Here is a 72,089-nt window from a genome sequence, read left to right as displayed (position 1 = left end):
CCTTCTTCATTGGATAAGCATTTACCTTCCAGAACTAGTGTCTTCCATGTCTCTGAGGCCTGGTGGTGACATAGCACCTTTCCATGGGACGTTGTTGACAGAATGAGCACATTCTTAATTCATTCAGAATTAAGCCCGAGATGCTCCACAGGACACAAGCACGTCATATTAAATGGGAGCCCTGGATTTCCATGTTCTGTATCACACAACTATTTAACTAAAACTCTTATTCATTTATACCTTTGTTGGTGTTGATGCTTTCAGTAAATCAATGAAATGGGCCTGATTCATGAATAAGTTTGCTTGTGAATACTGAAAACGTAGCTTTCCTGCACTGCAACATCCCAAATCATGGTCTGACAAATAGTGTTGAGGGGAAATCCTGGCGTGTTGTTCCCCGTCCTAACCTGTTGTAAAAGGAGAACTATCCTGCAAAGAGCAATATACATCAGGAAATTAAACTTGGTGGGCGACCTGCTGTTTAGAAAGAACAAAATTGGAAGAATAGAGGCCAAATCATTTTTAAAAACTATATGATGCATAAATTCAAGAACCCCACAGTTTTTTTAGTACATTCCAATTCATAAGGGCCATATATGGCATTCCTGAGACTATGAATGTTTTTCCAAAGCAGAAAGCCCGATATTTTCCCTGTACATTGGCTAGACGGGTTTGAACTTCTTACGTTAAGATTAGCAGCCTAAAATCTGACTCAAAGTCACCACCCAAAACTCCTCATTAGTCACTATGAACCAGAATAGATTCAACCTCCACTGCTAGTTGGTATATAATCGAAAGGGGAGAAAGATTGGTCTAGAGGTTTCCAGCTGAGATACAGTTAATTACTTAATAGGCCCCTTCTCGCCATAAGCTCTCCCATTCATGATATATGTAAATTCTAGCATCTACAACAATGATTATTATAATATTCGAATATTTGAGGGAGTTGTCTGTGTTGCTGTTGGACAGGATCACCGTGGAATATATTTTGAGTGACCAATTACTAGAGGGTGTGATTCAAGTCACTACCTTTTAAAACCTATCTGCCAGGTATGCTCTTCAGAAGGCAGAGACTGGACTGCCAACAAATCCATTCTTTTTATCACCTTCCTTTATTGCCTAAGCATGCGCAGAAGCTTTAACTACGTTGACTTCCGGACATGTTCACTCTTGCTCAGAATCCTGCATTTTGCTAGACACTTCTGGACCTCCAATTCTTGGGACTTGAGTTGTGGCCTACCAGCCGTCTTGGTTTCACCAGACTTTTTAGCCTTGTAGGATGAAGAAAACATTCCAGCTAGATTTTTGATAATCATATTTAGAATTTACCCACATCCACCAACATGTGAGCCATTTACTTAACAGTACATGAGTTCCGTGACATGTTACAACCCATTGCAGAACCCTGGGACAATGTGTGGTTTTTGTTTTCTTTGGGGGGCCTAGGGATCAGAGAATGGGAGTAGTGGTGATTGATATCAGGGATAATGGAGTGGTATTGCATTTGGAAGCGTTTGACATTTGGTACATCTTGAATCCCTACTTTATTGGGTCTTGTATTAATTTCTCTACAATGAATTGTTTTGGAACATGTTTCACAAACTCAATCTTGATTTATACTTAGTAGATCCAACAAGTAGATATCAATGCCTCTATCGATCAGGTCTTGATTTGAGACATAAAAATCGGATTGCTTTTAAATGCTACTTTAAAAAAGTAGGTGTGGTGGCACTGTCAGTAAAGGAGGCGTGGTGGCACTGTCAGCAAAGAATCAGACTGATAACCACAAGGTCAGTAGTTCAAATACATCAGAACTTCAACTACAGTAAAGGAGAAAAATAAGATTTTCTATTCCTTTAAATATTTACAGATTAAGAAATACCCAGGGGCAATTTGACTCTGTCTTACAGGGTTGCTGTGGGTTAGAATTAAGTCAGTGACAGTGAGTTTGATTTGGATTGATTCCACTTTGCGAACCTTGGTAGTTCTGCCCAGTGGGCTTTGGACTGGTAAGAGCAAGATTGGCTGTAAAAACCCAACACCTGCTTCTAGGGAGATATATGAGCCTATCTGCCCCAGTAAAGATGTATGGCCTTAAAACTCCATGAAAGATTGCTGTGAGTTGGAATCAACAAGTCGGCAGTGTTGTTGTTTTTGCTCTTCATTATTATTATTATTTTGGTTACTCACCATTTAGGACAAAGGAGAACTTCCCTACAAAGTGTTCATAACTGTAATCTTTACAGAAGGAAACTACCACATCACCTGAAGAGGAGGCAGTAGGTTCAAACCACAGACCTTTCATTTGGCAGTAAGCACATTATGATTTCATCACCAGGCACCTATAAATCAAGTGATATCTTTAATTTCCACTTTTGGTTTATCACTACAACAATACAAGTGTTGTAACTAGTATACAAATGATGGAATCAGGTTTTTGTTCCCCACAAAGCTTTTTATTCAGCATGTTTTCCTTTTCAAGTATTTGTTATGAACATAATCATAGTTTATAGATACTGTTTTGTGGACTAGAAGCTACAAAGATTATGCTGCCCTATATTTGTTTTCAGCTAAGAGATAAAGTGACAAGATTACCATTTTAATCAGTGATTCCTATTTTGTGGGTTGTGGGTGTACAATACTCTAAACTCAATGAGCACTTGTAAGATGGACCACTGTGGTGACTTGCCCATATGTAGAGTGTGGTGGTGTTGACGCTCAAACTCTAGAGGAGTATTTGTAAGAAACAAGTACCTCTATTTGCATGGCCAGAGAATGAACACACGTGCCCCATCATTGGCCGTCATGAGTTGCCTAACCTCCTGTTCCCCTTTTGATAACCTCAGGGTGCTTTGAGACGGTCCCTGTAAGACTGCTGTAAACTCGGAGGTAGATGTGGAACTCATTTGTTATTAACCCGTCATTCTTAGATGTAATCAAAAGTATGATTGGTTAAAGCGGAAGCATGAACTCTCCACATGTGTTTCCTTCTTAGTGCCTGGTGTGTTCAAATGGCTGGCCTTGTGGTTAGCAGTTGACTTTGTGGTCAGTGGTTCAATGTGTAAGCACACTCCTCTCCTAGATCTCTTAATTCAGGATGTAGGCAGGACTTTATTCTATGCAAAGGCTCTAGGACAATGTTTCCTGAAGTGGGAACAAAGAAGTGAGTTAGCAAAAGCAAATATGACAATTTACCCTGAATTATAGGCTACAGTATAAAAATTTAACTGCCAGGGACATGCTGAGTAGGTTTTTTTGTCTGTTTGTTTTGTTTTCTTAAAGGAGCGTGGTTTCACTCACTCACTTACAGCCATAAAGTAGATTCGGAGTGGAAGGCCAAATAAATTTGAGAACCTGTTCAAGGAGAAGATCCTTGCTGGTTTTTTTTGTAGGGTTCACGTACTGGTCACCTGGGACATGACTTTCCTGTCAAATGCATGCTCCCATGTTGACCCACCTTCTTTGTCTCCTTGTGACTCTTTGCTTCTTAGATGATTGTATTGTATGATTGCTACCAATATGATCTCGTGTTAATTTAACTAACAACACCTACCAAAACTGTATATCTAAATAAGTTAATAGTTAAGGTACTAGGGGTGAGAACATGAACATATCTTTTCATGAAATAGCTTTTCATCCATAACACTGCAGTATGTTTCACATTTTCTTATGAATAACATTCTTTTAGGTACTCTTACCTTAAATTTCCTGTACCATGTTTTACTACTCTTCTCTGAGACATGATTTTAATACTTCATCTCTCATGTACTATATTATTTTTGTTTTGCACATAATGTGCCTCTATAAATAACACAGGCATATATAATGTGTGAAAATGACAATATTTTTATAAGAAGTTCTGAAACAGCACATATAAGTGTTGAATATCTCATGAAATTTCCAGAAGTGAATTTTGGCCTTATTCACACTCATTCATCATATTTATACAATATTATATCAAAAGGTAAAAATAAAATCATGTGGTGGTGGTGGTGGTGATTAGGAACTGTGAGGTAAGTTCCAAAGCATAATGACACTATTTACAACAGATTTAAATGCTGCCTTTGGTTTAAAAATTATTTAAATAAAATTATTCAAATAAAAATGCAAAGCCTTGTTTCTTGACATATCCTCCAGCAAGGTCAATAAACTATTGAAAGTAGTGTTTCTATATCTGTAATCATAGGTCAGCTGTTGAAACTCTAAAGTTACTCTCTCTAAGAGAAACATAAGGCCTTCTGGCCTGGAAAGATTTACAACCATGGAAGCTAACAGTGGAAATTCTACTCTGTCATATAGGGTCATTATAATCTAAATCAACTTTTTGCCATCAATTTTCTGTGTCATTTGAGAAAATCTATATTGCCTATTCCTTGGGAATCCTCTCAAACAGTCTCTCTAACTTTATAAGCTGACCTTTCTGCCTTTATTTAACTAACCCAGTAGATCCCTTCAGAAGCCACTGTTTTGATTTAATCTTTGTTTTCAAGATGTCATAAAGAAATTAAGACAAATGTATTTCTTTGAAAATTTGTGTGTAGCCATCCATTGGTGGTGGAAGCATGTTAAAGTTTATTTTGTTTGTAATAAACCCAGGCATGTGTGAACTGGAAACCTATAAAAATAGATGTATGCTTATTCTGATACAATAAAGGGATAAACTATGGTTGAGGAAGGAGTCATGGTTTGAGTTTCTAAGTACGACAGTAATTGGAAAATAAGCAATTGAAACTGTGAGGTTCATTTTATTAATTTAAGTTGATAATTATATTCCCGTCACTTTTGATTCATCAATTAGAACCTTAAACCTACTGAAGCCTGTCCATAAATCACGTGCTATAAACTGAAAGCATAAACAAAGCAAAGACTACATTGGCATAAAAGGCATTTGGTAGCTATAAGAAGGGATTTCAATTCAATCTACATGGGCATAATTATCAGACTCTGACTTTTAATTGGGTGAGTAAACAAAGGAAAACTGATTCCAAGATTTCTCTTTTCTCAATAGTTGAATGTGAAATTTACTTCTTCTAAACTCTCATTTGACTTTTGCAATATCTTCACACCAGCAGAGCTCCTATAATTAGTTGGACCAACCATTTTTTGTATGTTCAGTATATTTTCCCAGTGTTGAATCTGAAACCTAGAGCCCTTTGTTTTGTGTCATATCTGCATTAAATGTACGTCCTACACCATCAGTTTGAAATGGAAAGAACCAGCAATTAAACAAAAAGAAATGAAATTGAAGCTCAAACCATGTTAAAAATATTGGTTTCATATATATATATATATATGAAAATAGCATATAATGGTTGTTTGTAAAGTATACAGCGATGCAGTGTTTACATAGACATGAGTTAATATTACAAATAAGCATCACTTGGCCTAATGTCATCCTTACAACTAATGCATGCTGAATCCATTATTGACCCTGTCACTCCACATCATGGGGGGAGGGGAGGTCTTTGATTTTGCTATTACTCTACCAGACATAACATGCTGTTCTAATGATTGACATTTTTGATAATGTGTCCAAAGTAAGCAAGACCAAGAGCCTCTATGATGGCTTCAAGGGTCTGTATTTCCTTCAAGGCAGTATTCCCCCCATTCTTCTGGCAGTCTAATGTAGTTACAATATTCGGTGCCAACATCACAATTCAAATGAGATCATTCCGACTCCACATGGATCTGAGGTAACTGAAAAAATGCATGGCTATGGTCAGGCTCACCTTAGTCATCAAAGTGACATGTTTTCTTAATTTTCCTTTTTAAAATTACTTTAAATTTTCTAACAGATTCACTGACATTCAATTAGCATCGGATGCATTCCCTTAGTTCAGCCAGCCATAAGAGTTCTGCAACCATCAACAGACTCCAGTTCAGGACATTTCTGTTTTGTGCTTGTTGTTGATGTTAAGAGCCCATTTCCCGCCAGCAGCCCTTGCCACGACCCTTTGAATCTGTTGATCCAGTTATTGCTTCTACAGGGGTATTTCATTCAGTTTCACACAGAAAAACACTTCAACAAGACAAACTGCCCAACAACAGAATGAAACAGAGAAAAATCTCAATTGAAAAAAATGTGAAGAATGTTAAAAACGGGAACAATTTTCTTTTATTCTTTCATTTTTTCCTTTAAGATCCTTGAGTCATACGTTGAAGAATCCTGGTAACATCGTGGTTTTGCTAATAACGAGATCAACAGATCAAAACTATAGACAATCTGAGGGAGAAATATGAGACTTTCAACTCCCATAAAGATTTATAGCATTGGAAACTCATGAGGGCAGCTGTACGTTGTCTATGACATTGCTATGGGTTGGAATTGACTCAATGGCAGGGAGTTTACAGCTTGGGGAAGCTATAGGTCACTCTTACGTTACAGCAAACTGAGCCTCTGAATTACCCAATAGGGTTCAGTGTCCTTTCTTGTTGAAGGAGTAATTCTAACAGAGAAGATATATTTACCCTATCTATTTATTAATTTCTGTGGCCAAAATTATGCCTAAATAAATAAAAATTAAATTGACATAAAGCTGCAAATGATATTAATTAAAATTTTAATTACAATGTAAGAATATGGGTAATTTTAATCTTATCATCACTAACTTATTATAGCTAACACGGGGACATCTTTATCTTTTCTATCTTTTAAGTAGTATTGCTATAAGTAATAATAAAAGTAATCAAAATTATTTAAATAAACTCATGGAGGTAGAAAGTTATCGAAAAGTGAATTAACAAGAGAATAAAAAGCCTTTATATAAAATTGCATTTTCAACTAAGAGAGCATGCGTCCTGAGAACATGTGCTTGGTAAATGGAGAGCAATGTAACTTCATGTTATTTTTCTTGTGGTAATTCTCTCTGTTTTGTGTCAGCATTAAAGGGAAACTATCTTGCCAGGCTATCATATGACAAAAATGAAGCAAGCTGTCTGAAAAAAATACTTATAATGCATCATACAGTAATTTTATAAAATAATTGTGTTTTAACAAAAGGAAATAAATATATTTAACAAATGTATTGCACTACATTTATGGTGCTCCCTCCTATTAATTCGATGGTTGTATATAAACAAGCTGATATGCTACATTAACTTTAATAAAAACATTTACTTTTATAGACCTATATCTTCTATCTACTAATAAATTTAGAATGACATTGTTCTTTCTCAACTCTCAAGGTCAATTGACAAAATCTAACCAGTTCTCTGCACCCCAAAGTCCTATTTTTACATAGATATTCTTTAATATCTAAGAATACAAATAGCAAATTTCTGTCACCCAATATTTTTGCACAGTAAAAGTAAGGCTGATAATGACTAATTTGTGTTAGTCTGGGTAGAGTAGAGAAACAAATTCATATATATATATATATATGTCTATATATATATGAGTGTCTATGTATATATATGTCTATATATATATATGAGTGTCTATGTATATATATATATATATGAGAGAGGTTTCTGCACAAGAGCAATTGAATATTAAGAAAACATCGCAGCCCAGTCCAAATCAAGTCCATAAGTCCAATATTAACCCATATGTCTGATACCAATCCATAAAATCCTCTTCAGACTCATGATATACATGCAATAATGTCTAGTGCAGTAGGGTCACAGGCCAGTGGGTTGGAAGCCTTGTGGATCCAGTGGTGTTCTAATCATCCCAGTACTGGCAGGGATCTCTCTGTGACTTCTGCTGTTCCAGAGGTCTGGTTGCATAAGGGTAGGTCCACGTTGCTTCTCCAGCTTCCAAGGCATAGCACCATGTGGCCTGTCATTAAAGCATCTCTCAGGGACTTAGCATTGTCAGTAGAGAGTCTCCAAGGGTATGAACTGATATAGAGAGGGAAGTGTCTCCCGCCTCCAAGGAGGAAAATACAGGAGTTCCCAGAATTCTACAATTCTCAGAAGAAGGCCATGCCCACACAGAGACCTCATCGGTTATATCTTGACAAGCCAGGCTCCACCTCTTCATGCATAACCCTCTCAAATTGACACCAGGTTATGTAGCTACCACATAATTTACACAAAATAATCATGATGCATTTTCATAAAGATATTCTCCTTAGAACAACCTTAACAACCAAACATTCTATTCTGAGTTCTCTGGTAAACGCTTATTTCATTTTGATGAACCATACGAGAATCACTCAGCAATCTAAAGAATGGACTATTGATTTGCACAAAAATGTTGTTCAATTATGCTTTATAAGGGGGTAAATACCCACAACAATTTTATAAGGGTATATATTTTAACATTTAATTTCCATGTCATTGTCAAGTTTACAAGATTATAGAGATGGACAGATTAGTAGTAGTCAGGTTTTGTGAACGGTGAAAGCAGTGTGATGTATGGGGCTACCCAGGGTAGGAAGAAGGCGATCTTTGTATGTGTGACAAAGGAGCTCTCTTGTCACAGTAATACATTGAGCTGCTAGCTGCAAGGTATGCACTTTAATTTTTATTTATTTATATATTTTTTAGGGTGCTCACTTTAAACTACAGTCCTGCCTCAGGAAAAAGAAGGGGCTTTTTTTGTTCCTAAAGAGTTACAGTCTCATAAAACAGAAGCAGCCCTACTCTGTCCAACAGGGTCGTTGTGAATCTGAATCTACCCTTTTTTCTCTATTTTAATTTGTATTGATGAAATTGTTCTATATTTTGATTGTGGTGGTGATAACACAATCTACTCATATGATAAATTGCAATCCTCATGTTCCATTTTCTGAGTCTGAAATCGTATTATAATTTTCCAAGCTTTGTTGTATTGGTGTTCTGGGGCATGGTGTGAGCTTGTGGAAACAGTAAAGGTAAATGACATTTCAAAATGCAACTCATCACTTTGGCCAATATGGGCTATGAGTTTGCTTAAGACTATTTTGCCCAGTAGGAAAAGTCAGTGCCTTCTAGAGTACATAAAATTATAAACCAGGAAAGATAAAAATCATTAGGGACACATAAGCATAAGTGGGTAGATTTGAAGGCAAAAAGAGCCTAAGGATAGAAATCAGAGATGCTGGTCATTAGCCAAAGTGCGCTTTAGGAAAACTCTAGGTGAACCACTGGGAAGCGAGGTTGAGAAGACATATCCATTTGTTCCAACCTCATGTGGGTCTGACTACACTGTTTTTGAGAGACTGATTTTAAGTGGGTAGAATTCATGATGGTATAATTCCTGCTTTCCGTATGGAGGACCTAATTTTGGTTATTAGCTAATGCACCTCATGTGCAGCCACCACCAACCTTTTAGAGGAGGCTTGCATATGGAGCAGTGTAAGTGGAGCTAAAAGTTAAGACTAGGAAGGAAGGCCTGGTGACCTACTTCTGAAAATGAGTCCCTATAAACCTATAGATAATAATGACACCATCCTCAGCCATCCTGGGGTTTTCCCAGGACTCGGAAGCACTGTTCCATTGTGTGAGCAACCACAAGGAATTGAAATCACTGAAAACCAGTGACACCATAATTTATTTCTTTTAGACTTTAAAGGTCAAGAGAAAGTAATCATTTAATTAATATAGTGAGATCTTTCAGTGTATGGAAAATACAAAGACTGCACGTTCCTTATTTACTAAGGCCTTACAGAGAAAGGTGCACCTGATGTGTCTAAAAGTACAATGTGCTAAAATCTTGAATTCCTCCCACCCAGCAGTTTAATATTTTGAGTATCTTACATACTAAATGAAGCCTATGTGAATTATAGCATGATAATTACAAGGTTGGATGCTCAAACCACTTTGCAGGAGAAATACAAGGCTTTCCAGGATACCTTATAGAGGGTCACTGTGGATCAGGAACTACTAGATGGCAGTGCAGCTGATGAAATGGGGAGACGGATGTCGGTGCCCACGCATTCTATTTCCTTTAACCTCTTTTGCTACGCTGTCTGTCTTCAGCAGATGGCTGAGTGACTGGAACCTTCTCAATATGTTAATAGTCATCATCACGGTGTCATTTGAAGTGTTGCTTGTGTGTTGTTTATTTCTTTTGCTTTGTCCCTTTATGTATATTTCTCTTTCATGTGTGCCACAAATCCCTGATAGACACATAAATTCTTTTATGCCTTTTTCTTTCAACTGCTATGAAAATCCTTCCTGCTATACAAAGAAAAAATAATGAGCCTGTGATGTATGAGGTGACTAATGAAGTGTTAAACTCAACAACTGCTTTCCTGAAAATTCTGGAGGCATGAAATGTGTATTTTTCTACTCAGCAGTCGTACTAGTGGGATTATTTCTTTCAAAAATTAAGATATTCATGGCAACTTTTCATTTTATGACATTTAAAGAAGCAGGCATTCAAAAACATATTCTGTGACTTATATTGCACATAAAATATAAGGATGGTTTATTTAATGAAATGGAACTAAATCACTGCCAATTCACAAATAAAGTTTATAATTTATTAATGTTGCTCTGAGTCTTCCACTAACCTGTCAAATCAACTTTTGAAAAGTACAGTATTAGGTACTAAGCCTTATATTCTAACATAGTTTTTCTTCTCTTCAGTTCCTCTGGTAGCATTCTGACAGGTAATGAATGTATAAGCTCCAATACTGGAAAACTCCACACGTTCTTTTGTGGCAGAATAGTCTAAAATATGGCACATCTAATTTATACTGCCAGTTTAAAGGGAAAATACAGTCAGTTTTGGAAGAAATGCTCAATGTTCAGGACTCAGTGTGTATGCTGGAAAGCACAAAAGAAAGTGGGTAATAGAAAACATAATCTGTAACCTAAAAGAACACAATAAAAAAGAACACATTGTGAATACAAGAAATGCTTCTTCCCATGTGCAAATCTGAAATTTCAAATTCTATAGTTTTCTCTTGGTTTTATAATATGCTTACTTATTTTTAGTATTACATGATATGCTGAAGTAGTTTTCATTTTAAACTCTTGTACATGTCAGCAATGCTAATTACTAGAAGATACAAATAATTAATTTGAACTTGCTTTTTTATTTGAACTTTCTTTGTGAGATTCTAAAAAGTACAAAATACAATAGCATTAATTTAAAAATACATATTTTTAAAAATCATTTTATCGGTGGCTCGTACAACTCTTATCACAATCCATACATCCATCCATCGTGTCGAGCACATTTGTACATTTATTGCCATCATCCTTCTCTAAACATTTGCTTTCTACTTGAGCCTTTCATATCAGCTCCTCACTTTCCCCTCCCTCCCCCATCCCCCCTCATGAATCCTTGATAATTTATAAACTATTATTATTTTGTCATATCTTTCACTGTCCGACATCTCCCTTCACCCCCTTGACTATTTTCCATTCCCAAGGGAGAGAGTTATATGTAAATCCTTGTAATTGGTTCCTCATTTCCACCACACCTTCCCTCCACTCTCCTGGTATCACCACTCTCACCACTGGTCCTGAAGGGGTCATCTGTCCTGGATTCCCTGTGTTTCCAGTTCCTATCTATACTAGTGTACATCCTCTGGTCTAGCCAGATTTGTAAGATAGAATTGGGATTATGATAGTGGGGGACAGGGAGGAAGCATTAACTTGTAAGTTTCATCATTGCTACCCTGTACCCTGACTAGCTCATCTCCTGTACAAGACCCTTCTGTACGGAGGTGTCCAGTTGCTTACAGATGGACTTTGGGTCTCCACTCTGCACCCGTCCTCATTTACAATGAAATGATTTTTCGTTTTTTGATGCCTGATACCCGATCCCTTCGACACCTTATGATCACACAGGCTAGTGTGCTTCTTCCATGTGGGCTTTGTTGTTTCTGAGATAGATGGCCACTTGCTTATCTTCAAGCCTTTAAGACCCCAGACACTATATAGCTGAGAACCATCAGCTTTCTTCGCCACATTTGCTATGAACACATTTGTCTTCATGAATCATATCGGAAGGTTGGGCACACAATGATAGGATATTTTTGTTCTTTGATGCCTGATACCTTGTTCTATACTTCGTGGTCATGTAAGCTGGTGTGCTTCTTCTATGTGGGCTTTGTTGCATCCGAGCTAGATGGCTGCTTGTTTTCTTGCAATCCTGTAAGACCCCAGACACTATATATTTTGATAGCCGGGCACCCTCAGCTTTCTTCACCACATTTGCTTAAGCACACATTTGTTTTCAGCGATCGTGTCTGGAAGGTGTACATCATGGAATGCCAATTTAATAGAACAAAGTATTCTTGCATTGAGTAAGTACTTGAGTGGAGGTCCAATGTCCATCTGCTGCCTTAATCCTATTCCTATAAATACATGCACGTAGATCTATTTCCCCATAATCCTATAAAATATCTTTACATATGTACATGCCTGCATTTAGACCTCTGTCAATGCTCCTTGCCTCCTAGGTCTTTCTTCTATTTCCTTTTACTTTCCTCTTGTCCCACTAACATACTCAGCCTTCATTTGGGTTTCAGTAATTTCTCTCAGTTACATTGTCATTGCCGAATCCCTAACAGGCCTCTCACACCCTCCTTGTCACTAATTTTTGGATCACTTTTTGTTCCCTTGTCCCTGGGTTGTTCAACACCACCTCATTTTCCCCACCTCTCCCTCTACCATGTCCCTCTGAAACCATTGGTCCCTTGTTTTCTCCTCCTGAATGTTCATCCAGGTTATCTTATCTAGATAGACCCGAAGAGATAATAATACGCACACAAAAAACAAGGCATAGCAAGACAAAGAGTCAAAAGTAAACACAACAACAACAAAATCAATGACAATTTTTTTTTAAAAGGAAAACCTGTAAATAGATCTAGGTCTGTTTTCTGACCTCTAGGCGTGTCCTCCAGTCAAGTCCAATGGGGTGCCCTGCTCTGGTCCCAAAGTCTATCCTTTGCACTCCCTCCGGAGTACCCTGCTCTGCTCCCCCTATTGCTCTGCTACATGTCCTTAGTGTTTTGCCTCTGTGTGGTGGGGTCAGACCAGGCCAATCCCAACACTGAGTCTCCAGTGTTGTCCCCCATAGAGCCATGGGTCAGCGAGGGACTTCATGTCTCATAGTGGGACCAGCCATATTGTCCACTGTGTGCATTGGCTGTTTGGAGCGGGGATATGGTCCTCCAGGCCTGGTGGGCCAGGATGTGCTCCACTCTCCCTTCCTCTCCATTCATTTGCTCCAGTGTACTCTGATCATACACATCCCTCTTCCCTAGCTGCAGCTTCAGTGCTATCTTCTAAACTCTTCTGGAAGGAGGGGCAGTTGTCCACGTAGCTGGGATTGGGGCCGAACTTTCAGGTACCTCCACTGGCTCCCCTATCCATGCTGGAATGCTGGATTCACATCCTGGAACACGGTATTTAAGTCTGGTCCTTCTTCCTGTGGAGATATGAACAATACCATCCCTTAGGTAGGTTAAAGCCCTATTCCCCCACTACATATTTCTATCCTTTTTCCCCCTTTCTGCCCCTTCCCTCCTTTGTAGTTGACTGCCATATGTACCCCTGATTTGGCCTAGTACCTGCCACACTACCTGGACCTCACTCCTAGATTGTTTGTATACAGTAGCATTTTCCCTGTGCCCCTTTTGCATTTTTCTCTTTTTTTATTATTGTTTCTTTTATGTATACTTACCTCAGCAGACTCATTGCATTTGTCCTTTTGCCCTTGGGTTACTTCACTTAGCATAATTACCTCCAGTTCCTAAGTGGCACTGTGCTTCATAAGTTCATCACTGCTTTTTAGCAATGTGTAGTACTCCGTTGCATGAATGCACCACCATTTTTTAATCTATTCATCTGTTGATGGGATTTTGGGTTGTTTCTTTCTCCTTGAAATTGTGAACAGTGCTATGATGAACAGTGGAGCACAGATGTCTGGCCGTGGTTTGTTTCTTGCCTCTTCTGGGTATAAGCCCAGTAGGGGGATTGCTGGGTCATATGGTAGCTCAATTTCCTTCTGGTTTAGAGATTGCCAGACCGATTTCCGTAGTGGCTATACATACATACAGATCCACCAGCAGTGGATGAGAGTTTCTGTCTCCCCACAGCCCCTCCAACACTTGTTGCTTTCTGATTTTTTGAAATGAGCTACCTGTGAGGGTGTCAGGTGGTACCTCATAGTTGTTTTAATTTGCATATCTCAAATGGCTAATGATCAGGAACATTTTCTCATGTTTATTGGCCATTTGGACTTCAGACTCTGTCAAACTTCTGTTCAGGTCCTTTTTCCACCTCCTCAGTGGGCAGTTAGTTTTTCTCTTATTGTAAACTTGCAAAGTATTGTAGATTTTAGTAATAAGGCCTTTGTCTGATGTGTCATTGCTAAAGATGTTTTCCCAGTCGGTGGCCTCTCTGATTACTCTCTTCGTGAATTATTTTGATGTACACAGATGCCATAGCATCAGTATATTCCATTTGTCTATTTGTGACTCCTTTGTATTTGTATCCTTCCCTATTTCTGATAGCCTGTGTATTTTTTGTGCCAAGGTTCTCAGGTTTGAACCAATTCCTTTATTAATGGCCCTAATTTAGAGTTTTATCTCAAGGTCTGTGATCCACCTTGAGTTTATTCTTGTGCATGGAGTGAGGTAAGGGTCTTGTTTCATTTTTCTGCAGGTAGATATCCATTTTTTCCAGCACCATTTATTACAGAGGTCATCTGTTTCCCATTCGATATTTTTTGGGCCTTTATCAAAGATCAGTTGCATGTGTGCTGGTGTTTATTTCTGGGTCTTCAGCTCTTTTCCATTGGTCTGAATATCTGCAGTTATACCAGTACCACACTGTTTTGATTACTGTGGCCATGTAATACGCCCTAAAGTCAGGTAGAGCAAGCATTCCCACTGTGTCCTTCTCCTTGAGGAATTCTCTTCCAATTCTGGGCTTCTTCCCCCTCCATATGAAATTGGTAATCAGTTTTTCTAAGTCTTTGAAGAAGGATGGTGGTATTTGTACAGGGATAGCATTAAACTTGTATAGTGCCTTGGGCAGAACTGACATCTTTACTATATTGAGTCTGGGAATTCACGAGCATGGGTTGTTCTTCCATTTGCTGAGGTCATTCTTGGTTTCTTGTAGTAATATTTTATAATTTTCCTCATGTGAATCTTTCTCTTTTGTAGTCAGGTAAATCCCTAGATATTTCAATTTGTGTGTGGCTATTTTAAAGGACTTTTTAATAGTCTCTTCTGTGATCTTGTCTGATGTGTACAGCAGACCAATAGACTTCAGTTTGTTGATATTATATCCTGTACTCTGCCATATTCCTCTATTGATTCCAACACTCCACTTGTGAAGTTTAGGGGATTTTTGATGAAAAGAAACATATCATCTGTGACTAATGATAATTTTGCCTCTTCCTTCCCTAGATGAATACCTTTGATAGCTTTTCTTTTTCTTATGTTGTTAGCTAGGACCTCCAGTATGATGCTAAATAGGAGTGGGGACAAAGGGCATCCTTATCTGGTCCCCTTTTTCAGAGGAATTGTTTTCGCCTATTCTCTATTAACTACCATTTGGGCTGTTGGTTTTTCATATATAGCTTGTATAATAATGAAGAATTTTCCTTTTATTACTATCTTCTTGAGTGTCTTAAGCAGGAATATGTGTTGGGTGTTTTTTTCTGCATGTATTGATATTATCATATGGTTCTTATAATTTTTCCTCCCAATGTGGCAAATAATACTGATGGTCTTTCATATGTTGAACCATTCCTGTTGGCAAAATCTGTCAATTTGCCACTGGATTTTGTTATTTCATCTCCTCAGTCTTGTATTTCCCTTTGGTGTGTTGCCTTTATCTCCTCTCTGATATCATCTCTTTCTGTATTACTTCCCTCATATCCTGTATGACTCCAAGCAGAATTCTGAAAATTTCTTTCTCTAGCAGTTCAATATGTACCTCTTTATGTACATCGTTATGTTCGTGACTTCTTCCAACATTGTCTTCTGTTTCTTCTGCTTTTTTTGTGGTGGTGGTAAGGACGGGTTGCTGTTTATGTGTTGTATTAGAGGAGCCTTGAGCCATCTTTCAGAGCCAAAGAGCACTAGGCTCTCTCCTGGGGGCCTCATAGGAGTGCTTCTAAGAATGAGCGGTCAGTAGCTGTACACAGGGGTCAGGCTACCACCGTATCTTCCCGTCGTCTCATTCTTCCCCTAGGCGACCAGTACTCCATTATTTGGAATGTGAGCTGGATAGGCCTCTCATATGATGCTGGTGGGGTTGTTGTGGGCCCACAAGTACATCGCTTCACAGGCTGATCTCTAAGTAAACCTCCCAGTACTTGGAGCACCTCAGGTGGCCTGTGGTGTTTCCTATTCAACTTGAGTGCTGAGCATGGCATGTGGGTATACCCTCCTTGGTGTAGAGCACCGTAGCTGGCAGGGGGAATTACCGTAGGTGGAGAGATTGCCTTGGAGGTTGGGTGGATGTTCCCACAGTGGCATGGAGCCCCATCAGTGGTGGGCAGGAGTTTCGCTAGTCACTGTAGGATCTCGGGGTTTAGGATGAAGATCCCCCCACTTTTGAAGGGGAGAAACCCCTGCTGCTTAGTGTATGGAAGATGACCATCATGATTTCCAGAGCTGCAAGTAAAACCAACAAATGGGGCCAGAGACTCCCCAGTTTCCCTAGGTGGAAGAGAGTGCCCTGAAGGCCGATAGTGTCTAGAAAAAGAAAAGATGGTGAAAGGAGTGGAAAAAGAGAGAAAGAAGAAAACTAAGTCTGGAGCGAAAATGCCAAGAAACTATCACCCACTCAGAAAAAAAAAAAAAGAAAGCACAGACTAAACAAAAGTGAAAACAATAAAAAAAAAGAAAAGATAAAAAAGGAAAACCAAAACTGCTGAAACTGTGTCAGGAAAAAGAGAAGAGGTAGAATAAGAAGGGAAAAGAGGAAAAAGTGTAGGAACAGAAAGAAAAAAAGAAAGGAAAAAAGTAGAAACAAGGAAAGCAGCAGAGAGAAAAAGTTTTAAAAATAAATAAAGTGATATCTGAACCCCATGCTGTGCTGTATGTAGCACTGTCTCATTTGTTGTGCAATAGTGTCACAGGGAAGGCTGGAGCTCTACCCACTGGGTGGCAGAGTTGGCGTAGGCAGAGGGCAGGGGTCTGGAAACCAGCAGGGCCATGTGGGAGGAAAGAGAGGGAGAGGAGAGGATCATAAAAGCAGGGAGAGAGAAGAGAACAAAGGATGAGGGAATAAACAAAGAAAAAGAGAAGAGAGAGAAAGAAGGGGAAACACACCACTGTGCTCACTAAGATTGGCTGTGGTGGTTAAGAGAAAAGGAAAATTTTAGAATAAAGAGATAGCCAATCCTTGATTGCCTGAATGTGGGGCCAGAGGGGCTTTAAACATTGCCCCATGATGTCAGGTTGGTGTGCCCTTTTAATTCAGGGATCCTGTGGTGCTGGGTGGTGTTGCCCTACTTGCCAAGATCACCTTGGAGTACCGACAGAGGTTTCCTCAGCATCGCGGAGCACTGTCGAGGGCTGTCACCGCTGCCTGGTATGATGCGCAGTGCTCCTACAGAGGACAGGCTGGAGTTCCCCTTAATTGGGTTGGTTTTCCCTATGCAGAGGGTAGTGACCTGGGAGCTCGTAGTGACGTATGATAGAATCGAGAGGGAGAGAAGAGAAAATAGAAGAAAGAAAGAGAAAAAAACAAGACAAAACTGAGCCCATTGAGACTGCGTGCAGTGGGAAAGAGAGAAGGGTCAGAGAATAAAGAAGAAACAGAGTGATACATAAGGAGATAATGGAGACTTGATCACTTGTCTGTGGGGATGGAGGAGTTCCAACTCTTCCTTCTGTCAAAGGATTGTTATTATGTTTTATGTGAACAGTATTCATGGCATCTTTTAAAGTGAGTATATTGTGTGCAGGATTCCGTGGAATACATAATGTATATTTTCTGATAGGTTAGATTGGAGGCTTGCATGTCAAACTGTCAACTCTACATTCAACAATCCAAACCACTCATCAACCCTCCCTGCCCATATCCTAGTCAAGCCCCTCTAACGTGCTTTCCGTTTTCCCTTGTATGGACCTCCGCCTTCCCTTATACCCCAGTTTTTAAGATCATTTCCCATGCTAACCCATATCCCTTGGGTACCCCTAAGTCTGTTTGCTTTGGTAGGCCAGTCTCCGGGATTAATCCCTATAGTACTGGTGTCATAAAGCATCTGTCTTTGGGGACTGAGTAACTTCACAAGGGAGTGCATATGCCTGTTCATGTTACTCTTACTTCCTTTGGGTATATGAGGGGTATATGAGGGTACCCCCCCCAAAAACAGAGTTTTTCAAAGCTTTGCATTTAAATTGTTTACAAACAACCTTATCCCCTTCAAAGTATTCTCCATTACATTTAATACGTTTGGAAACATTTTTCAAATTCATAAGTTTGGATGGCTGGCGGCACATCCTCATTTTGTTCTTCATCTATTCTATGTCCTGAAATTACTGTCCTTTCATGTCCTTCTTCATTCGTGGAAGTAAAAATAAGTCACACGTTGTCAGGTTAGGTGAGTAGGGTGCATGGGGAAAGAAAGGCATTAAATAGGAGGTGTGTGAGCCACAGACTGGTGCACTGAGATGGCTGTGTGAGCAGGTGCATTGTCATGGTGGCACAACCAGTCCCCCATCTGCCACAAAGCAGGCCTTCTTTGGCACACACTGTGGGGCTATTTTTTCAGACCTCTAAATAGAAAGCTAAATTAACAGTCTGACCCTGTGGAATGAATTCCAAATGCACTAGCAGTCAACATTTTTATCTGCTCTGGAAGTTGACAGACGTCCAGAATGAGGTTTATCATCAATTGACATTTCACCTTTTTTGAAAAGGAAAAAATACCTTTACACTTGAGTTTCCCCCCTAGCACTGTCCTTGTAAACTGTGTTCAACATCACAACAGTTTTTCTGGCATTTTTTTACTGAGCAGAAAACAAAATTTCACAGAGGTAATCTATTCTCTTAAATCAACCATCACAAAAAATTAGGGTCCAATGAAACTGCTTTTATAAAAAATTCACTGTGACCAGAGACAACCTTCCCAGGTTATCCCACTGGGTGAACAACTCAGATTGAGTTCCTGTATGCTTGCCTAGTGGGAAAAATGTGGAGCTTTTTCCATTTTGGGGTGTGCGTGTGTGTGTGTGTGTGTGGTGGACCTCCTCATATGTCCAGCAGAAGTGTTGCTAGATCATGTAGAATTTCTCTTTCCAGTTGTTTAAGGTAGTACCATAACACTTTTCACCATTGTTTTAATTCAATTCAACCACAGTGAATGTGGGTTTCAATCTGTTCTCAGCCTCCCTAGCATTTTGTTGTCTTATGTAGAAAAATTTATAAATGTGAAATTTGAATTGCAGTTTGGAGGACACTTTACTTAAGTTAGGATTTCAGGTCATGGAAATAGTTAATAACATCAACTACTAACTAAAAAATTAAAAATTCCAATCCACCTAGAGTTACCGTAATAGAATTATCTTAATAGATTTGATAATCTACTTCTGAGATGTCAGCCATTGAAAACCCTATACAACATACATCTACTTGGATGCACATGAGCTTGCTGGGAGTCAGAATAGACCCTATGGAAACTGACTAACGAAGTTCAAATGTGAATAATTTTTTCATGTGTTTTGGAACATACCTGTTGTATTAGGTTGGGTTCTCTAGAAGCAAAGCCAATGACTCTTGTATTTGATTGTAAACAGAAAGAGGTTGATATCAAGAAATACCTCACACTTGCATCTAATCCTAGTCCTAATGTGAGAACAATTATTTCCTATGACATAGCCCCACTTGACACTTGCCTTCATGAAGAGACCACTGAAGATATGGGTGCTATAGCAAACTGAGGGGGAATAAATCAGATAATGCTGGACTATTAGAAATAATAGTGGCTGGAGGCTTACAGGCTCATCTTAAAAAAAGCAACCATCTAAATGCGGCATCAGCGAAGTCCGCATGGAATAAGCACACCAGATCTTGAGATCCAAGGGCTGGAATAATAAAATCCAAGACTGGATGTGGGAATGGTATTAGAGCTTAAATTATGAGGACTTATTTTGGGAAAGATTAGAGATGACAATGAAAGTCAATCATCATTTGCAAGGTCCCCAAGTGGATTAAACCTCTGGTGAAGTCCCCTCTGACCATTGACAAGGAAAGTGAGTAGCTTTGTTCCCAGATAGAGGACATTGTAAAGTGAATTAATGCAGATGTAGTCAGGTTAAAATGTAAAACCTTATCATTTCTCATCATTTGTTCTCCTTGCAACCCATTTGAAATTTGTTCTAGTTATTATTATTTTCTGCTTTCTTTTTGATTGAAGTTTTTATCTGTTTTGTTTTCTGATTGTTGTTTTTGTGTCTATTTTGTATTTTTTTTCCATACAAGAAACCCAGGATAGGTAAATCTATAGAAACAGTAACTGGATGAGTAGTTTCTTAGGGTTATGGCAGGGAGATTGGAGGATATGGGAAGCTAATAATAATGAGTACAAGAAGGAAGAAAATGTTGTAAAATTAATTGTGATGATAATTACACAAATCTTTTAAATGTGATTAAACCATTGAATTTAGTTATAGAAATTATATGTCAATAAAACTATAAAAAGGAAAGAAAGAAAAATTACTACATTGAAAATATAGAAAAAAAGAAAAAGAAATGGCTCATGCAGTTGTAGAAGTGAGTAAATCTAGTCCGGCTCAAGTCGTAAATAATAAACACAATGAAACATGCCACCCTAGCTGGAAGCTTCGCTTGGCTCGTGCTTGGCAGTGGCTACAATTTTGTACTTACTAGAGTCTTCTCTAAGCAAGATTTTGTAAGAAGGCTATGACAAGCTATGAATTAAAAGTTGAGAGAATTTCTAAAGTGCTGAAATAAAACTTTGGAGCATTTTTAGATTTGAATAATTTGTCCAGGTTTCCTTTATAGTGAATGAATAGTTATTTTCTCATGAAATTAATGTCACATATATGAATATATGTCAAGTAGAGTCAATCAGACAAATATTACTATGAGTGCTCCAAAGAAATAAACAAAAGTAAAATTTAAATAGTATACAAATAAATAGAGCAAAACATTAAAGAATACTGTTCATAGCAATTCAATGAACTCAATATAATTTTAAGGAAGAAAATCAGCAATTTAATAAAATATTTCAGATTTTATTAATCAAATTAAGAAATAATTGACTAATTCGTAACCATTTTTTCAAGGCATACTAAAATAACATTTCATGTCATCAAGAGTTAGAATTGACTCATCAGCACTGGGCTGAGTGATTTGATTAATCACTTCTTTTTTCTGGAAAAAATGTCTGCAAGTGTTGACTAATTTATAAAATAATTAAATCTACAACTGTTATTGTGTTCAAAATAATATAACATTAAAGAATACAGTATGTGCTTAGAGTAAAATCAAGCAACATATCATATAATAATGAAAAAGGACAGTGTGTATCGTATTTATGGTGCATGAAGCACACATATCACCCTATCATTAACATATTATCACATTACAAATATTGCTTTTATATTATACATAATACACATAATACCAGATTGCATGTTAGTTTGTATCAAAAAGGTAAAATATTTTATATAAATAGCCACCGTATACTTGAGGATAGAAAAGCTTGAGAAATTTAAATGTGTCCAGGAAGTTATTTCAAAACTCTATTTAAAATACCATATTTTATTTAGAGACATGTCAATTATAGAAAACATGCACTTATTGTCTAGTAAAAATGTATTTTAACTTACATAACATCTTTTCTTTTCTTAATCAATATTTGAAAGCTCTATATATATTTTCATTTTCAATTACTTTGGTATTATTGACTACTATTATTTCTTATCAATTTTGCATATTTCATGATTTTTTATTTTCAGGATTATACATTTGCCTAATGAAGTCATAAATGTATCTTTAGAACTCTGATCAAAAGGGACCTCATGTTTCAAATTTTAATTTTAATAAAACATGAAATGTATATTTTGTATGGTAACATCTATATTCCTGCAACTGATGTCAATGAATAGGGGATTTTACCAGAATTAAGGAAAATAACGGAATCAGACATTACTGGTTTTAATTTTTTTGGAGTTCTTAAACTCTATACCATTAATTACTTGACAGTTCTTAATCATACTATACATTTCATCCATTTCTTATTTTTCCAAGACACCTCTCTCCCCCTTATCATATCTTTTTGTTTAATATTCAGACCTCTCTAGTTTGTGACAGAGCCCTTATCTTAAGGCAGAACAACTTGGCATGCCTGCATTGTATCAGTGCCTTCTTTTTGGTTTTGAAGTTAGTTTTGCTGAGGTGCATTTTGAAAGAATTTTCAATGAAACATGCAATACTCCTCCTACTTCTTTAATCCTTCCTACCCCCACTCTTATGATCTCAGTCTGACCTGGCAAATCCTGCTAGACTGGTGAGCATACAGCAGCACAGATGAGAGCTTTCAATATAGGGAACTCAGGATAGACAACCCCCCTCATAAGCAGTAATTGGGTAGTGATTTCAGGAAGGTAGGGGAAGGGAAGGGGGAGAAAATGGGGAAAGGGAAAACAGATAGCAATGATGGTGGACTAACCCCTCTGGCACAGGACAAAACCAGGAATAGTAGGTGAGGGGATAGAATGGCAGTGTAATATATATAGATATAGATATGGATATGGATATGGATATAGATATAGACATAGACATAGACATAGACATAGACATAGACATAGATATAGATATAGATATAGATATAGATATAGATATAGATATAGATATAGATATAGATATAGATAATATCATTCATAATATATTAAGGGTTCATGGGGCGGCAGAGTAGGGTGATCAGGGGGAAAAGTAGAGCTGATATCAAAGGGCTCAAGAAGAAAGATAATGTTGAGGAATAGTATCTATTTCTAATGTAACAATTGTACGTGTCCGTTTGATATAATGGATGTGTGGATTGTTATAGTGTATGCAAGAGCCCCCAATAAAATGATTTATTAAATTTAAAAATTCCGGTTAAGCAATCATGGCATTACATATTCTATGTTTCTGCATATTTATAAAGATTATTTCAATCTGGATATTTCTTAATGCTTTGGGGAGAATAAAGAATTCTAGTTTCTAATGTGTCTTCACATGTTGAGAATGTTTGCTTCTTGTACATGCTTCGTATACACTCTGAGTAGAAAAGGGTTCGTTGCTGGCAAGAAAATGTCAACACACACGGTTCCCCTTCATCACCATGCCTGCAAATCTCACTCAATTAATTTAGAGAAAACTAAATAAAAATCAAAGCCTTTGTTGTTAAGTGAAGAATTCTAGCTCATGGTGAACCCGTTTGTCACGGAGTAGAACTGCGCTATCGGTTTCTCTTGACTAACATCCTTGCAGAAGTCAATCAAAGAGCCTTGGCTTCTGTAAGTACTGAGCGGGTTACAGCTGCCAATCTTGCATTTACTAGCCAAGAGCAAACTGTCACCTTGGCACATTTTTAAAGCAAAAGCCTCTTGACTTATTGGGTAGACATTCTCAGAAATGGACATATGTTCTTGGTGGTGGAATGAGTAAGGAGGAGTGGAATAGTGTCATAGAAAGACAATGTGAGGATAACAGATGGAAGCGCCACATAAGTCTCAGCTAGTGTACAGGCTTTCAATTGGTCCTGTTTTTATCTCCATTTCCACTTCCACCAACCTTTGTAGCAGTTAGGTGGTATATATTTTTCAGAATAGGTTCTGATTTTCCCACTTCTCCCTTTTCATGACATTACAGTTAAACTTGTGTTATCTGTGATAGAAAGTAAAACCTGAAATTTTGCTTATGGGGGTTTCTTAAAACTATGAGATAGGGAATAAAAATTGAAGCTAGAAAGTGCTATAGGAATGCAAATAGTACATTATCACTTCCACTGGCCTAATTCTCTCTACAAACTAGGTCTACTGTGTCCTAGTTCAATGCTCTTCCTGTGGTATGATGTCATGGCACCTTTAGTGTTTTATAGATGAAAGTTCCCGAAAGGTACTAATACTTGAGTAGAGGAGTCTTGAGTTAAAAATCTTATGCAACTAGTATCTTGTGCCATAGAATCTTAATATATAATATATTATATGGGTTTTAACCAAAAATATAACTTGATTTATGAAAAATAAAAGTTGCAGTAAGTATAAGATAAGTAAAAATAGGATAATGGAAACAAGATATGGAAAAGTTATCACCCTACTTCCTCTTTTTCTATGGTTTTGAAATTTACTTTTATAAGCACACAGATAATCCTTGTAAAATTGTTAGAGAAGTAGCACGTAATTCTCCCTAACTGCAGGGCAATAATGACCAGGCTCAATCCGATGCTGATTCCCAACTGGCAATCCTAAAAATCTATATTTGGAATTCATATCCTCTCCATATTTACTTTACCAGTAAGCTTATTAATGAGAAACACAAAGAACAGCCAAACAAGGAATTTATGCCAACTGCCTATACAGCCAGCACCAATTGGTTTCTGTGCGTTCAATGCTTTAGAAATTTCACAATTGTTTCTATTGAATAAGATCTCCTTTTTGGCTAAGGACATAAAAAGCTTTACCCTTGGGAAGTGCCTTGAATATTACAAGGTTTATCAGCCTTTCAGAGTCCCGTGTTCTAATGGATTGTTGCAGCAGATTGGAGGGAGCATTTTTAATAAAGACCCAGATTTCCTCCTTTCTAGACCTGGCTCTGCCACTGATTCCTTTCACTGACCTTGGCCATAGTTTTTAAGTTATTTGGAGCTTCCTCAATTTTTACTCTGAATACTTAGGAGTACCAGTTAATTCTGTCCAAGTGCTTAGCCTAGTGTGTGGTTTCTAGTAATTGCCCAGTAATTAGGAATATAATGTTTAATTATGATTATTATAATTACCATTAACATTTAATTTTTTGTTGGACTAAATCATTTTAGTGTTCTTTACATCTCACCATTTTACAATTTTATCAAAGAGAGCCCTACAATTTCTTACTTTCAAAGATTTAAAATGCAATGTGAAATTTATTATGAATTTTCTTATTTAGTATTCAGAAACAGAATATATTAAGTGTTTTCAAGTTCTATTACAATGGGCTCTTAGCATATAATCCTACTTTTCCATTTTAAATATGTAATATTGCTTAATGATCAGGGTGTTTGTGCTTCCTTTTCACTGTGAAAAAATAATGATCCTTCATGGCAATGAAAGATTCCACTATTGCATAGTGTGTGTTTTATGAATTACTCTACACACACTTTGTGTCAATTATGGGCCATAGAAGAAAAGGTAACATTCAGCCTTCCGGCTGAATCATTTATTTGGAGCTCACTGATGTGTTCCTAATTCAATTAGAAGCTTCGCCCCACCCACAGTTTGTGAACAGAGAGATGCAGCCATTTTTCTTCATTGGCAGTGGCTGGAGAATGCATCAACATGACAAACATTTTCCAGGAGGGGAAAAAACAACAACAGGTAAAGCTCTGTGAATAACAATATTTCTCTCTGAAAATAGGGTCAACACAGCAATATTTATAACATTTCTTTTATCACAAAGAAGTCTCCCAGCATTTAAAAATGTTAGCGATGATCTGGTGATGCAGGATTCACGTCTCTCATCACGAAATGGAATTATGTTTATCAGTGCATGGGGTGACAGGCCCTGCAGAAAGCTTTCTGGATTTATGATCACCACTCTAAGGCTGAGAGGGGAGTACCTTTGATGCCAAACTGCCCATGCCAGAAGTTGTATCCATCAGCAGAGTGACGGCATAGACTCCCCGCATATGCAAAATGTGACAGATAGCTAGACATTCCTCTGCTCTCACAGAAATGTATTGATGAAACATCACAAGCCATTCTGCACCACACCATCTGCCAATGCAGACGAGAGAAAGCATATTATTAAAAAATATTCATTAAAATATATACTGTGTTTGCATGTATTATTTTGTTTCTTGTGTCCATTAAAAATAAATGTTCAGAATCCTTTATCAATTAGCTAACAGAATATTACCAGTGTAACTACTAATTTCACCACACTGTTTATATCAGGTGATTTCTGGATACTATAATATACAACCTATGGCTGAGTTAGAGAAAGATAGATTGCAAATTCTGCAAAGAAGAACAAAATTGCCTTGCCAATTAGTGATAGTTGTTGGGGTTTTATAAAAAACCTATCAAGACATATACACATGTATACCCTTTTATCTGTATACACATAATATAGTGAAACATGTGTAATATGTTATTGGTTTTATTAAGGAAGACTATGGAAATGTATTTCCAAGGCTTTCCATTATGTCAATATCTAAGCTGTTTTATGAACAAATTTTAGTCATTCATGTCTTCATTCATTCAGCAAATCTTTTTCAGTAATAGTTATCTCTCATTCTAGGAATTTACGTTTATTCTAGGCATTCAATATTTAACAGGAAATTGAAACATCCCTTGTTTGGGGGAGGTTAGACTATCATGAGAGAGACAAACATAAAAACAAACAGTAACTGAGTAGAAAGGGTTTTCCCAGAATGAAAAAGAGACTGCCAAAAGCCAGAAAAAGATGGGACAGGGTAGGTACTACAGGAAATGTATGATTTGAAGATGGAGAAGGAGATTGTAAAATTAAAACATTTCTGCCATTGATGGCTTCAGCAGTCTCATGTTCAAATAAAGAAGGCAAATCCCGGGTTTCAACAAATCTAAGCTGGTAAAGCAATGCACTGATCTACTTATGTTCTCTCCCGTATCTCATTCACACATGTGTCTAGAATTCAACTTAAAAATGGCTTTCCAATCTCAGTGACAGAGTCTCGGATTTAGAAGACGTGGCTATACTTCTTACTCTCTGTTGTGTCGTTAGGTGCCAGGCAGTGGTTCCAACCCATAACGACACCTTTGTACAACAGAACACAAGACTGTCTGGTGCTGGTGCATCCTGACAATTGTTGTTATGCTTTAGCCCATTGTTGTAGCCACTATGTCAGTCTGTCTCAGTGAGGGCCTTCCTATTTTTTACCCTTCTGCTTTACCAAACATGATGTGCTCCAGGGCCTGGCCTTTCCGGACATGTGCAAAGGATATAAAATGATGTTCTGCCATCCTGGTCTCTACGGAACATTCTGGCTATGCCGCTTCCAAGACAGATGAGTTGGTCTTTTTAGAAGTGCATCCTTCCTTCAATATTCTTCTCCAGCAACACAATTCAAATGCATTGATATGTCTTGATCTTCCCAGTCCATTGTCCCACTTTCACCTGTATATGAGGAAATTGAAAATTCAATGGCTTGAGTCAGACACACCTTAGTCTTCAAAGTAGCATCCTTGCTTTCCAATACTTCTGCGGCATGATTACCTAATGCAATGCTTCTTTTGATCTCCTGACTGCTGCTTCCATGAACATTGATGGTGGATTCAAACAAGACAAAATCCTCGACAATGCCCATCATTTCCCCATTTACAATTGTGTTACCTATGGTCCAGTTGTGAGGATTTTAGCCTTTTTTTTAACACCAAATTGCAATCCATGCTTAAGACTAAATACGTGATTTTCATCAGCAACTGATTCAAGTCCTCATTTTTAGCTAGCAAGATTTTATTACGTGCAAATCTGAGGTTATTAAGAAGCCTTCCTCCAATCTTGATGCTGCATTCTTCTTCACATAATCTAGCTTTGATGGTATGCTCAGTAGGCAGATTGGATGTGTATGCCTAGAGAATACAGCCCTGGATACACTTTTCCTGATCTTAAACCATGCAATAATCCATTGCCCTGTTTGCACAACTGTGTCTTGATACATGCACAGGCTCCTAAGGAGCATGAAGAAGTGTGCTTGACTTTCCATTCCTCCCAAGCTTGCTCATAGCTTGTTATGATCCATCTAGATGGATGCCTGCGCATAGTCAATAGCACACAAGTAAACAACTTTTATTCTCTGACTTGAGCCAAGTTCCATGTGATACCACCAATGACATCCCTATCTTCAGTCCTCTTCTGAATCAAGCCTGCACCTCTGGAAAGTCTCTCCTATTTGCCTTAATTGTTCCATGATTGAGAGCAAATTTCAGACTCTCTTCTGACATTCCTTTTGATTTTTGTTTTGCTCTCCTCTCTGTTTAATGTTGTTTTTTTTTTCTGTTTCCCACATATGATGTTACTGATGTCCTCCCACTGTACATAAGGTCTTTTGCCATGAGTGTTCAAGGTAGCAATTCTGTGTTTGAGGTGTCATCAAAATTCAAGTGGGATAGACTCAAGGTCATATTTGGGCTCTCCTGAACATGTAGTAATATTTTTTCAGCTTTAATCTGAAGTTACACATGAGCAGTTGGTGGTCTGTTCCACAGTCAGCCACTGAGCTGGTTTTAGCTTCTGTTACTGAATTTCTTCATTTTCTCTTTCTACATACGCTTGTCATCAATTTAATTTTGTGTATTCCTTCTGGAGATGCCCACATGTATAGTTTCCTTGTGCTTTATTAAAAAAGAGGTAGTTGTTATGAACAAGTCATTCGTCTTGCAAAATTCTATCAGGTGGTCTCCACCTATTTCTATAACCAACTCCATATTTTCCAACTACAGTTTGATCTTCTTTGGTTTTAACTTTTGCATTCCAATCTCTAATAATTACCAATGTTTACTATATCAATCTTTACTATATGTTTGATAAGTTTCAGATGGAAGACATTGGCAGAGTTATTCAACTTATCCCTAGCTGTAGCAGTTTGTGCATAAATTTGAATAACAGGTTTCTTGATTGGATTTCCTTCCTGTGGTTAGTTGTAATCCTATTACAGACGGCATTGTGCTTCAGATGGATTTGGCAATATTCTTTCTGACAATGAATTCAACTACATTCTGCTTGATGGTGTCATTCCTGGCATAGTAAATCATATACTTGTTTGATTCAAAATTGCCAATATCAGTCCATTTCAGCTCTCTGATGCCTAGGGTGTCAATTTTTATGTTCCATTTAATTCCAACTTCCCATAATTATCAGATTTTTTTCTATTTTCTTTTTGCCTTTTGCCTTGAGCCATGTCCCGTCAGCAAATGACCATCTTTAATGTCCCACTCCCCTTGACTTTACCCCGCTCACATCACCATGGTCCACTCCGCTCCTAAAGAGCAGCTCCTCCGGAGCATCGAGTCCCCTCGAACCAGAAGGGCCCGTACTCCCGCACGATCTTCAGCAATGTTCTGCACCCATATCTTAGGCTTTCAGCATCTGAAAATATTTTGAAGCTACGCATACGATTTTCAGTGTTCACTGCCTACAAATCATGCTGCTGATTACTTTTTCATTGGTTGCCCTTGATCCTGAAGCTCAACTCAAATCTGTTCACTTTGGGCGAGCTCCTGGCAGTTGCAATGCCCTGAGAAAGCTCACACCATCACCGCATCACACAAGCAGCCACAAGGCATCCGGCGACAGAAAAGTGGCGGCTTAATCTCTCTTACCACGTATGATACATCCAAGGTCATTTTGTTTGTTTGGTTTGTTGTAGGTAACAGTCTTCTTGCTTGTCTCTTGTTCTAATATGTTTATTTACAATCCTATTTATGGCACTTTCCATTGAAAGCCTTCTATAAACTCAGGTTGAATGGGTTATCAAAGAGGCCTCATTTCTTTCCCCTTTTCCTCCCTAGTTCCCCTTCTCTGGGTACTGACACGTGCCTTGGACATCTCTGCCATAGGGCACATGGATACTTTGCTTGGATCTCATAGTTATCTCTGTCTTAGGGAAAAGGGTCATCATTGCTTCCAATATATCACCAGGAACACACTGTTTGCACACAAGAACCTCCATGGGCCCAAAGTTGGTGGATAATCTATTAAATCAGATAGAAAACTTAGTTCAATTTGCTTACATTGTTTTCTTAGGTATTCAGTGGATTTCTAGAGTCTTCTTTCAACTCTCATGTCAGTAGATTAGTGTTGAGCTATAAAATTCCCAGGCATAACCCATAAGAACTGAAATTCCCAGGTGACAAGCAACAAAATATAGATAGCTATTTGGCTCCTCATTCCTTGGCCATTATTCACCCTGGTCACTACTCCATATTATGAGAATAACAGTCTCTGTTACTCTGCACTAGATGTAAGATTAGGTACTCTGCCTTACATATCTCTGTATATTTGTAGACCTATTCTCTTGATTGGCATATTGCAGGAGTAAATTAAACTGTTGCCAAATATATTTTATAGTAAAAAATACATTGAAACTACATGTAGTAATAATAAAAATAATGACAATTCTTAGTATCATAGGGGAAAAAGGAATATATTCATGTAAACAGCTGTGGAATAACAAAATTATTATTTCATTCCACTTAACCTGTTATATGTCTACTTATGTACACATATTTTATTAATGTCAATATTTTTAACGCAGAGCTTTCCATGGCAGCAGAATTATTTTGTGGAAATTCCCTAATGCCAATGTATTTATGATTTTGTTAAAGTGCGTTTACTAATGAATATTAATTATGTTTTTAATCTGATGTCTTTCTAATATAACTAAAGGTATGATACTGAATATAATATTGTTTTAATAATAATAGTTTTTAGGAACAGCTTACCTAGTTGTTTGGGTTTTTCTAGTTGTTTTAGAATATATTTATACAAGAAAAGTCACAAATAAATCAATTTGAAGATTAGTAGTTAAATGGAGCCCTGGTGCTGGAGTGGCTACTCATGGGGCTGTGATCTGCATGTTGACAGTTCAAAATCAGCAGCAGTTTGTCAGGGGAAAGAATAGGCTTTCTATTCCCATAAATGGTTACAGTTTTGGAACCCACATGGGGATTGCTATGAGTTAGCAGTGACTCAATGGCAATGAGGGAAATGTATCAAAATCACAATGCTGCAAAGTAATAGACTGCTATAATATGCATTGTCTATATGTATTAATGCAGGGATTTCTATTGGCTCTCTTTTAACTATTTGACTGAAAAAATTCTTGCCACACTAAGGTATCACCTATTATATATTGTGTTTTTTTAATGTGTAAGAGAGAGTTTTATATCAAGAAATAATTATATATCAAGCAAACATCCTAGCCCAGTCCAGATCAAGTGCCTAAGTCCAATACTACTCCATAAGTACAGTACTTGTCCATAAATCCTTCTGTAGACTCACCTAGCCATGCGCAATAATGTAGAATGCCGTGGGAAAAGTCTTGTAGAGCCAAAGGTGGTGGGCGCATGTCCAGGCCTCTGACAGCCAAGACTGTGGTTCCACGTGGCTACTCAACAGGAAGGCAGTGTGATGAAGTTAATTCCCAGAGTCCTCTTCCTGAAAAGGCCATCCCACCAGAAGGTACCTTCAGGCTGTGATCTGAATGACAGGCCAGCCTCCAACCTTAGACTTTTCTATCTTCGGAAAAAGTGACAATTGTACAGGGTTCCTACAAATTATATATATTCTACTAAAATATACATTATATCTTTAAAATATAAGGTCATGTATAAAAATGATTTTTTATGCTTTATGTAACCACATTACTTATAATGTTTACATAAAAAATCTGTTCTGACCAACTTCATTTAAAAGAAAGGAAAAACATATAGAACTATAGATATGAATATATTTAAGAATGATCAGTATTCAAAACTTTACATTTTCAGTCGATCTATAAATTTATAGAAATTTATAAGGGCGTTGCACTAAACATAATTTCCAGCAGTTCCTTTAGGACATTTGGTAGAAATAGTCAAAGACATGGAAACATTATAATGTATGGTGATGAGGAGCAATAGAGGATGAATTGCTTGTAGGGCTAATTTTTTGCTCCATGATTCTGGTTTCTTTTCTTATTAGCACAAGGTCAAATAGTCATTATCTTCTCTGAGTTTGAAGTTCAAAAGGAACATTAGCTAAAACAATAGCCTGATTTCAAATCAGAAAACCTCTAGACCACAAATCAAATCCATTTTTATAATTAAGCACAAGTCATGCAGGTCAATTTAATTTTCAACACATCATAACAAAAGTAAAAATTCTTAAAACATGAAAACTCTACCTTTTATTATAAAGTAAGCTCTATTGTAAAAGGGTCGACTAAGTTTCAATAAATCAGTACAAGTAGAATGATTTAGGATAATTAATATATAAAATATTTTTAGAGAAAGTACTTGGTATTTTGGTTGAAAGATTAAAAATGAAATATAATTGCTTCAAAACAAATGCCAGCTACTTTTTGGAACTTATTAACATTATTTTGCTGAAAACTCAAAATATAGCCCATGTTTGCTAGAAACCTACTCTTGAGCTATGACGATCGAAGTCTGGGACATGCAATATAGAAAATTGAGACCAGTTCAAAATGTATACAATTTTTTGAGCATAAGATAAAGCAATTATGAATGCTGACTTAGAAATTTTGGACTATAAGTATTTGGAAAGGTTATTTATCCATTAAACTCTCATGAGACTTTCATCTTTGTGTAAAAAAAGTGACTCTTGCCTTAAAATATGTGTAAAAATTAGTGAAAAGTGCTATTCTTACAGATTAGTGTAAAACAGAAAATGCTTTAAATATATGCATAATTAACTCAGGAAATTGCCCTTACATTTCACAAGAAATGTAGAAAGCAAAGATGGAAAATGTAATTCCAATGAGTGCAAGGCTACTATTGACTGAATACCGTAATGATGTACAAGTCATTAATAGACCTTATTAAAAAAAAATCCACATTTAAATGTGTTGGAGAAATGTATACTATGGAAGCCATCTTCACTAAAGCAACTGTTTTGAATTTCGGATATGAAATTGTTTTTACTGTGTTGGAATTATATTGGATTCTATTATAATCCACTTTTCTTTTTGCAATCCTATGGAGGCTATGGATAACCATGCACGATAATAACATTATAACCAGTAAGTCAGATACTCTGGGGATGATTCCTATTCATGTTAAATCCATGTGTGTCAGACAGAATTTTATTCAATATGCTTTTCAATGGCTTATTGCTTTTCAGAAATAAATTGCAAAATTTTTTTCCTGAGGTACCTCTCAGTGGATTCTAACTTTTCAACTTTCAGTTAGCAAACAAATATTCTGATCATTTACATGACCCAGAGATGCCAATAATGTTTTACTTTCTCTGTGTTAAACACTGTAAATATTAAAGGGGCTGAGATTAAATTGAATGATTCTAAGAATATGTCAGATATTTCTACAAAGGAGAAGCAGTCGAATATATATGAGATGGTCCTCATTTCTCTCATAAAACATATTTTTAAAGACAAAATAATCAAATGGAAGAAAACAATTACAAGTGAAGCTTATTACATTTAAATTTTCCATGCTTGCAAAATAATGTTTAAAATTCATTGAGTAATAATTGAATGCAAAGTTTTTCACATGTTCTAAATTAATTCATCTGATTCTCAGACAACGTTATACAGAAGAGGATCTCACACACTCCATTTTTAATAGGTTTCTTTTATTAGTTGGCTTTGAATACACGTTTCATATCATTCCATGTATCAATCACATCAAACAAAATGTACATTTGCTACCACAATCATTTTCCAAGCATTCTTTGTTTACCTTGACTCCTTGACATCATCTACCATTTTTATAAGTGAAAAGATAAATAACAAAATCACATATCTGAGTAAGCAATAGAGAGCAACTTGAACTTGGAAATTTGATACCAGAATCTACATTCTTGAGTGAGAAAGATTTTGTGAACTCCTTAGTTTCTCAAGCAATTCTTTTCATAGCATCTTCTCTATCTTTATCAAAAGAGCAGACAATGTCATAAAGCAAATTAGAAGCTCAGCAGACAATGATCCCATCATCATTTAAGAACATCAGTCATAGTACACTGAGCTAACAAGTTACAACACATAGATGACCCATAAAACGTTGTCTTTCATTACAATTTGATGAATATGTTCCCTTTCTTACTCGCAAGCTGTAATTTTCTTTATGAGTATATGCAAGTCTTACAGTTTCAAAGACACCCTTAAATTCCACATTTTCCTCTGCATACCTTTTTTCTTTCAAGAGCTTTATGTTGTTTGCATTAATATAATATTTTTTCTCCTTTGATTTTAGATATTACATGAATTTTCAAATTTGATTGTTATGTTTGAATTATTTGCTTCTTAATATTCTGTATGTCAATTGTTTTATGCACTATATGTTTTTATATCTCCTCTAGTTTTATGCGGTATTATTTTGAGGAAATTGCCACAAATGGTCTTGAATTAATTTTGCCCTGAATGTTATATTATTAACTTCGATGTAAGCAGACTTAGATTGCTTTGACCGTCAAGTGCAGGAAGGCTCACTGCAGTAGGAACTTGTCTAACCAAGCTCTACACTCGGTGCTTGAGGCCAGGAAGCAGAGATGAACTTAGAATATGCTCATTCCTAAGACTGGCCAATTGAATCATCTCTCATGTGTACATTATCTGGAATAACCCTCTGTTTAATGGATTCGGACATAATGGTTTAGTGAGAGTTAAGCAAATTCCCAAGTCTCTTCCTTGTTCACCCAACAAATCAATATTACAATGACCAAACACACACAAAAAATAAGGCGTGAAAAGTACTTCACAAAATATGACAATTGAAAGGGTTCCTACTGTAGTGCTATTCATTATCCATATTTCATTTCATGCTAATCTCATGAATGCTTACTTATCACACATGAGTACTTTGATTCATTTTGTTCCTGTTTCAAATGAAATGTTTCTCTTGGTGCCAGATTTATGCACTCATATATGTGCGAAAGTGTTTAGTGAAAAGTAAATGATTAGGGTGATAGCATGGGAGATAAAGCTAAATTTGGTAATGTTCTTATAAATCTACTCTTTAGGAGTGAAGATGTAGATTGTGCTTCTCTAGTTATAACCATGAAAGAATTAATAAGTTAACTTTGAACTATAATTTTGTGGATTATTTAGTATTTTTTAAATAATGTGAAGGTATTAGAAAATGGAAAAATCCAACTAAAAGTGACTCAAGTTATATTGTTTTTAAAATCCGGGTCATTATTATATTTACTTGATATAATTCCAGAATTCCTTCTTAGAATAAGCCATTGCTATCCAAGATTTGTTAGTGAACATTCTTCAACATAACCGAAAGCTTTCTGTATCACTTTCTAAAAGGATAAGTAGTTAGCAAAATATCTCACCAGGCCACTATTAAAATCACAACATTTTTCTGCATGGAGTTATGCAGGAAATGGAATCTATCATAATTCATAAACCAAGCTCTTCAAAAATTTCATATTTAGGGGTCATGTGTTAAAGGCTATCTAAGTTAGAGGAAATGCATTTTCCATTACTAGAGGCATGAGAAATGTAATAAACTTTATTGCATGTAATTTCACCAGCCATGAAGAAAAGACTGGATATTTGAACACATATCTTCATATTTTAATTATTTGCTTTCCAAGTAGGCTCTGTGTACTGCATGACGTATGAGAAGTACATCCCCTCTGCATTTCTGATTTTAACAATGATTTTAGTAAAGTCTGTGGAAAAAGCCCTCTGTCCTCTGTCTCATTAATAACTAACTTTATATAATAAAACCATTACTTTGAGTGCATATATTTTTTAAACTAACATCAAAAAGTAAAACAGTATCTCTAATATCACCACTTATCTGTCAGTTTGTCACGCTGTGGTGGATTTTATGTTGTTATGTTGATAGAGTGATTATATTGGTATTTTGAATGACGAATTATATGAAGAATAGGCTCATCCAAGGTGATAGGTGAATGCCTTCAGAATAGCAGCAGAACATGGCCAGTTATACTGAGAACTTTATGAATTTCATAAATCATTGTGAGATACAGTGATATAGGTCAGAAAGCACTCAAAATAAGTCAGAGAAAGATCCGCCTTCTCAACGTAGAATCAATCACTGCCATGTGGATAGTGTAAAACGGTCAGGACCTTCATTTGTTGATGGAACATGGCTTAAAATGATCAGAAACCGCTGAAAACATCTATTAAAAATCATAACATGGACAGATGAAGAACTAATCTAAAAAATTGAAAGTCATCAAAAATGAAGTGAATCCACAAAAAATAATTTCAAGATTTATCTTAAGTATAGTGAAATACAATTCATCTTTAAGTATGTGATTACTTTAAGTATCTAATTCATTCCATAGTTCAAGCTTATCAAGTGGTGTTTTATAATCACTCCCATAATCATTTCCAAAATATTTTCTTTCTTCTTGTACTTCTCTATTTTTCATATCAGCTTCCCCTTACTCCCCACCTCCCCTGCCATTCCCCAAAAGAACACTTATTCCAATTATTATCTCTATAGATTCACCCACCTGAGTTTCATATATCAAAAAAAATATATAGCAGAGAGTCAAAAAGTCTACCAACTATGACAAAATACAGCAGCTATAAACCCCAGTATGAAACACATGCACACACACACACACACAGAGAGATAGAGAGAGAAACATGTTAAAATACAGGTTGAGGACAAAGTGTTTGAAAAGGGAGATCAAATGACAACATTTTAACCATTCAAATCAGATTTATCATTTTAATTTACAATGTTATTCCCATGCCTTGATGTGGTCCAAGGGAAATCACTGTGAACGTGTTCCTGTGTAGATGCTGCAAATGTATTAAGAGCTTCCACTGGTATCCACAGTCTTCCACACATCAGGCTCACCATGTTATCTCTGATCCTATCCCCCCTTCAGTTTTGGATTATATCATTTACAATGCTTGGATCGCAAATGTTGGTGTGCTTCCACTTTGTGGGCCCAGTTGATGTCTCACTTAGATATCTTCTTCTTTGACAACAAGCTTTCAAGACCCCAGCTGTGATTCTTTCTGATAACTGTCACCTTCCAATTTCTTCACCAATTTTTGCCGAGCAGTATTCTTCCTATACTTTACGAAAACAAATGTGTGTGTTCTTCTGGCACTCTGTACAGGATTGCAAAGACTCTGAAGGTACGCCTGACCCGTGATTTGAGTTCTTGAACTCTGTGGTGTAGTCAGCATTCTGTAAGAACATCGTAAGTCAGAAGCTTCCATTTGTATTCCATTCTCCTTATTTTTGTACAGATTTCCAGGGATATGATACTATTATGGATTATGTCTTGAGTCAGGTGTATGCTACTCTTCCAAGTGGCTTCATTGAGTTTTTCAGCTTTAAAGAGGATGTTTGAGACTGTTGGAAGCATATTTTCCAAAGGATTATGTCATTTAAGTATTGATTATGGATCCAAGGAAATTATGGATCTTGGAAAATTAATCCTTCATGACTCAAAGTTGTTCTTTGTTTATCTTGATGTTGCTTATTGATCCAGGTTGATGATTTTTTTATTTAGTAATTTTAAAGTAATCATTTAAAAATTAGGGTCATCTATATGAAACATTGTAGGAAAATCATTTGAATGTGTGGCACACAGGAGATTGTGTAAGGAAATAAAACTATTCAATATATCTGTGTAATGATGAATATGCAAATTTAAACAGTTTTCAAAAAGCCAGAGTACTTTGTAGCAGAAGGACTTCACCTTAATGTATGTGGGCACAAACACACACACACACACACACCACACAACACACATCAAAACCCAAAACTAAACTCTATGTCATCCAGTCTTTTCCAACTCATAGTGACCCAATAGGACATAGTAGAACTCCTCCTATGGGCTTCCAAGACACACATACTTTATGGGAGTAGAAAATCCTCATATTTCTCTCTGAAAAAGTCTGGTGGGTTTGTGGCTCTCATCCCAACTCACAATCGCGACCCCAGTTACCAAGGTGAAGATCCTAGGATGGAGTGCAGGTTGTGATATAGTATTCCAACTGCATTACAGATGCATGAAATAACCTTACAGACGTGATTCAAAGAGGAAAAAGCATGGACCCGAGTAACATTGAAGATGATTGCAATCTGTACAATTAATAAAACTGTAACTATCTAAGAACTACAGGCTCAATGATAAAGCTATTTCCCATCGGGGTGTTAGTAATTTTGAAAATGCTATAAATTGATCCATGTAAGACAGATGGGAGGGTCTGCTTCTGGACAGATTTACAGCCTTGCAAGCTGTGTGGGAGAGTTCTACTCTCTCCTACAGCATTTCTGAGTCAGGATTGGCACCTTTGAGTACGACATTTATTCTAGAATAGAAAAATTAAACAAATGAGGAGGGAACAGTGGGAAGGTATGGTTCTCAACTTTGAAGTGGAAGTCGGCAGATATGATAAAGGTAGCTGGAATGGTGCGACTGGTATGTTCAGACTTAGAAACAATGACTAGAACTAAGGTTTGCTTTAATATGTCAATGGACATCACAATAGCAGAGTCTATGGCACCATCCTATGTGATACGGCACTAAACACACACAGAGATCTATGTACACACTATGACAAATGTCTCTATGCGTAGACAGAAAAGCCGTTTGCTTCTTCTCTTCACCGAGACAGCATACCTTTAGGATTGAAAAAGGAAATAAAATATAGAAAAAAATAGTTTGTATGTGGCATCTTGTTGTTGTTCTTAGGTCCCATCAAGACTGTTCCAGCCTATAGTGAATCTAAGAAAAATAACACTGGTCTTCCACCATCCTCCTCAGCTCAGCCCATTGTTACAGTTATTTTGTCAATCCATCGTGTTTAAGAGTTTTTGCTACCCCTCTACATTACCAAGCATGATGACAAGATGATGTCTCCCCATCCTCACCTCTAAGTCCACATTGGCTGCACTTTTACCAGAACAGAGTTGTTTGGTCTTTAGACAGCACTTCAGACTCAGTAGTCACACCACAGGAGAATCATAAGGCTGTCTTAAATAGTTAGTCACAGAAACACAATGGAACTGTTCTCCCTGGCCTATAGTGTTGCTATGTGTTGTAATGGACTTGATTGAAGTAAGTTTAAGGGTAGATTATGCATAGTGATTGCCTTCAAAATAATTCAGTATGCAACAATGGAAAAAAAGCATCTTTATAGTGTTGACTCCTAGCAAATACTATCTCCAATCATGATTAATATTAACATAAGCAGTGATAAGTCATGTTGATAATTCCCCCCAAATCAATAACTTCAATCTAATCATATGAAAAACATCAGACATATCATGATTGAGGGACCTTGTATAAAATAACAGATCAGTTTTCCCAAAATTATCAGCACCATGAAACACATGGCAAGTTTGAGAAATTATCATAACCGAGAGAAGCCCAAGGGAACATGACAATAAGCTGTAAAATGATATCTTTGGTGGGATTCTGGACACAAAAATAACCTTAGGAAACAAGAATCATGAAATCTGAAGAAATATAGCAGTTAGTATAAAATAATGCATCACTACAGGTTGATTAATTTTAACAAATGCACCAAATGGCAGATCCGTTAATAGCAAGAAGAGAATAGGTGTGGATATAGAGTGGGATCTATGTGCTATTTTTGTATTTTAATATAATTATTCTACATATATAATAAACCCATAATATATTTTTAAGTTCATTGAAGTTAAGAAAATTTAAGTCCATTAAAAAATTTTAATGTTATGAAGTGTTTTATACAACATATGGTCTTTAGATGAAATCACTAATTAACTTTGCTGCATTGTTTAATTTTTTTTAATTACCTTGAATATTCTTATGTGTACACTGCTAGTTACATAACTGCACATGAACTTGATAAATAATAAGTGTACGGTGTCTAGTCTGTCAATCAAGGTTGCTGCTGCTTTGTGGGCATGACCTTCTCATGAGGATTGTGGGGACTTCCTCTCTCTCCTTCAACTTTCTGTTGAAACTTTCAGAGAATTGGAAGAGCCACATGGAGACCCACACCAGCACTGAGATGCTTCCACTGCCACTGGATCCATAAGACCCATCACCCATTAGTCTGTGTCTTTCTACATTCGGCTTTGTTGCATGTGCTGCATGAGTCTGAAGCATAATTTATGAACTCGTGTCAAACTTATAGGCTAATATTGAACTTATAGATTTAACTGGACAAGGCTGGGATGTTTTTCCAATATACAATTTTTTTTTATATAAAGCACTCTCTTACACACATATGAGGGTCTCTGGATTTATTCCTCTAGTCAACCAGTCTAACACATACACTCATCTGTACAAAAAGGGATTATTTTTCATTTATGTCCTGTAGAGATATGTGATAGTTGCATAATTTCATGTCAACTTGTTAAATAGCTTATAGGGGTGGAGTCTATCCAGTCAGCCAGGTCATAGCCAATCATGCCTCTGGGTGGGCATGGCCTTTTTCTAAGGATTCTGGGAACTCCTGTCTTCCTCCATGGAGGTGGGACATATACGCCTTCTGCTCTATATTCTTGATGACAAGACATATTGAGTTACGCTGATGGAACCAGAGCTCTGGAGCTTAAGGAACCACTTGGAGACCCACGCCAGTGCTGAGATGTTTCCACCACCACTGGATTCACAAGACTTTCCACCCACTGTCCTGTGATCTTCCTGCATTTGGTGTCATGGTATGTATTGACGGAGTCCAAAGAGGAATTTGTAGACTGGTATTGGACATTTGGGTTAATATCAGACTTAAAGACTTGATCTGAACTGAGGGGAGTATTTTCTCAATATGCAGTTGCTCTTATAGAACGCTCTTTGTTATACACATATGAGTGTCTATTAATTAGTTTCTCTATTCAACCCAGATTAACACAAGATGCATACCTAGTTTTATTACACTTGACTTTATTGTACTTCTCATGTTATAGTTTTTGCAGTACAAGATTCGTGACAACCCACCGTTGAGCAAGTCTTTTGTGACACTTTGGGCAACAGCATCTGCTTCTTTAGTGCCTCTGTTAAAAATTTGGCAATTATCACAATATTGCATTATGTTATTACATATTTAATAGAAACAGTATTAAAATTACAGTATGAATGTAAATTTTGTATAGGAGGTGGTAACCCCCCAAAACAGAATTTTTTCACAATTATGTATGAAGGTCTGTTTACCCCAAAATGGAAAAATAAGCTCTGCTGTGTAGAGCTTTAGAGGTAAGCATTTTTCCCACTAGGTGAGCATAGAGCAACTTGCTCTAAGTTAGTACACCCAGTGGCATCACCTGGGAAGTTTCTCTCTGGTCACGGTGAATTTTTGTAATGGTGTTTTCACTCAAACCTCGTTTTCTGTGGCGACTGATTCAAGAGAACAGCATGAGGCTGCGAAATTTTGTTTCCAGCTCAAGAAAAATGGCACAGAAACTGTTGTGATGTTGAACACAGCTTACAAGGAGAGTGCTATGGTTGAAATTGAAGTGTACACGTGATATTTTCATTTCGAAAAGGTGAAATGTCAATTGATGACAAACCTCATTCTGGACATCTGTCAACTTCTTGAAAAGACCCAAATCTTAAAAAAATGTGTGAACTTGTGCTCAAAGACTGACGATAGTTCACTGAAGGGATGGGAAGTTATCTAGACTATTATAGATTTCAGTTCACTGAATTTTAACAGAAACTTTGGGAATGAGAAGGGTCGCTGTGAAATTTGTACCTCGGGTTCTGACTGACCAGGAAAAAGAGTGTTGAGTGGAAACACGCCATGCTTTGAAAGAACAGCTCCTGGGTGACGCAGAATTTTTTTCCAAAGTCATTACTGGTGATGAGACATGGTGCTATTCTCATGACCCTGAAACCATATATCAATTAAGCCAGTGGAAGATGCCTTCATCGACTCACCCAAGAAAAGTTTGTTAGGAAATTAAAGATCAAGACGATGCTCATTTGTTTTTTTGATATGGAGGGAATAGTGCACTTTAAGGGCTTGTTCTACCAGGTCAGACTGTCAATCAAGCTTTCTATTTAGAATTCTGAAAATATTGCTTAACAGTGTGTGACAAAAGGGGCCTGATTTGTGGCAGACTGGTTTTGCCACCATGACAAGCACCTGCTCGTGCAGCATTCTCAGTGTGCCAGATTTGGCAAAAGAGCAGCATGCCTCTCTTGCTCAATATACCTTATATATCTTTGAAAAACAATTCCGTTTTGGGGGATAGGAAAACCTCGTATTTAAATTATTTTACAAAACAACCTAATCACCTTCAAAGTACTCTCCATTACACATAAAACACATGTCAAATACATGACTCCATTCTTGGAAATATTTTTCAAACTCATCTGTTTGGATGGCTGACAGAACCTCCATCATTTTTCAATTCACCTCTTCTACATTGTCAAATCACTGTCCTTTCATGTCCCTCTCCATTTGCAGAAACAAAAAGAAGTTGCACGGAGCAAGGTCAGGTAAATAAAGTGCATGGGACAGGAGAGGCATGCTGTCTTTTGCAAAGAGTTGGTGCACTGACATGACTGCTTGAGCACGTGAATTGTTGTGGTGGCAAAACCAGTCCCTCATCTGCCACAATTCAGGTCCATTGTGTCAAACATTTAGTCTTTTCAGAACTTCTAAACTGAAAGCTTGACTAACAGTCTTACCTGGTGGAATGAACTTCAAATATACTAAGAATAGATGGATGTAAAAAAAAAAAAAGAATAGATTGACATTTTTTATCAGTTCGGGAAGTTGACAGACATCCAGAATGAGATTTGTCATCAATTGACCTAGATGTTTGCCTAGCTGGAATATATGTACTATGAAAGCTGCCCTCAACCCACTACAATCCCGGATTTTTGGAGTTAACCCCTGGTATCCTGGGAAGCACACAACATTTTGTTTCTTGCTTTTGTATTGCTATCACCAGCATTCACCAGAAATGACCTGTTTCTACTTTTGCATTGCAATCAATATATTCTTACTGTATTTTAATTAATTTCATACAGCAGAAATGGAGAGAATTCATTAATTTCTTCATCATTATTTTTAGCACTTGATGCATAAATTTGGATTATAGTTTTATTAACTAGTTTTCTTTATCGGCTTCTAAATATTAACCTATGGGTTACCCAAAGGTCAACAGGTCAAAAGCACCACCGCATGAGAGACAGTTGAGGTCTCCTCCCATAAAGGGTTACAGGGTCAGAAACCCACCAGAGCATTTCAATGCTCTCCTATAGAAGATCTATGAGCTGCAATCAACTTGAATGCTGTGAGTTTGTTTATTTTTTTCCACACAAATTGTTAATTTTATTGATTAATGCTACACCATTCCTTCTCAATTGGTCATTGGCAATGTAGTAAATAATGTCATTACCCAATTCACAGTGGCCATTTTATTTTATTTATCTAGTATATGAATTTTTATGTATTTCATTTCATTTTGATGAATGGAACTTTACTAGATTCATACTGCATACAAGGAACCCAGATGGCATACTGGGCTATGCATTCAGCTGGTAATGACAAAGTCAAATGATCAACCCTCTCATCACTGCAGCAAAATGATGAGCCTTTTTGATCCTATAAGGATTAATGATCTAGGAAAGCCAAAGGGACCATTCTACTCTGTCCTGCAGTGTCACCAGGACACAGAAGTGGCTCAGTGGAGTCACACGTTTCACATCCCAATTATTGATAGACACTTGCTGCTGTTTCTTCTCGTTTTGAGTCACATTTCACCATCAAATGAAGCTGGCATAAATTGTTCTCCATCCACACTATCAAGGTCAACTCTCTTTTGAAGAGGCAGATCTTCCGTGGTCATATTTTGTGTGTCTTCAACCCGAGGCGCTCATTTTCAACGCTATAGTAGACAATGCGTTTTCTAGTTCCTGAACCTCGGTGGCAACTACCTGACTAAACTCAAGGAATGGCTTCATGATAGGGCATTGTTTAATAACAAAACTGGACCCTAATAGTTGTGGAAAAGCAGTTTTCTAAATAACTCCATTGATTTGTAACTAAAATAACCAGAGCTACGTGGAAAAGCATTATGATAATTTCCTATTTATTATATATTTTAGAACAGTCTGGAATGCATATAATGAGAAGTGTATGAGTAAATTCAAAGGAACAATGGTCCAGAAAAGCACTTGCATAAACTCTAGGTCATATTGTGTAATTCTGCTGTTAGGATTTGTTTTGCTACTTTTTAAAATTACAGATGGTTTTCATCTGAATGCCCTACTTCTGGAATCTGTTTAACTGTAGTGTCCTTTGATTTTTTTAGTAGTTATGTTTTGAAAAATCTTTTTGAAAACATGAATTTTACCATTGCCCTGCTTACACATGTGTGAAAATCTGGCTTATACCATTGCACCACTGTGTATGTGAAGGTCATTCTAGTTCCTTACATGATTACTGAGAAATAGTCTGGTCGGAATTTTTGTGTCCATTCATTCCTTTGCATAGAATGCATTATACCAAATCTTCACCACTTGCTGCCAAAAACAAAAGAGCATATCACTATTTCCTTCCCCCCATATCATAGAGCGATATTGTTACTATATTGCAGACTTCTTTACCTCTCCTTTTCAAAACTCTTTTGTTAATTGGGTGGAGATTTTTTGTGAAGATCAACAATTCAGTCACATACTGTTTCATCTCATTTATTTCAAGCCCCACAATGTAACACTGCTTCCCCTTTATTCATTTATTTCTTGTTTTCGTTCCTCTTTCTTTGCTAACCTTCTTGAACTCTGTCCTGCGGTAAATGCTACTCTTTTAAACTCAAATGGTTGATTATTTGAAAGTGTGCGGATCTCACCAGGGATATTGTTCTCACTATTGACTTGTATATTGTTCTCTGAAAATGGATTCATCGGAGTGATTTCAGTCTCACAAGTGGAGGTTGACTAGGGCCACAGTCTCATGGGATCCGCTAGTCTTTATTTAACCAATAAGCTTGATCTCTCTTATGATTTTCCGTTTTGTTCCACATTTGCCTCATATGTTATACAGGACCTGTGAATGTGATTTATTTCAGAAAAGGAGGTTTTGGTAGTTGTCTCTATCCTAACTCAGTTCTCAGGGTGGTGGAGACAGATGTTCATTGGTCCATTGGTCCTTTGGACTAAGTTGCTCCTATGTGTCGTTTATTTTCCTCATTCTTCGGTTGTACAGTAGAGGGAGACCAATGGTAACAACTTAGACGGCTGCTCACAAGTTTTTAAGTACATAGTCACCACAAGTTGTAGAATGTAGAATACTGTCTTTGTAGACTATGCTATGCCAGTTGACCTTGAAGTCCCAGAGACTATGATTCTCATTTCCCAGGCCCCATGATTCATTCTCTCAATGTGTTTTGTATTTCTAAGTTTTCATCCTTTTGGACCCTATATATTGTTGCCAAATACATCAGTACATATGTGTAAATATCCTGGTTTGATAAAGGATAAAATATGCCCACAAATATATATATTAAATGTATTATTAGGTAATCCAAATGCCATGTCTACCTCAGAAGGGTTGATGGTTTCTGTATTTTGGTCACTTTGTCATATTTCTATATGTGAACTGAAATTGCCTGTTGTATCTCAGGCAATGTGGTGTTGTATTTGTATTTAATCGATAATTGAAAGTTTTTATGTTCTTAGGCACTCATGACGTATTTCCAGGTAGTAGTAGTTACATACACTCGTGTCAACTTGAAAGTGTAAGAGTGGAGGGGTGGTGTTCGCTTCAGCAGCACATATACTAAAATTGGAACGATACAGAGAAGATTAACATGGCCCCTGCACAAGGATGACACGCAAATTCGTGAAGCATTCCATATTAAAAAAAAAAAAAGAGTGGAGGGGTGGAAGTTAGTCTGCCAATCAGGTCACAACCTGATGATGCCTTCTCGTGGGCATGACTTTCTCAGAAGAGGGATCCTAGGAACTTCCTCTCTCTCTTTCTCTCTCTTTCTCTCCATCACCCTCCTGTTGAAGAGCCATGCTTGGAGTGGTGCCAGAGTCACACTAAGACCTGTATGAGCAATGGAGATGCACCCACCACCATTGGATCCACAATATTTTGAGCCCAACAGCCTGTGATCATGATGCATTTTGCATCATTGCATGTGTCTCCATGAGTTTGAAAAGGGATTGATGGACAAATATTGAACTTATGGACTTGATATGGACTGGGCTGGAATGTTTTCATGATATATAGTTACTTTTGAATATGAAGCTTTCTCTTAAATATATGAGGGTTTGTATTTGTTTCTCTAGTCAACCGACCTAACAGTATGATAAAGAATGATAACTTGTGTGCAGTTTTCTGTTTGTATGATACCATTGAGTAGTTGAGACTGGTGTTAGCTGCTCTCTTTATGATCAGTGAATACAGCAGTGGGTAGAGATTCTTTCTCAGTGAGTGGAGGTTCAGGAGGTACAGGAATGGCTATGCAGTGCATCCTAATAGGTGGGATAAGAAAAAAAGGAAGAAAACTTGAAAATTTTATTTACGGTATATATATCACACATACATGGATACACACACATGCACACACACATACATATATAATACAGAGAAAAATAAGTAAGGGAAAGACAAAGAAGAGCAAGAAAAAAGAATACATGAGCTTGCTTGCTGCCAGCTGTTGTCAGGCCAAGATCTCCACTGAACAGTTTGTAAAAGCATGCTCCCTTCTTGTATTTTCTGCTGACTCATGGAATCATGAATGCACATGATTCCTCCTTCTTCTGGTTCTCAGATCCTCTCTTCCTGCTTCTGGAATGGTTCATTTTATAACTAGTGATTCCAAAACTGACCCATCCTCTCTATAATAGTTTCACACACCTGGAAGCAGCAGGCAAGAGATCAAAAAATGATTTGAATTAAGAAACTCTAATCACAAAACCCCTTTAATACATTGAAAACAGGATGTTACTTTGAAGATTAAGGTATGCCTGATCCAAGCCATGGTATTTTCATTTGCCTCATATGCATGTGAAAATTGGATATTGAACAAAGAAGACCAAAGAATAATGGATGCGTTAGAATTGTGGTGCTCAAAAAGAATACTAAAAGTACCATGGATGGCTACAAAGAGAAACTGATTTGTCTTGGATGAAGTAAGGCCATTGTCATCCTTAGAGGCTAGGATGGCAAGACTTGCCTTACATACTTTGACCATGTCAGGAGGCACCAGTCACTGAAGAATGTCATGTTTGGAGAAGTAAATGGGCATAGAGACCCTTTATGAGATGGATTGACACAATGGCTGCAAGAGTGGGCTCAAGCAGAGGAACAATGATGAGGCTGGGGCAGGATGCGGTAGTGTTCTGTTGTGCATAACGTAACTCTCTGACAGAACCAACTGAATGCCACTGAACAACAACAACAACATTTATCTGCTACTACTCAGTATTTGCTGGAATGACAAACACTGTGGAGAGAAGAGCCATGCTCAGTAATTACACTTCAGTGCAGATCACAAGGGAATAATTGCCTTTGTTAGATTTTGCGATGAATTTTTTTGTCATCAAGACTTCACGTTCATTTCAAACTTTTCCCTCCTTTTTTTTAGGCATACAAACCACTATTTAGGGATGAGGTATAAAGAATCTGAGCTGTCTTTCAAAAGAAATATTATATATACATAATGTTCTTTTATAGATATAAAACATTATATAAAATCTATAACACAGTCCAACTCAAAATGAAATCAACAATACTATCTCGTTAAACTCTTAATATTCTTTTACATGTCTTCCTTCATCCCTCCCCCTTCGATCTTCTCGCCTTATTCCTGGCCTTCTTATAGTCATCAAAGTCTTATTTATTGGAGTATAAACCATGATTCTGCTTCTTTGTTTTTCCTTACAACAATGGTGATATCAAATATTTATCTTTGTAAGATTGACTAAGTTTGCTAAGGAGGATGTACTCTATTTCTGTTCATATTTTGTGGTGTTTAAGAGAGCTATAATTGTTTTTCAATTATGCATAAAATTCCATAGTATGAATGTATGAGAGCATATTTATCCATTCCTCTAGAGCTGGAGTTTTGGGTTGTATCCATACTTTTGCTATTGTAGAAATTGCTGCAATGAACGACTTACATATGCCCCAGCATGTTACATTAGTTCTTTCTTTGTGGCATATTCACAATAGAGAAAATGCTAGATCATAAAATGCTTGGCTTTGCATTTGTGTAAGGGACTGCTATACTGATTTTGATATGGTTTTTAAATTTGACAGTCCCATAAGCAACAGAAAACTGTCTTTATCTCTGCACATCCCTTCCAGACGTGGTTATTTTCTGTTTTATTGAATATTGCCAAAATTATCCAGTGTGATATAATATCTTATTGTTGTTTTAATTTTTATCTCTAGTATGGTTGTTGGTTGCCTGTATGCAATCTTTGGTAAATTGTCTATCCATATCTTGTGCCAATTTTTAATCAGATTATTTGTATTTTTCTTATTAAGATGTTGTACCTTTCTATAGATTTTGGAGATTAGCCATTTATATGATATATTATTAAAATATTTTTCCTAATCTGTAGTTTCTTTGTTGACTCTCTTGATATGAATAAATGAGATGTTTTCAGTAGGTCCTGGAGGACTGATTTCAAAAGAACTTATAAAGGTACATAGGGTGATTCTGGGAGCTTATTATAAAGTGCTTTGGTGAGAAAAAGGTTAAGAGAGCTGTGATGAGGTTTTGTTTTAGGTTTCTTTTGTTTGTTTGTTTGTTTTTAATACATCACAGCAATGTACTTGCCCGTTCTTCAAGCACATTAAGGATGGTATGGAGAATTCTGTTTGGAAACCCTACCCCATTCACCCTCTATCCCTGATATTTCCCCTTCAGGTTTCTTTTTGTTTCATGAACTTAAATAAAATTTAAAAGAAACATAATTTGAGTCAACTTGAGCATGATAAAACTTCCATATTATGTGATATAAGTCAAAGACTAAACATTACTTAAGGAAAATATAAGTGATATGGAAGCACTATGTTCAGAGTGTATAGACCCAGAAAGAAGATATATCAATAAAAAATAGTTTCATGTTTTGATATTTCTGTCTATTAAGTATGATTTTGTAGCTGTATAGTTTACATACCTTCATAATATAATATTTTCTAGATTGTTAAGCATACTCTGGTTTCCTTACTGTATGTTTTAATTTTACCATAAATGTGTTCATTGATTTACAGACATTATTGAATTTCTAATGTGTGAAACACATATTTTTAGGTTAAAAGCATTTTTATCTGTAAAGTGATCAGCAGAATTTATAATTTTAGTTACATTGTGGCAGACATAACTTAACAACTTATAAATGCAAGTATTCATAATAGTCCATGTCAGAGTTAAAATCTTTTAATAATTAACAAGAGAAATGTTGTAAGTGATATAGACTAAGATTGAAGAACAGTAAATATTTTTAAATATTTACATTTACTAAATTTTTAAGGCAACTGTATAAATAAATGAACACATTTCACTGTATTTGTGAAACTTTAGCTCATTGGCCACGTTTCAGTTAAGCATGTTGAAATAACTTTGGGAATTGTCTCAGACTTTCTTATTGAATGTTCTTTTTTCTAGTCTTTGGTATTTTTCTAATATAAATATGAAGGAAAAGTGTACCTTGAATAATGTTTTTGCCGAAAAACTATACTAGGTGGCACAAGACTGAATATAAGATTCTGAGCAAATAATTTGTGACTGGATTTACCTTTCTTTTACAAACAATTCTACCCATAGATTAAGTGTGTTGTTCAGTTTGAGATTATAAAAGTCTGAAAGCAATCAAAAGGTGAATTTCAATAAATTGAATTTATGATGGGTGTGAAGGGTAATTTGCTGCCAGTTTTAAATTGTAAGCATTTCTTTCTATTGTAAATATATCCAAATTGCTTTGTTTTTCTCATAATATATCTAGCACTTGGAGAAAAAAAGATTTGCTATAAAACAAGCTCTGCAGCAACCATCTGCTCCCAGTCTCTAAAGCCTGGAGACGGATGAAATAGAACTGTGGATGTATATGCTATATTTTCAAGCTCTGCCAATGGAGAGGAACTCACTCATTACACTGGTATCGCTAGAAAGATTAGCATTCTTATTTAAACAGTAAAAGCTTAGCACCTTGTTTCCAGTATCCTTCTCTAGACTGCAGTACATGTCTGGTCCAATGTAGGATCTAAAAAATATAACTCTGAATATCATAGTGACAATATATTAAATTTCCAATATTTTTGATGAACTGTTGTGACAAATATTTATGGAGATAACCAGATATTTATTCTTAAAAATATAACTGTAAATCAAAATTGGAAGTCTATATAGAATCTTGCATTTGGAAGTTTATATGATATATTTTATTGATATGCAATATGATAGATTGTTCATAGAATATTTCTTACAAGATGCATATAAACCAACATTTATATGAAAAGTAATTCAAAATCACAGTGATCAGGTAAATATATTGAATTAGATTATGCATACACTTAAGAAAAATTAGCAAGTTTGAAATTCAAAACTACAGAAAAGGCTGTTGAAAATGTTTAAACTCTCAGTTCCTGCTGGTGAGAGTATAAATTTTTATGACAACTTTGGAAAATCACTTGACATTTTCTTTTGAAAATGGAGATACAGATTTATATGTGACTTAGAAAATCTGTCTCTAATTGTATACTTAGGTGCACTTTTATCCATAGGAATATAGTGCAAACCTCCTAAAAAATTAGACTTTTGATGTAAGACATAAAAAAGTAATAATTTATAAATTATCTAAGGTTCAAGAGGAACGGAGGATGAAGAGGGGGGAGTAAGCTGATACCAACGGCTCAAGTAGAAAGAGTTTGGAAAATGATGATGGCAACATATGTACAAATGTGCTTGACACAATGGATGGATTTATGAATTGTGATAAGTGCTTTAAGAGCCCCCAATAAAATGATTAAAAATAAAATGAAATTTAGCCTTTCTAGCAGCCACACTAAAATATCAAAAATAAAATGTGATATACATTTTATTTTATTTTCACTTACTTTAAAGGTATAATTTTACCATGCACTCTAGGTTTATAAGGTTATTTATTAACTATTTTGTAGTATTTGTATACTTTATTTAAGCTCACCAGTCTAATTTGTACTTAAAGCACATAACAAATATGATCAACCTTATTTTAGCCTTAGAACGACACTTCCATGCAAACATCAGGAAACTTAAAAGCTAAGAAGACCATTGGAAAGTGGATTATTGAAGATGCAGTTAAGTTAAATATTAACATTTTACCATTTTATTTACCTTTTGAGCAATTTGAAATTTGTTCTAGTTTTAAATATTTTCTATTGAGATGTTCCTGTTTTACTATGTGATTGTTATTAGTTTTTGTTTTTGTTGTTGTTTGGGTATGTTTTTCTGTATTTGAAATCCAGGGTAGGTAAATCTGGATGAATAGTTTCTTGGCATTAGGGGAGGTTGTGTGGAGATTGGGAGCTAATTACAATGAGTACAAAATAAAATATTCTAAAATTGATAGTGGCAATGATTGTACAATTCTTCTTGAAGATGGACTATTGAACTGCATGATGCATAGATTGTGTGCCAATAAACCTGTTTTATAAACCACAAAGACAATCATCAATCTAGAGATATGCCACCGCCATAAGTATCTTACGCTGCAGTATAAACAGAAGACCATGTCATATTTTAAGCGATGAAGGCCAAGCTTTTTAGTGTCAAATGTAACACTTGAATCATCTGCCTCTCTGTACCATTCTATTTCAGCCCATGCAAACACCTTAGACCTCCACTACATGCCAATTACATCAATGTAGTTGCTGTTGCCGGGTCTGCATTTATAATTTTGCACCTTTATGCAAAATTGCATAGGTCATTGAATGTGCCTGAATACCTTAATCACACAGTTCCAGATTACCTTCTGTTTCCTTAAATATCAGGCAAATTAAAAGAATTATGAGTGGTTTACCCTCCCACCCCCCCAAAAAATGGAAATAAGCTTGGTTGCGCAAAGATTTCATAGTACACATTTTTCCCACTAGACGGGCGTCCAGCAACTGGATCTGAGTCAGTGCACCCAATTGTGTCACCTGTAACATTGTGTATATTTGTTGATTTTCCCACTGTATTATTAAATATTGAAAGTACATATTTCATCAAGTTCTACATCAACGACTGGCACATAGTAGGAAAACCAGCAATGTTTATGGATTAATTTAATACATGAGATGCTCAAATAAATAATTGTCAACAACTACATATTTTAGTTAAGGTGATTTTACTTATGAATTTTTTTCCTAATGAACTCCAAAATTATATTAATTGTAACAATCCTATATCCTGCTAACCACAAGGTCAGTAGTTCCAAACTCTGTAACCCCTCTGAAGGAAAAACAGGAGGTGGTCTAGCACTCTAAAGATTTAAGTCTCAGAAACCTAAAGGGGCAGCTCACAATGTCCTATAAGTTCACAATTAGTCATACTTGAGATAGCAGTGAACTTGGATTTGGGTTGATGAGTCAGATCATGAGTAGGCAGAACAAACGGCCAATGCATAATGCACGCCATGTTTTCATTTAGAAAAAATATTATTTCTTGAATATTGATAATTATTACTAGAAGTTAAGTATCACAAATAACAGAGCAAGAGAAATAGTATGGTCATTTACACATATAGAAATAAAGGATATTGAAATTTTCCGTGCCTGGCCAACAACTTAGTGCAGGAGAAAGACTAGGCCTATATTCTCATGTAGACTGACAGTCTCAGAAACCCACAGAGGCAGGTGGAAATGGTAATGAATTTGGTTTTTCGGTTGCATGGTAATTAACTAAAAATAAAAAGAGATGATAGCTATTGTCTAGAAAATAATATTCAAACTGTAAATTTTGCTGTTCAACCTTTTTTCCAATTTTAATTTACTTTCTATAAGATTAAGCAAATGTATTCTATACATTATTTATCCTCTATGTTGAATTTAGGAAAAAGTGAACCCTTAAATAACTAAGAAAGATAGTGTAGCCAATGTAAAACTTTGGAACAGAACCTGAAAATCTGATTGCATGTCTCTTTCCAAATTCAGATTACTAGCGATGCCACCGATAGCTGAAATGGCTGAAAGAAGCAAAGATATATGTAGATATGTAAATTTATGTTTTAGTATAATATTAGCATTTCAGGATCATCAAAGGCATTTGGCTTCCAGAAAAAGAAAAGGAAATACATGTTAACACTTAGCAGAACCAAAGAAAAGTTCAACAAAGCTGTGTATGCTTTGAGTAGATATACTAACCAGAACAAACCAACCCCCAAACCCTCATGGCCATTGAGTCCATGCTGACTCATCGTGACCCCCACAGTGGGTCCGAGACTTCACCCTTTACAGGAGTCAAAAGCCCAGACTTTCTCCCGTGGTCTCTGACATTTCCAAGTGACGACCATTGGATTGCAGTCCAGGGAGTAACTGCTAGACCCCTAGGGCTCCTCTATCGACTAAGGTGCATTCTTTTATTATTAAAGAATTCCTAGTTGCACAGTTTGGATTAAAAGAAAACAGAAAATAAAAATACCTACTAGATCAATTCCCATAGTTTATTGCACTTAGTTTTACCAAAGTTTGTTTTCTGTATCAAAATATTGTCTTGATGAAATATTAACAAAATACAGGCTTCTAAATCTGTCCGATCAAAGCTTAGTCTCTATAATTAATGATATTCAGGAAACCTGCTTAGAACCCTTCATTCTCCATGTGTTTCTAGGCTGTCTTATTTTAGTGTTAATTGTAGAGCATTTAGTGCTCTTCCTTGAAACTATTCTGAAAAAAATTATAGCTTTCTCTCTGTTTGAGCTAGAAAAACTGATTTGACACTCTTCATAGCAAGAATTTCTGTAAGAGAATCTACAGAGCCATTTATGACAAAGTATGTATCCAGGAATCTACTCAGATAGGATACCAGAAAGCCTGTGTTCTCCATGGTTTTTATTGTGTAAAATGTGATTTTCTGCACTTCCAATTTTGTTAGTTTTATTTGTGTGGTGGGAATTCCTATATCTTTATGAAATTAGAGTCTTTAAAAATTATTAGTATTTTAAATCATTAAATTAAGTTATTTTGAGAAAAATTTGACTTCATCTTCCAAGTAAATAAATTTTGTAAAATTGTCCTGTCAAGCTGATTTTCAACACATTTACTAATTTGCTTATTCCTAAATTGTTTTGTTGATGGAATTCATATAGAAATACTAGCCTACCTATAACTTTTTCATTTATTTCATTAACTGGCATTTCACTAATTTGAGTTTGCAGAGAAACCATGGTGGTGGGGAGAGTATGTTATCTGGCATAACTTCTCATTTATACCAATTTTGTAGAAACAATATATCAGAAGTTGAATTTATCATGAAATTGTGTATTTGGTAAAATGGAAATGCTTCAGATTATTTTCATGACACACATTGTGTTTAAAATTATTTTTCAAATTAACTGAATGACAGGTTTTATTTAAAATGTTGTTTTCTGCCAATTTAGTCAAATTATTTTTAATAATTTTGATGCATAGACAATTTCTTGTCAAAACAAAGTTTTCTTTCTCAAATTTTACAAATCTTTTTCTATGATTCTTCCTGTTTTTAGTGTAAATGTGAAGGAACTTGGTTAATATATAGCAAATATCACTGTCAATTATCACTATGTTACATGTTTAAGAATTAGAATGTGATTTTTATTGCTTTCTGGGCTCTTTTATCTTATTAGTATGCATTTAAATAATTTTCACTAAAAAATCACTTGCACGATTGAGATTTAGCTCATGACTACAATAGTTGAATTTCCTACCATGTTACACTTCTCATTTTTCTATTCTCTTATTTTGTTTTCCATGAATGATAGGAAACAGTAAACATATCTTGGAAGAAATCTGTTGTTGTTGTTTGCTACAGATCAAATATGGCTCACTGGAGTGAAAAAAAGTATCCTGAGAACAGGATCAACCAAAGAAAATGATTTTCCACTAAATGTCATTGGAACTCATTCCAACCTATTGATAAAGGTTTTTCTTCACTCATGTCTTGTTCACAAAACTAGTTATACCATTTCTTCGTTGGAGTTTTTTTTAAGAGTTTTTTTCTTTTTGAATGTCCAGGAAATTCTTTAGCCCTCAAAAGTTAGGGGGAAATAAGCAAATGCTACATCTGTGTCGTGTAGAACTAATTGGCAAACGGATTTCATCAACTCCCACAGTTTTATGCATCATTTTATTTTTATGACATAGGTTGCTGATGTTTGCTGTCAGTTCAACAGAAGGTGACTTCATGAGAACACTACCCCAACCAGACACAACCATATCGAAAATCATCAATACTGTTGATTTGAAAACTATTTTATATCAAAATTATTGTTAATATTTCATTCTTAACTTTAAAAAGAAGTGTGTCAGTGTGGTTATCAAATGCCCCTTTGGATATTTGGAAGCATTTCAGTCACAATTACTGTTATTTTTTAAAAACAGAACCATATGAGAAGGAATTAAATTCAAAAGGCAACCGTAGCTTCTTAATATCAATCTAATTCATCAGGTATCCCAAGACATTTAAATTTATTAATAAGAAGAAATGTAGAGGAAAGAACATTGGCCGAGTGACTATAAAAACGTCTCATAAATGGTGGGATTACATACTGCATCCTACAAACCTTCTCACTGTGTCTCCAAGCAAACTATTCCTTTGCTGTCCGTTCTCTTGCGTCAAGCAGCAGAATATGGGAATTATTTAGAAATTTAGAATTGAAGCAACAATGAAGTAAGAAAATGGAAACATACTGCCCTCAAAAAGTTGGCCAATTTTAAAAGCACGCCTCACCATTATTGTATTGAAATAATGCCTTAATTGCTCGCCCGACTCTGCATGGCGTGCAGCAACTGCAGTTACAATATATTTGAATGAAAATTATTATAATTTACTAAGAGGTGCTGCAGGGGACGAGAAAACTTGGAAGGCCAGCGCTGCATGTCCATAACAGGCATCGCTGCCAGATAATTAACCTCGCTGTTTGTTTAGCATCCGCCGAATGCTTCATTACTGATTCAGTCAATTATCTCCTCATAATGACCGCTACAGAGGTAGAATTGCTTACTTAAAATTATTTAGACCAAGAAGGAACTTTGATTGGGCCATGCATATTAGAAAAGCTTGATTAATCTCTATGAGATACACAACTCATCTCAAGCTTCACTTTATCATCTCAAGATGCCAAATGCATCCTTTTTCCAACCCAAACCACACATAATAATATTCTTTTTGCCAATCGCATTTTTAAAAAACAGACCATTGAAGCGCATTCCAGCCTTTTCAGAGCTAAGAGATTACCATAGCGAGGTGTACAGGCTGCTATTTATTTTAGAAGATGCAAAGTGATGTAAGCCTATGTTTTTTTATTATTTTAATAAATCTTTTTTATTGGGGCTCATACAACTCTTATCACAATCCATACATACATCAATTGAGCAAAGCGCCCTTATATATTCGTTGCACACATCATTCTCAAAATTCGCTTTCCACTTGGGTTCCTGGAATCAGCTCGGTTTCCTTTTTTTTTCTCCTCCCCCTCCCTCCCCACTCCTCCCTTCCCCCTGCTCCCTTAATAGTTTATAAATAATTATTTATGCAAAGTGATGTAAATCAAGGGACTCCTCATTGTTTAAAGGGGCATACATGCCCATATACACAACCTTGGTACCTATGTGTGTATACCAGTTGAAAATTACAAATATATTTTAGTTCCAATTTTCTTTACAAATAGCCACAAGTTAATTCTTAAATCATTACTGAATATTCATAGTAATATGGACACACAGCTTGAGAGGTGGCCAGATGATATTTTCTCTGCCTAAGTCCATTTGGACCATAACAAATCTCTTCCATTTCAGCTATAATATTAAGTCTATAGATTGCGCATCCATTATTTAGTAAGGATCTCTTACTTATGATGATTGGGTTTAGTTTTTTTTTTTCACTCTAGTTAGCTGTAGCTACATCCAGCAGTGAACAGTATTTCAACCCCAGGATTTTTAAGATACAACTCCATAAATAAAATTTACAAAGAATCAGTTGAGGAAAACTTGACCGTGGATGTGTGTGTGCTTATTGTTTTCTTTGATTCTCCAAACCTTAAGTTGCTGAAGATTACTGCATACACTTGCCAACCAAAACATTTTTAAATAAGACAAAGTTACTATTAATTGTATATATTATTCCATGAATATATTAAATAATTACAAGCAACCTTCAACTTAAATATGGAAAATGTTCTTCTCAGAGCTAGTAACATAGAATCCCAATAGTTCTCAGTTAGTCAATTGCTACTTCAGTTTGTGTTGTACCCATGTTGAAAACCCAAGGTAATCTTACTACTTAACAGGTAAATATAGATAGGGAGGTCCAGGTAAACAGTTTGAGAGAAATTACAGCGAATACTATGAAGTTTCTTGTTTCTGGAACAAACAGATCACTAATAGCACTTTCACATGATAAAAACAAGGCAAAACAAAAACACAAAAGCACACGCAAACAAAAAGATATAAAGTTACAACAAAATTCTGGACTTATATATTCATATGTCTTGCAGATAGATGAGTGATGATCCTGTTTTCTGACTCGATGCAATTAAACAAAATTATTAAGGTTGATGATGAAAGTATTCCTATGACTATGTTTTTATGTATCCATGAAAAAAATCATAACAAATCCTTCTAAATAACTCTTTGATTACATGAAATAATTCCAATAAAATATTATGAGAATAAGAAAAAATAACTGAGACTTAGTATTTAATGATAATCTATCACACATCATCATGTAAGGTATAAATTTGGACAATAAATTTTCTGCTTTGGGTTTTAATAAGAAAATAAACCCCATTACCAGTGAGTGGTTTCTCTTCTTCTTGGCCCTGTGTGACAGATTAGTGTGTGTAAGGCTGTCAATCTTGGTGGACGTCTGCTTACTATTTTTCCCTTGCCGAGTGTCTGGTAGGTTCAAACTGCCAACTTTTCAGTGACCAGCGCAGTGTTTAACTTGCTGTGTCACCAGGTTCCCTATGCTTACACAAGAAAAAGAAAATAATGACCAAATACCCAACCACAGAGGTTATAATTAACACTGAAAAAAATGACAAAAAGTATAATAATTCATGAAAAAACCTGTTCTACCTAGAGTTGCTATGAGTCAGCATAGAAAAAGCCAAAGCTTTCCAAAAATGCAATTAATAAATCAAGTTCCATCATATTTTATCAACAGTAGAGTGATCAACTTTTTAAAAAGGATTTTAAAAAGTAGAAAATCTATAGCTGAATGGAGATTTTTATCAATAATTAAAATTATTTATAAAGTATTTTATTATGTAAAATGCAATTAAAAATTGAAAATGTGAAGGACAATATTTTAGAGTATTATATGTAAAATATATATAAAATAAAATTTAAATCTAATTACATTGGTTTATAAATTAGTCAATAATTTAAATTATATACTGAATTATAAGAAGTCTATTCACAACTGAGCACAATAAAATATTATTAATAGGTACTTAACTATACCTATAGTGAATGAATTACTTAAAACTTAATATTGTTCAAACACTATTTAAAAAATTAAGTTGACATGATTCAACTTTAAAAATTAAATCATTCATGTCAAAATTAATATGTATTGTTGAAAATAAAATTAGTCTCTATATGAGACACAGTTAGAAAATTACATTTTAAGTGTAAAAGATAAAATAAAAATTAATAAACTACCCATGAAGGGAAATAAAAGCCAATTACTTTTGAGATGTAAAAGAGATTAACCAAGCAACCTAGGAAGATAGAGGGCCACCTATAGATTATCCAGGAGCACAAGTTCACAGGGGCAAGAGCCTTTCTACAGAACTCACAGCAAAAGAAACCTTCCTGAATTCAGACTTCTAGATTTCCAAACTGTTAGAAACTATGTTTGTTGAATCAAACAAAAAGAAAAGAACACTCTGTAGAGTGAGGAAATTATAAGAACATCTTCAAAAGCATTTCATAAATTCACTATATATTTGTGAAACCTAAAAATCTTAAATATGTTATTTTTCTCAAATTATTCTTAAACTCAAATCCAATATATATTCAACAGGTTTTTAAAGCAATCTCAACAAGCTGATCAAGTGTTTTGAAGCATAAACTAAGGAAGTTAAGAATTCTTACTATGCTGATAAGTAATTATACACTTAGGCAAACGTATCTGTCTGGTTTGCATGATAATAAATTAATGAATGGAAAACATGAAGATATTAAAAATTGCTAAAACTACCAATTAAAGTCATCGATTTGAAATTTTTTTAATTAATTTTAACAATGACTTGGATCCATACCCTTTATTTGTAGCATGTCCCAAGAAGCTTTCACAGAATCCGTCAGCACTGAAGACAGACTCACTCCAGGTCAGAGATTACTATTGCCAGGTGTATGTGTTATGTTCTAGGGACCCACATACATATATGCTAATGCATGCACAGGCTGTTTGCTTTCCGGAAGCACTGCTTTCAAAGGAGGGAGGGTAGAACAGCAGCAATTATATGACTAAGAATAAAAGGAATTCACTAAAATATTAAAGTTAATAACCTATCACAATACACTTATTTTCTAAGGACTTATTTGTCATTATATGATTTAAATAAGTTATTAAACAAACATCATGCTCTGTATTGATTATTAGTATTTCTTTATATTGTCTAATCAAAGACCACACCCTTCAGTATGGAGTACAACCTAATTAAAAAAAAATCTTCTACAACTGTATTGTTAGTCAAAATCACAATAAAAAGAGAAAAGGTTAAGACTGCCAAAGATTTAATTTTACGTGGATTTACAATCAACACTCCTGGAAGCAGCAGTAATGAAATCCAACTACATATTACGTTAAACCAATCTACTACACAAGCACCCCATAAAGCATCGAAGATCAAAGACATCACTCGGAGAACTAAGGGGAGCCTGACTCACGCCGTGGTGTTTTCTATTGTTTCATGAACATGTGGAAACTGAACAATTACAAAGAAGTCTGAAGAACAGAAGCATTTGCAGTATAGAGGTGTTAGTGAAGAATGTTGACCCCATGTGCTACTAGATGCAGCAAGCACGTCTTGGAGGAACTAAAACTAAGTGGTCCTGAGAAGGAAGGACTGTGAGCCTTCATCTCATGTTCATTGGCTGTCTTATCAGGAGGGGCCAACTCCGGGAAGAGGACATCAGGCCTGGTCAAGGAGAAATCTGAAAAAGAATGGCAACACCACTGAGATGAACTGACACGCTGGTGCAACAATGAAATTGAACAAAGCATCAATTTTGAGGAAGGCGCGGGATCAGGCAGTGTTTCCTTCTGTTGTTCATTTGGTTGCTATAAGTCACAATTCACTCAGTGGTCAACTGACAACAGTATATTTGTCATAACCCAACAGGAAGGCAGAAATTACTTTAAGTAATTACACATAAAAAAATGATTTCAGTGACTACAAAGACAGAGAGCTAAGCTGCCTTGGAGGAGGAGTCGAACTTCGGAGGTCCTCAGCTACGGTAAACCAATGTCACCACTAGGCTAGAGGAGAAATAAAGTATTTTTGCAGCTGAAGGTCAAAGGTTCTCCTTAAGAAACAGTCAATGCAGAATGACCCAGCAGGATGCTTAGAAATAGTGGAAATGCAGCCATTCCTAGAGATTCTCTTCGAGGACGAGTGAGGTGGAAAATATCCTGGTTATTCCTCCCGTACATGTGTCTTTTTCCAAAGAGTGAGACTATTTCTGAACTTGCCAGGAAACCACATGACAACTACCTGGAAAATGTGCCCTCTGACAGGGAAAGCAACAGAGTAAAATATAGATATGTTCATGTTGAATTGTATGATATTTGGATGAAGTGCCAGTAAAACTGAAAATATATAGATATGAGCACAATGAGTCTCAAAAGATGCATAGAGTTATGGATTGGGATTTAAAATTATGTGAATTAAGAGGAAATCAATAAACTCAGAAATATTTTATAAAATTAATATTTTTCATAATATTAAAGCATTTGAAATGAATAATACATAGATAACATATACATGATAGTAAAAACACACACAAACACAAACATCTCATGAAAGCAATTCACAAATGAGGCATAAATTACCCATATATATGACTAGAGATAAACATTATTGGATAAATAAATACTCATAATGGAAATTAAATCACCTGAGTATAAATTATTAAAGAATATATTAATTACTATTTTATAAAATGAAGATTTAAATATCAAATTAAATATCAGAAATTTGAATTATATTTTCTTACTTATAAATAATTTGATCTATTTTAAAATGCTTGGTTACAGAAAGAACAAATGTAGAAATAAAACTATCTTTACTTCAATTATCCTCTCTAGTTATCCAGCTAATATTGTTATATTATTGTTAGACTTTAAAGCTTCTTCCAGTTCATAGCTAGCATAAGCAATGTTGTGATAAAGGAATTAAAAAACAATGTTTGAGCTAATGTTGAAACTTAACAGATAAGAAACATCTGTAAAAATATAATAACCATTCTTGATAAGATTTAGGAAGATTGTATTTTCATATGTAATGGTTGCATAACATGATACCTTTTATGAAGAATAGATTTGTAATATGTTTAAATAATCCCCAGTTAATGCTGACAGTGGACTTTAACTGAGGACCTTGCCCCTCCATTCCGTTGCTGTTCTGCTGTACTACCCCAGTGCTTTGCCTCGGTGTGGTGGGATCAGGTCAGGCGCAGTTCCCACACGGTGTCTCCCGTGCTGTCCCCTGTAGCGCCATTGGTCACTGAGGGGCATCATGTCTCATAGTGGGGCCAGCCATGTTATTCTCTCTGTGGACTGGCTGCTCTACTCAGGAACATCATCCTCACGACCTGGTGGGCCAGATTGTGTTCCACTCTCTCCTCCTGCCCCTTCATCTGCTCCCGTGTGCTCTGATCAGATATGTCCCTCCGCCGGAGCTGCAGAGTCAATGTCGTCCTTTGAAACAAATTCTTCTGGGGGGAGGGGCAGGAATCCTCTTAATTTTTGGTGCTGGGGCCAGCCTCCCAGATCTCTCCGCTGGTTCCCTACTCCACACCTGGATATTGCATTCACACCTTGTGGTACTGGGTTGAAGTCTGGTCCCTTAAGAACTTATTTCCATAGTGATTAAAAGTTATTTGTTTTCTTTTCCATATGATGTAGCCTTCTTTTTATATGGATCGGCATACAAATATTCTGATGTTTCTTTTAGATAAAGTAAAACAAAGCAAAATGGTTTCACTCCTAGGTATTAACCTATACTTTTACACCCTTAAGAACTTTCTAAATTCTGGGAGTCAACGGATTCCCCTACAAACTACCAGCTCCTATTAAAGTCAATCATCGTGGCAAATCCAAAACGGTAACAACCAAATTCATTAGCGTAGGGTTGATTCTGACTCATAAGGACCCTATAAGACAGAGTAGAATGTCCCATAGGGTTTCTAGTGACTGTTACTCATGGAAGCAGACTGCCACACATTTTCCCCCAAGGAGCTATTGGTGAATTTTAATCCCTGACCTTTAAACTAGTAGTTAAAGGGTTTACTTGGTGTGCTACCAGTGTTAACTCTAAACAAAAACTTAATCCGCTTACTGTGGCAAGTCATTGAGATCCGATAGGACAGAGAACTGTTCCCTAGTGCTTCCTTATAGGAACAGGAAGCCTTATTGTGGGTTCTGTGGGTCAAACTGGTGACCTTATCGTTAAAAGCTCAAGGCCTAATGAAAACTACTTGCTTTTATGCGGTAGTCACTTTTTTTAGCCTTTCTATTATGAATAGAGATAAGAAGGATGCAGCGTTACGGCAAAGATAAAGTAAGAGAATGCCAAAGGCAAGTAGGAAATTTTACAAGTAAAACTATGAAGTGCAAATACATTGACTTTTGAGCAGTAAGCAGTTTCAACTATGCCACTTACTAGCTAGATATATATCCATGAGAAAATGAGTGAAATTATTTCTACCTCATGTTTCATATTTGATAAATATGGAGAAAAACTACCACATGATGTTATAAATGTCAAATGTAATAATGCTTGAATTTTTTTTCAGTATCATGCTGGCAGTCCATATTAAGTGAGATCTGAGAACCCAATTGAACAAGATAAATCAGGAATTAAACAAGAAAAAAATTTTAAATAATCAAATAGGTTGACATATCAAATTAATTTTAAGGATTCATCTTAAGAAAATTAATATATACTTTCAAAATTCTAAGGCACACTTCTGTTTATTGAAGTTATATTTACAGTATGAAAATCTATGACTTGCACACATTTACAACAATCTCATATTCTCATGTTCCAATGTTATCCATAAAGTTGTTCCAGTGGTTAATTCCACAAAGATGGACAGGTGTTACCTTCTTAGCAGTCTTTTCTTAGTCTGGAAGCTTTGTGGAAAGTATTTCTTTTGAGGTTATCTTGGTGGTATTTGAAGTACCAGTGGCATAGCTTCCAGCAATACACAAGTCTCCATATTATGACAAACTCTCTCTCACCATAATTATTCAAGTTGCATGCTGGGAAATAATCAGAGAAGCTAGATTATATGAAGAATGAGGCATCAGACTTGGAGGGAGGCTTATTAACAACCCACCATATGCATATGACTAAACCTTACTTGCTGAATTTGAGGTGAATTTGAAGGACTTGTTGATGAAGAGCAAGGATTGAGGCCTTCGATATGATTACAACTCAATGTAAAGTGATCAAAACCCTCCCAGATAGACCAATAGATGCATGTTCGTATGGGCTGTCCAGAGAAAAGAAACAAGGGATACTCATCTATGTACAAGAAAGAACTATTTACCAAGAGACAACTATATCCAGCAGGAGCCGTAACCCAACACAAATGCGAGTCCTTAGCTGCAGGTCAGCTGAGGCCCTCTTCAGACACAGGTAATTGCTGACCAACATTATCAAAAGGTGAGGTGGGAAGAGGGGAGATCCCAGCTTGCTGGGGCAAAGTTGCATGGATCCAAGGTGAGAGGAAATATGGCCGTGCTCTGACCCCTCTCAGGACCAGCCAGCCCCACCCTGGAGGCAGACTTACAATCAGCAAGAATCAAAGCTAATGGAAAGAGAGAGGGTAATTCCAAGTACCTCCTCTATCAAAAGGTCACACCCTTAGAGAGACGCCAGGATACTGTGGCTGATTGACATATGGGAATCCCCCTACACTTTCATATAAATTCAAGCTGACAGAAAACATAACTACCACAAGGTAACACCATCATGGGTTTCGTCTTGCTTGACCACACCATCAGTGTTCATGGAAGCAGCAGTCATTAGATCCAAGGACGCATTGCATGTGTCCATCTTCTGCAAAAGACCTCTTCAAAGGGTGACAAGCACAGATGTTACTGTGAGCAGCAGGGTGTGCCTGACTCGAATCGTGGTGTCATCAGTCACCCCACATGCATATGAAAGTTGGACACTGAATAAGGAAGACGGGAGGAGAATCGGGGCATTTGAATGGTGGTGCTTGCAAAGAATTGAAAGTACTATGGACTGCAGAAACAACAAACAAGTCTGTCTCGGGAGAGGTACAACCAGCATGCTCCATAGAGGCAAGGACGCCAGTCTTCTTCTCAAGTAGTTTGGATATGTGGCTAGGAGACACCAGTCCCTGGAGAAGAATATCACGCTTGTTAAAGTAGATGTGCAGTGATAAACAGAGGACAGCCCTCGAGGAGATGTTTGACACAATGACAGCAAGCAACAAGCTCAAACATAAGAAAAATTATGAAGATGGAGCAGGACTGGGTGATGTTGTATTCTGTGATATACAGTGTTACTATTAGTAGAAACTGAATCAGAGGCACCTAATAATAATATAACAACATATTTTTCCTCAGCTTTCTATTCACATAAAGATTTTAAGGTCTGAGAAACCCACAGAACAGTTCCATGCCATCCACTATGGTCACTCTGAGTCAGAATCACTTGATCGCAATGAGTTTTCTTCAGTTTATATTGTACTAAAGGCCCCTGTTGTTGTTAGGTAAGCACTGGATTACTAGCACAAAGTCGGTGGTTCTAACCCACCAGTCACTTATCTGGACAAAGATGAGGCAAAAACCATATTGGTGGTTGTTATGAGTTGGAATCCACGTGACAGTAGTATGTTTCTTATTCTTTTTTATATTCACATTTTTTAAAGTTTTGACAAACTGCAGACAAGTGGTGGCTTGTTTGTTACTGTGATGCTGGGCATATGTCACTGGTATTTCACATGCCAGTAGGATAACAAAGTGAACAGATTTCAACAGTTTCCAGACCAAGAACAGAATACAAAAAGAGACTTGGGTGCCCAATGCAGGGGAAGGGGTGCTGTAGCCATCAGATATTGAAGGCCAAGTGAATGAAAGTAGAACAATGCTGGAGTGAATGCTGAGGGTTTGGCCACATTGAAAATGTGACCGAAGAGGAGCTGCTTTCTAGAAGGAGAGATGATGAGGGTGACGTGAGTGGAGTGAAGTTTGTAGCAGTAGAGCCTTTGGGCCCTTCATTTGCTGATGGGATATAACGAAAGGGGAGAAGAAAGAGCAGCAAATATCTAAGAATCAGAACTTGAACTGTACAAAGCATGAATCTAGAAAAAGTTGAAGTCATCAACAGGAAATGAACCTTGAATATAGATTAGAACAATTTCAGACTGTAGACTCGTGAAGTCAATATCGTAGGCATTAGTAAGCTGAAATAGACTGGTATTGGCCACTCTAAATTAGAAAACTGTATGATTTACTATGCCAGGAATGAAAAAAATCATGAGGAATGGCATTGTGTTCCTAGTCAAAAAGGAAACATCAAGATCTTTTTTTTTAATATAGGGCAACCTTGCTTGCTGAGGCACTTGCTGATGAAGATCAAGTATTACAGCCTTCAGTGTGGATTACAACTCAGTGTGAGGAAGACTAACATCCTGGAATCTGGACCATTAGGTAACATCTAGAAAATTGGAGAAAACATCAGAATTAGTAAGGATTTTGTCTTGCTTGGATCCGCAATCAATGCTCATGGGAGAAGCAGTCATGAGGTCAAGGGGCACATTTCATTGTGTGAATCTACTGACCAAGACCCTTTCAGAACATTGAAAAGCAAGGACATCACCTTGCCTTCGTGTCTCTGCCTCAAGCCATAGTATTTTCAATTGCCTCATATGCCTGTGAAAGTTGAACATTGACTAAGGTAGATTGAAAAATAATTGACGCATTTGAATTGTGGTAGTGGCGAAGACTGTTGGAAGTACCATGGACTACCAAAAGGACACATCCGTCTTTCTTGGAAGAAGCATGGCCAGCATGCTCCCTGGATGAAAGCATGAAGGGATTTCATCGCACCTATTTTGGAAATGCTGCCAGGAGAGACATCGTGTTTGGTAAAATGGCAGGGAGAGAGAGGAAGGCCCTCAACGAGATGAAATGACACAGGGGCTGGAACAAGGGGCCCAGGGAGACAAGGATGACACAGGACTGGGTAGTGCTGTGTCCTCTTGGGTAGAGGGTGGCTTGAGTCAGAACCAAAACAACAATAACAACATAAAAGGTAATAACTTGGTGTTTGTTTTCCCACCTTTTACTCTTTTCTTTTCTGAGTATACTTTACTGATTTTTATTTTTTGCCTTATATTCTTTTGAAACAACCTTCCACTTTCTCAGTCCCGAAAGGGTCATCCCACCAGCTTTCAGATCATTTCCTTAACACGTTAGCTCTTAGGCACCATTACTACATCTAATTCCTGATACCAGTAAGACCGATTATCAGAGCGTGCCCTACATAAATGTTCATTGTATGTTCACACGCGCCCACATATGAGTCCTAGTAATACATAAGGAAATACACTATGTGAAAGTGAATCAGCTGGCAAGCAACAATAAGATGCCGCTGCACAAAAGATACCTTGTGCAGCTGAAGTAGATGCATCCAGCAACTGCAAATGACATAGATGTAATAGGTACAGTGTGTGGAAGGATAGGTTGTGGGAACATTCAGTCTTAGAATGCAGAAGTTTGTCTCTATTCTTTATGCCTTCTCGAATTAATTTTTAATTAATTAACTAACACGTACAATACTTAATAAGTTACTAATTATTGGATGATAACAGTAAAAGGGAAGTAGAAATCATTACAAGAGTTATGAATTGTAGGTATGCGTATTCCAATTCCCTTCATTCACATTGGTCTTTACTGATTTCATTAAAAGTAAAATTCATGACAATTTAAAGGAATTCTCATAACTCAGAAACTGATTTGAAATTGTATGCCATTCTTTTTCTTAAAAACAATCTTATGATTACAATAAGCTTAAAATAGAAACTGAAAAGATATAAAGTACAATGGATAAAGTACCTGCCAAATCTAATTTCTGTATAGAATACAGTGAACACCATTCAAGACACTTCAAATCTTATTTCTTCCTGAGGATGTAATCAGAATGTAATAAGCATTTAAATTAAGAAATTAAAAATAAATGTCCATGAAAGGAAAATATGTTTTTCAATCAGTCAGTAATAATGTTTTCAACATCAAAAATTAATTCCCCAAATGAATTTCTTTTCTGTGTTCTCAATCTATTATCTACATTCATCTTTTTATCTAAAGCTCACTGTTTCTAACTTGACTAAACCATCATACCATTTTAAAATTATACTAAGAATTGTTCATTAATGTGGTTTTCTGACATTATATCATCTTAATTATTTTTCTGAGTTTAAATGTTGAAGTATATATAGAATTCAAAGTTGTTTCCCTCTAATACTTACCAGTAGCAAATCGACCCACCTGTAATTTTAAATAGACCAATGCTTAGGATATCATAAGGATCCTGTTTGTGTAGTGGTTAGTCAATGAGCTGTGATCCACAAGTTCAGTAGTTTGAAACCTCCAACCGTTATTTGAAAGAAAGGCAGGACTTTCTACTCCCACCAGCCTGTGTGAACACTGGGCATCAGAGAACAAAATAATCATATCATTGTAAATGAGGGTGAGTGCAGAGTGGAGACCCAAAGCCCATCTGTAGGCAACTGGACACCCCCTTACAGAAGGGTCAAGGGGAGGAGACGAGCCAGTCAGGGTGCAGGGTAGCAACAGTGAAACATACAACTTTCCTCTAGTTCTTAAATGTTTCCTCCCTCCACTATCAGGATCCCAATTCTACCTTACAAATCTGTCTAGACCAGAGGATGTACAGTGGTACAGATAGGAACTAGAAACACAAGGAATCCAGGATGGATGATCCCTTCAGGACCAGTGCTGAGAGTGGTGACACCATAAGGGTGGAGGGAAGGTGGAGTGGAAAGGGGGAACCGATTACAAGGATCTACATATAACCTCCTCCCTGGGGATGGACAACAGAAAAGTGGGTGAAGGGAGACATTGGACAATGTAAGATATGACAAAATAATAATAATTTTTTAAATTATCAAGGGTTCATGAGGGCAGGGGTGCAGGGAGAGAGGGGGATAATGAGGAGCTGATACCTAGGGCTCAAATAGAAAGCAAATGTTTTGAGAATGATGATGGCAACAAGTGTATAAATGTGCTTGACACAATGGATGCATGTGTGGATTGTGACGGGTTGTATAAACCCCCAATAAAATGATTTTTTAAAAAAAGGAAGAGTTACACTCTTGAAAACTCAATGGGAAAATTCCACACTGTCTTAAAGGATCACTATGAATCAGCGTCAACTCCGTGGCATAGTTTTTGTAAGCTTTTGTTTTTCTGAGATAATATGAAAAAAAAAGAATTAAATTAAACATATGTTAGTAATATATTAAAACATCCATTTCTTTTATAAAACCAGTTGCCATAGTATCAAGTGAGTTTGTTTTTGAAGTGAGTATCAGGATTCTGGTTTGAATTTGAAGATTTACCACACAGAGATTTTGTGCCAGAATGTTTTTGCTTTGTTTCAACTTTGAAAATGTTTATATCCATTTGATATTGTTTCATGTATAAAAGAGATATAAAGAAAATAGAAATACCAAGAGCAAGACTCCAAGAATGTATGGAATATCCGTTGAAATGTTTGAAAAGGGGAAGAAGCACAGGAAGACAGCTACTTGGCCGATAGCTTGGAAGACACCCATGTGTGGACTTATTCCAAAGAAAGAGGACCTGACAGAAAGTATTATTGATCTCATAGACAAGTAAACTTTAGCTGAAGATCATCCATCAATGGTTGAAATAGTACATTGACAGAGAGCTGTGAGAAATTCAGACCAGATTCATAAGAGCATGTGGAATAAGAGATCATGGCTGATATTGGATGGATCTTGACTCAAAGTAGAGTATATCATAAAGATGTCTATTATTGTTTGATTGGCTATGAGCAGGCATCCAACTGTGAGGATAACAACAAAGTATGAATAACCTTCAGAAGAACAGGAGTTATAGAACGCATCATTGTGCTCAGGGGGAGCTTAGGCATGGATCAAGGAGCAGTTTGAGGAACAGAACAAGGTTAAATACTGTATAGTTTAAATTCAGGAAAGGTGTGTGTCAGTGTTATATCCTCTCACTATATTTATTCTAAGTAAATAATCAGAGAAACTGGCTTAAATGAAGAAGATTGTGGCATCAGGTTTGTAGGAAATCTTATAAACTATGCAGATAACACAACCTTGCTTTCTGTGAGGAGGAACTAAAGCTCTTTCTGATGAAGATTAAAGATTACAGCCTTCATATTGGATTAAAACTCAATGACAAGAAGACAAAATTCTTCACAACTGAACAAGTAGTTAATATATCATCATTCATGGAGAGAAGATTGAAGTTGTCAACGATTTTGTCTTGTTTGGATCCACAGTCAATACTTATAAAAGCAAAAGATTGAAAGATGAGTTGAAGTAGGGAAATCTTCTGCACAAAACTCCTCTCTAGTATTGAAAAGCAAGGGCATTAATTTGAGAACTAACTTGAACTTGACCCAAGCCATCGTATTTTCAATGGCCTCACACGCATGTGATAGTTGAACACTGAATAAGGAAGACCTAAGAAGAATTGATGTCTTTGAACTGTGGTGCTGGAGAAGGATGTTGCCAGTACTATGGACTTCTAAAGGACACACCAGGCTGTCTCGCAAGGCCTACAACTAGAGTGCTTCCTGGAGGCAAGGAGGCACGAGTATGTTCTTGCCTACTCTGCTCATGTTATCGAGAGAGACAAATACCTGGAGAAGGACATCGTATTTAGTAAAATAGAGGACAGCAAAGGAGGAGAAGGCCTATGAAGGAGCTGATGGGCCCAGTGGCTGAATCAATGAGCTCCAGACTAGGACAAACTGTGAAAATGGCACAGGACTGGCCAGTGTTTCATTCTATTGTCATAGGCTTGCTGTGGGTTGGAACTGACTCAATGGCACCTCTCAAAAACAACAGTGAAAATACAAGGTTGTGATGAGACATATATTAATTAAATTTTAATTGCTTAGCTTTGTGTCTGCAACACAGTAAGCAACATAAATATGAATTGCCATTATTAATTAATGGAGTCACTAGATTGTTTATTATACTCTGTCCCTTTCTTCTGGCTTGTTGTGACTGGATCTCATGTAAGTGAATACTCATTGTGTGCTGAATCATAGTAAAGGATTAATCAAGATTTTGTGTGCTTATTCACACATTTCACTATTGCTTCAGATAGTGTTAGCATATTCCGGGATTCTGTAAAATCTTGGCAAAATACATTTATAGGTCACATCATAGCTGAACACAGGGGAAGTCCTAGTTGATCAGTGTGCTTCAAAATGCAACTTCTAAAAGTCAAGTTAATCTATTAATTTTTAAAATTGCAAAGACTGAGAGTTAGAAAACTAAACAGGGAAGAACGTATTAGGCATTTCTAAAGCTGGAAGAACCAAAGAAAAATTTAAGCCATAACTTGATTATTTAAAATTTCTAGAGGCAAAATTAATGTGCAGGAACATTTAAAGAAGATGAGAGGAATACGCAGATCTACTACACCAAAAATGATCAAAGCTCATCCATTACAGGAGGCAGCATATTCGCATGACTCAACGGTACTGAAGAAAGAATCCCAAGTGGCGCTGGAGGTATTAGCAAAAACAAGATTCAAGGAATGGACAGAATACCGACTGAAATGTGTCCACAAGTTGATGAATCACTAGAGACATCATCTATGTATCAAGTAATTTGGAAGACAGCTAACTACCTTATCAACTAACTGGAAATGATCCACATTTGTAACCATCCCAAAGAAAGTAGTCCAACCAGATACAGAAAATATTTTTTAAAAACCTTCTTAACTTCACGTGCATGTAAAATTCTGCTGAAGACCATTGGACAATGGTAGCTGCCGTACACAACAGAGAGTTTTCAGAAATTCAGAAAAAAAGACAAGAGAAATGTTACTGACATCAAATGGATCTTGGCTGAAAGCGGATCATACCAGAGATGTTTACTTGTGTTTTATTGTTTAAGCTAAAGCATTCAATTGTGTATTTTATTTAAAAAAAACAACATAAATAACATTGGAAAAATGGGAAACCCGGAACACTGCATCATGCTCATGGAGAACATGTACACAGACCGAGAGCAGTCATTTGAGCACAAGGGAAGACTGCATGGTTTAAAATCAATAATGGATTGCATAATTTCACCATGATTATTCAATGTGCAAATAATCTTAGAAGCTGTACTTTATGAAAAAGTTCATGCTATCAGGATGGAGGAAGGCTTCCTGTGTGACATGCATATGACACAACCTTGTGTGCTGAAAGCTGAGGACTTGAAAAAGTTGCTGATGAGGATCCAGGACAGAAGCTTCAGAATGGATTACAAGAAAAAGCAAAGACAACCCAAATCCTCACAATTAGATAAAAGATAATATGATAAACGTAGAAAAGATTGACATTGTCAATGACTTCATTTTGTCAAGATGAACTCTCAATGCTCATGGAAGCAGTAGTCAAAAGGTAAGTGTCTTTCATTAAGCAAATTGGCTTCACAAGATCTCAGTAAGATCTTAAATAGCATGTATATCACTATGAGGACTAAGGTGTGCCTAACTGGCTGCTTTGAATTGTTTAATCTGCAGGTTAAATGGGAATATACATAAGAAAAACCTCAGAAATTGATTAACTTGAGCTATTGCATTCACGAAGAATAATGAAATTGCCTTAAACTGACAGGAGAACAAATATACCTTGAAAGTTACAACCAGAATGCT

General features: G+C 36.4%; 1 non-coding gene across 1 annotated transcript; it reads left to right on the top strand.

Moving 5' to 3' along the window:
* Positions 1–45,496: 45,496 nt before the first annotated feature.
* On the top strand, positions 45,497–45,603 carry LOC142441946 (U6 spliceosomal RNA). The gene has a single exon (XR_012783223.1). It is a non-coding gene; the product is annotated as a U6 spliceosomal RNA (small nuclear RNA).
* The last annotated feature ends 26,486 nt before the right edge of the window (positions 45,604–72,089 follow it).

The sequence above is a fragment of the Tenrec ecaudatus genome, chromosome 2 (assembly GCF_050624435.1).
Source record: "Tenrec ecaudatus isolate mTenEca1 chromosome 2, mTenEca1.hap1, whole genome shotgun sequence".
Taxonomy (NCBI): Eukaryota; Metazoa; Chordata; class Mammalia; order Afrosoricida; family Tenrecidae; genus Tenrec; species Tenrec ecaudatus.
Note: the sequence above shows the minus strand (reverse complement) of the source record. Positions and strands in the feature narration are given on the sequence as shown.